General features: G+C 32.6%; 5 protein-coding genes and 1 long non-coding RNA gene across 15 annotated transcripts in view; 4 read left to right on the plus strand and 2 right to left on the minus strand.

The window, feature by feature from the left end:
- LOC122587560 overlaps positions 1 to 740 on the plus strand; it is a 1174-nt gene extending 434 nt beyond the window's left edge. The window contains exon 3 of the mRNA XM_043759741.1: positions 1 to 740. This exon is cut by the window's left edge and continues 12 nt beyond it. Within this exon, the coding sequence (XP_043615676.1) occupies positions 1 to 740 (740 nt within the window).
- A 1513-nt stretch (positions 741 to 2253) lies between these two features.
- On the minus strand, positions 2254 to 4301 carry LOC122587561 (transcription factor MYB56-like). Its single transcript, XM_043759742.1, has 5 exons — positions 4273 to 4301; positions 4074 to 4154; positions 3829 to 3980; positions 2961 to 3320; positions 2254 to 2393 (listed from the first exon to the last, which is right to left on the minus strand). Exons 1-5 carry the CDS (start codon positions 4299 to 4301, stop codon positions 2254 to 2256), a joined length of 762 nt encoding a protein of 253 aa, XP_043615677.1.
- A 15265-nt stretch (positions 4302 to 19566) lies between these two features.
- Positions 19567 to 21032, plus strand: LOC122586358 (uncharacterized protein At5g19025-like). Its single transcript, XM_043758352.1, has one exon. It carries the CDS (start codon positions 20249 to 20251, stop codon positions 20891 to 20893), a length of 645 nt encoding a protein of 214 aa, XP_043614287.1. The 5' UTR covers positions 19567 to 20248; the 3' UTR covers positions 20894 to 21032.
- Positions 21033 to 29751: 8719 nt separating this feature from the next.
- On the plus strand, positions 29752 to 33406 carry LOC122590203 (defective in cullin neddylation protein AAR3-like). 2 transcript variants are annotated; one of them, XM_043762540.1, is made up of 9 exons: positions 29757 to 29969; positions 31169 to 31298; positions 31695 to 31743; positions 31844 to 31919; positions 32034 to 32116; positions 32414 to 32510; positions 32605 to 32650; positions 32764 to 32846; positions 32934 to 33406. In XM_043762540.1, the coding sequence occupies exons 1-9, from the start codon at positions 29897 to 29899 to the stop codon at positions 33179 to 33181; spliced, it is 885 nt and encodes a 294-aa protein (XP_043618475.1). In that variant the 5' UTR covers positions 29757 to 29896; the 3' UTR covers positions 33182 to 33406. The 2 variants fall into 2 exon arrangements, with proteins under 2 accessions (XP_043618474.1, XP_043618475.1); XM_043762539.1 differs by having other exon boundaries at positions 29752 to 29969; positions 32764 to 33406.
- On the minus strand, positions 33340 to 38173 carry LOC122590202 (granule-bound starch synthase 2, chloroplastic/amyloplastic-like). Of its 2 annotated transcripts, none has more exons than XM_043762538.1 (8): positions 37831 to 38173; positions 36915 to 37287; positions 35421 to 35485; positions 35245 to 35322; positions 35036 to 35146; positions 34908 to 34952; positions 34635 to 34808; positions 33340 to 34528 (listed from the first exon to the last, which is right to left on the minus strand). In XM_043762538.1, the coding sequence occupies exons 1-8, from the start codon at positions 38104 to 38106 to the stop codon at positions 33572 to 33574; spliced, it is 2079 nt and encodes a 692-aa protein (XP_043618473.1). In that variant the 5' UTR covers positions 38107 to 38173; the 3' UTR covers positions 33340 to 33571. The 2 variants fall into 2 exon arrangements, with proteins under 2 accessions (XP_043618473.1, XP_043618472.1); XM_043762537.1 differs by having other exon boundaries at positions 35036 to 35161.
- Positions 38174 to 52268: 14095 nt separating this feature from the next.
- On the plus strand, positions 52269 to 54854 carry LOC122587236. 8 transcript variants are annotated; one of them, XR_006322129.1, is made up of 8 exons: positions 52271 to 52423; positions 52535 to 52569; positions 52678 to 52735; positions 53267 to 53382; positions 53954 to 54019; positions 54104 to 54246; positions 54363 to 54512; positions 54615 to 54854. It is a non-coding gene; the product is annotated as an uncharacterized LOC122587236 (long non-coding RNA). The 8 variants fall into 8 exon arrangements; XR_006322127.1 differs by having other exon boundaries at positions 52269 to 52423; positions 52535 to 52735; XR_006322131.1 differs by having other exon boundaries at positions 52270 to 52423; positions 52535 to 52735; positions 53267 to 53305.
- Positions 54855 to 61330: the final 6476 nt, after the last annotated feature.

A 61330-nucleotide genomic window follows, 5' to 3' on the forward strand; every position in this document is an offset into this window, starting at 1 on the left:
AGGAGAAAGTGTATTGGAAAAAGATTAGGCAAACTTTCCACACCATCATGGGTAGAGAGCCATACCGTGACGCAGATTCGCTCAGTGGGAAGTTTTGGAAGATGAAAACGGCTATTCAAGGATTTCATAGTGTGTACACTCGGCTAAGCCATAATAGTGGGGAAAACGACGCGGATAAACAAAGTCGTGCATTGCAGGAGTATGGTAATTTTAGCTTTCTTAGGGAGTGGGAGTTGCTTAGGTATAGTTCGAAGTTTAATGTGATTCTTACTTGGGATCCTAAGACTACCCGTGGTGAGCCGAGCTCAAAAAGATCGAAGACGACGTTGGGTTCAGAGGGTGCACAGAATGTGGGGTCAGAGGCGAGGATTCACATTGATCTTAATGAGGCGGGGGGAGAGGGTGACACTAGAGAGACTCGTTATATACGCCTGATTGGTAGAGATGCGGTCAAAAGGGCCGCCAGGACCGGTTCTTTGAGTTCATCGGGTATGGCTGCAACTTTGAAAGACTTTGAGAGGTTGGGGGATAGGTTGGAGGGGTTGATGGAAATTGGCACGCAAAGGTTGAATATGAACAGACAACGAATGGAGCTCGAGAAGAAGAGGATGGAGATCGAGGAAGATAGGTCGCTTCAAAGAGATATTCATACGTTGGCTATTGACACATCCCGGGTCTTAGAAGCCGATAGAGTCGCTATCGAGGCATTGAAGGCAAAGATCCACGCAAAACATGTTTAAGTATTTTTAGTATTTCTATGTGTTAAGTACTTTTAAGCAATTTTAGTTGTTTAAGTAGTTTTTATGTAATTTATGAACTATTTTTATGGTTTATTGTAATGGAACTATGTGGTAATTTTTATTAAGTTTGTATGTGTTAGTTTTATATAAATGTTAAAGGTATATAAAAAAAAAGTTAAGAAACTAGAAGGGTTAAAATGAAAATAAAAATAATTAAAAAAAAAAAAATTTAAAAAAAGGAACAAGGGAGGTAGGGGAACCCTCACTCCAAGCGGAACCTCCATTTTACAAGGAACTCCACATGGCGTGTTTTAAAGATAAAAGGGAGTTCTTAGAATCCCTCACTCCTATTAGCCTTAGTAACTCCTCATGTTAGTGGCGGATCAAATCACTACCACGGTGGTCCCCACACCCTCTTCAACCAAAACATTTGTAACCATTTTTTTTACAAAAGGTTGTATATTCAGAATTTTAGGTTCTGTTTGAGTGATTTTTTCTCTTTTAGTTATGGCAAAATTAGTGAGAATTTGTTTCGCTATATGTTCAACCCCATCCAAACAATTCTAAAAATACTAGGCCTCAACCCCATTTAAGCTTAAAAAAACAGGCCCCCATCCCCTATAAATCCTGATCTTCTTCGTATCAACAATCGTGACTTTTCACAATAAGCTATTGGTTTATGACTTTATTCCCGTGATAAACACTTCTAGGTATATATTATATATATAGTTTTAAAAATGAAGACATAAAATGTAGAATTTATGTCACTACTGATACAGGGAGTTGACTAATATACTAAGAAAGTGTTATGAATAACTAATGTTTTACTCGGGCATTGTTTGCGCTATAAATAAACATTTCTCACCTCTCATGATTCATAGAATTGGCTAATATTGTTGGTTATTTTATGCGGATACAATATACATATATGGCCTTACCAACACAAAACATGTTATGCGTGTGTTCTTTCTAGAGATATGATTCGATCTGTCCTTTTCCTATTTGTTATCTATTATGTGTCTTCTTGTATATATTTTCGTTTTGATCGAGGAAGGGCATGCACCTTGTTTTATACGAGTATTATCTTTTTTTTTCCCTTTCTTTTTCGGGGAGGAATTCCCTCAAGTTGGCCCTAACTTGACTAGTCATGTTAGGATGATTTTGACCTTTGAATGAAAATCAATGACCAAAATTTAAAGATCATCTTTAAATTTTGGCTCTTGATTTTTATTTAATGGTCAAGATCTCCTCAACTTGATTCAAATTGGAGGCTCAACTTAAAAGAATAACCCTTCTTTATGTAGTTCTGTCACAACTTACAACACCTCGTACTTGCACCTTTCACATTATAAAGTACAAACTCCTTCATTAACAACATTATTTGATACCAAAGAAAGTCACTTCTACTTTTCTATGTGTTTAGAAGATTAACAAAGAGAGAGAAAATAATTAACTAGACATTATTTATAACTACTAATTAACAACTTTACATCCTAAAGTAAAACATAATATATTATTCCCCGACCCCAAGAAAGTCAATGAACCGTGGTGGTTGTGGTCGGATCAACGTCCTTGATTCTAACATACCACCGCCTCTTTTCATTCCGTCGTAATTACCATCAACGCCGCCTTCGGAGTTTGGCATATCTAGCACTGCATAACGAAATAGACAAGTATGAATTATCATCATTAATTAGTATCTAAGTTGAAAAGTATTTCAATACAAATAAAATTATTTCAACTTAAATAAAAAAAATCCTCTTTTCTAGATCTTCTTGAATTCTAGTGGAGAAATGTAACGATTTTTTTGGATTCATCAAAATAAATAGACGAGTTCTTTTTTTGAAAAGTGAATTTCACTAAAATTTAACTTCGTGTCGTGATTCGACAGCGGGAGGTTTAGAACATGTTATCTTAACTGAATCTGCGCTAAAACTCTCTCAAAGCAGAAATACCTATTTCAATTACACGATGGGGGAAACCCCTACCAATCCGTCTGAAGGCACCACGATTAATATGCCTTGCCTCCTCTAGATGAATTCTTTATTTGAGTGTTTTTTTTTCTTAAATAAAAATGGGTCATATACCAAGCTAGCTTAGCTGTTTGAAGTAACCAAACACTTATAAATTAACATATTTGTAGACTTGTAGTCATATACTTTCTAGAAATTTGCAATGCTTATTAAAGTGTACAAAAATGTAAGCATGCAAAGAAGTTACCTGCACGTGAAGTGGGCGTGTTCATGCATGTGAAATTGGTACCATGGCTAACAATACTTGATTTATTAGCCTTGAATGTAATAGTACTACTACTATCACCTGAAACATGAGGACCATGAAAAGAATTACAAGAAGAATTAGAAGTAACAATATTGTTTTTATGCCTCCGGGCGGTCAAGACATGCCAATGATTCTTGATTGCATTATCGGTTCTTCCAGGAATAAACCTAGCGATTTGAGACCACCGGTTGCCAAAAACCGCATGGGCCGCAATTAAAATGGCTTCTTCGTCTTTACTAAACACCGCCTTCTTTATTCTTGGGTCCAATTGATTTACCCATCTCAATCTGCAACTCTTGCCTAAAATCCATATTCAGAAAAGTTAAAAGGTTTTATATATAATGCATCAAAATATATACATACTTTACCAATATATAGCATGTAACATATATATTTACATTATAATAATAATACAACTAATAACACATTAACATATACTACACCTAGATACGCAGTTTTTATGAATATAACATACTTTCACGTTTATCTAATAACGAATATAATGTAGCATGAGTACATTGAATAAAATTTGCTACAATGACAACAACAACAAAAAAAGTCTGTTTATACAAATAATTTTAAAAAACATGAAAGTACTTTAGATTTAAGTAGTTAACTTTTATTTTTTTAACATTCTGATAATCTACTCTTAAATTATACACATATCTGGAATGAAAGTCAAGACTTTAAAAAAATCCACTAATGATGTAATTACAGTGATGTATGTGTTAAAAGAAATACATTACACAAGTAAATTTTTTTGGAAGAGTACGTTACACAATGTGATTCGAGTATAATTAAGCTTTACCAGATCTTCCTGGGAGTTGCTCCGATATAGCATTCCAGTTTCTTGGCCCACGAAGAGTTACAAGTTCTCGCAACTTAACATCCTCCCATACCTTCCAATGGCCTCTCGTCACGCAACGCCTCCTTGAACCACCGCCTTCTCCGCCTCCATGTCTGAAAAGGGAATGTACTAACTAATTAACAAAGAGAAATTAACTTTTTGACAAAAAAAAAAAAAAGGCTACTTTGTGTTTTATTTTTACATACGCATTTGGTTTTTCTTCAATCTTGGTCATTAAAGATGAATTAACTTGGTTGTGAAGATCATCAAGAAGAACCTTTTGAGCACTACAAGCAAAAGTATAGTGAGAATATTGTCAATTAAATAAATTTCGTTATTTGATAACAAACACAATAAAGATTTTGTGAATATTGATGCAAAAGTTAAAGCAAGATATGTAATAACCTTGGAGCACACGAGGGTAGTGGTGCCATATTATAGTACGTACGTGGTTCTTAATTGGTTCTTGAAACAATCACTAATTTCTTTCGACTATTTATAGAAAGAAAAAGTGCATACATACACACTCTCTTCTCTGGTACGAGAAACGATAACAGAGACAAGTGATATATAGTAGAGACAAGTTTTAATTGGAAACAGATTTTTCTAAAAAGGTTACAAACATACTTGAATTATGGATATCGGTAGTCAAAAATTTTGAAACTCAAAAGTTATTGTAATCTTATGTGTGTTGTTTTATACTTTTATACATATATATACTTTTTTTTATATAAACCACCCAACTATCCTACTATAATTTTTAAACTATATGAAAAATGCAACCTAATTAATCAGGACTTCCAATAAATAACTTATTTTTTAGTTCAGTCTCATAAATATAATAAGTAAAATTCATATCTTAATAGAACATTTTAAGTTTAAAAACCTATATTTTTATCAATTTAGTATTTTATTGATACTAATATTTAAAGTTAATATTTTAAATTTGTCTATAAAATACGAGTATCATCAATCTATTTATTTAAACTATTTTACTGATATAAATTTATTAGATGAGGCCGTGTGGAAAAGCATGGAATATACACACATCATCTGTACCGACAAAAGTTTGTTACAATGTGGGGATCAGCAGCCAAACGGTGTAACAATATTGCTAGCTTTGATTTTTGAGGTTGCACGTGTGGGTTGCAAATCACGTGATCACAGCTACTGCCGACCAACTCGTCTTTTGCCCAATTTCCAATTTTCCAATACAAAGTTACTTTTATCAACAAAAAAAAATTTGAAAGTTAACTTTTGTATTCATATTCACCTCGGCAAACCATCGGCGGTACCCATATACAATAATACAAGTAATTACAAGAGTTTAAATTTACACCAATCCGTCTATGAAATACTATTATTCTTCGACCTACTTCTAAACCATAAAAAACCAAGAGATCTTATATTTTGAATGATCTCCATCGTACTAACTCGAGCATTCTCGAACTTTATCTCATTTCTTGTCTTCCATATATACCAACAGCTTATATGCCTTTTAAGGTTTCTTTCTCCTCCTTGTGCTTCCTTACGAGTTTGTGATGCTCCAGTAGATCTTTCATGTCAAAGATAAAGAATGGTGCAGTGTCGCACCACTTGCTGATGAAATGCCATACTCTAGCAGCCGTCCTACAGTTACAGAATAGGTGCTCAACAGTTTCCTCCTCCTCCCCACATAAGACATAAGTAGGATCAGTCGCAAAACAGTTTCAAGACTTCAAAGCCACTATCGTGGGAATACGATCCATCGCCACTCTCCACACGAAAATATTACACTTCTTAGGAACCCAATTACTCCATTCAAGCATGTATCTGTCACTGAAATCTTTATCGCTAATTATGAAATCTTTCACATTACGAACCGTCAAGTTATTATTTATTCCTCCCCTCCAGATCCAACTGTCCTGTTTATCTTCAATTGTGGCCCCATTTAGCAAACTATTAAGCGTATCCAGCTCACTCAATTCATCTGGGCCTGCGAGTGCTCTAGCCCACTGCCACGATCCATTAAAGCTGCCCAAGTCAGAGTTGAATCTGTTTGCTACTTTCATCTTTTTATCTTTTTCAAGCTTAAACAAACGAGGCAGTCTAGTCTTTAACGCTTCATTACATGCCCAGTTATCAAGCCAAAATCTAATCTCAGAACCATTACCCACCACCCCTTTTAGCAAACTACTAATACCTGACCCATTAACCTTAACTGCGTCCACACTTCTCACGATGTTATTCCATGTCCCAGGTAGGTATTTGTTTACCGGTATACAATTCCAACCACGTTGCATGTTGTGTAGCCCCTCAATGACTTTCCTCCACAAACTATTCGGTTCATTTTTGAACCGCCAAAACTACTTTGACAATAAAGAAATATTTGTGTCTCTTAATTTGCAAATACCCAAACCACCCAAACTTTTAGGGAAACTCTATCCCATGAAACCCAATGGATTTTTCTACCCGAATTTGTGCTACCCCATAAGAATTTTCTCATCAAAACCTCTAATGCATCAATAACCTTACCCGGTGCCTTAAATATACACAATGAGTAAGAAGGGATACTTTCCAATATCAATTTTAGAAGAGTGATTCTGCCCGTAGGTGACAAACTTTGGAATAGAGAATGCAGTTGTCATTTTGTTAATAATCTACATGATAACACTTGATCAAAACTTATCACATTATACATGCATGCCGATTCATACTAAAATATGCCAAATTATAAAATTGATTGTCACATCCCAAATAATATTAATAAAAGGGTACAAAAGACGTTCCTAACAATTACTCGGAGGTAATACCAATGGAGGCAAAGAGGAACCCAATTTGAAATCTAACCATGAATTTTTAAAGAGAAAATGATCCGCACTGCAGATTTTACTTAAGCTTAGGTACTGTCACATTAAGAAAAGTTACATATTAAACCTTTGAATTTAATAAACATATATAACCCTCCTCTGAATTTTATATAAACTCCCTCTGAATATTATATAATCACCCCCTGTTTTACCTAAGATAGGTACTGCATACTTTATCTAACTTTTCCCCATTTTTAAAACTTTTCTATAAATTTTTAGATTCTGCCTCCTTTAGGTTTTGTTCTTCATGAATTTTTTAGTGTTGCCTTTTGTTAAATTTTTTATGGTACCATATCTACAGTTACTAGCATCCGCAATTCCGCATGTATATGTCGATTTTTTATGCAGTTGTCAAATGCCAAAAAGAGAATTTTTTTCCAAAATGGGCGTTATGCAAACACATTCGCAAAATAAGTTTTCGTCTTTCAAAATTCACAAAACAAGTATACCCGGCACTTGAAATGCCGGGTTCATCCTTTTCACTCTAACCCGGCAATTGTAATGCCGTTTTAAGCCTACATTGACAGTCCTTACGACTCCCAAATCAAGCCATGCTTTGCCACGATGTAAACCCGGCAGTTGAATTGCCGGATTCTGACAAAAAAAAACTTGTACCCGACACTTAGATTGCCGGCTTCACTCTACCTTAAAACCATTCTTCACTACATGCCAAATATAAATGTTTTTTAATAATGTATCATAAATTTACATGATTGCCATGAAATGGGCGTAGATTGCTGTAATTTTACTTATCATATATTTAAGTAGAAACCGGCAACTTAAATGCCGGGTACTCAGTTTGTTTACATCGTGGCATAATATGACAAATCTGGCATCGAAAAGGATGATCAACGTAGGCTTACACCGGCATTACAATTGCCGGGTTGGAGTGAAAAGGATGAACCCGGCATTTCAAGTGCCAGGTATACTTGTTTTCCGAATTTTGAAAGACGAAAAATTGTTTTGCAAATGTGTTTGCATATACGCCCAATTTGCAAAAAAATTCCTCATTTTCAATTACATTACACATTTCCTCGCCAAAAAGATGCCATAACAAATAAGAGGGATAGGTTATCGCTTGTCGATGTGTTAGTACCGCACATTCATCTTTCCTACTTTTTACCAATTCACCTTTATGTACGTAATGCTCTTATGAACAAATATTTTAATCTATTAATTCTAACTATCATTGTTAATTTTATTAATATTATATATCTTTGTAATATAAACTTAGGGTTATAATTGATAAATTGTCTAACTTTTGGGTTAAGGATTGTACAGGTTTGACATTTCTTATTCTGGAGGGACTTATTCTGGACAAAAGAAAGAAGAAGGTAGATTGCGTTAATAGAGGAAAGGCTGGAAGTATAAATACAACCATTCACACCTTTAGGGTTTCTATCTCTTATAATTTCACACACATACATATTATTTTCTCTGTTTTTGTATCGATTAATCAAATAGGGTTTTATTCCTTTTGATTCTTATTTCCAGATTAGATCATCTTGATCTGATTGAATTCTTATTGTAATAATAACTCTTGTAAGTTGGGTAATCAGGCCGACTGATTTTATTAAATTCATTAACAATAATAGTAATTGTTGTGTTTTTTCTTGATTTCAAGTTCGTTCATGGTATCAGAGGCAGGTTTCTCTGATCGGTGATATTTTATTAAGGTTTTTTCTGTATTTAGAGTGTATTTCGATTTCGAAACCCTAGATCTAAGAAATCCTAATTTTTAGGGTTTTCTGGTTTACGATCTTGTTGATTTTGCTGCTTGTCGTTTCAGATTCTAAATTTTCTTCTTGACTAAGTGAATCAAGAAGAAAGTTAGGGTATCATTATATTTAGATCCTGATTGTTCTTATTGACTTAGTGAATCAAGAAGAAAATTAGGGTTCCTCTACCTTTCAGCCGAAAGCACTGTATTGTTGATCTTCTCTTATTTTAATTTTTTTATTCTAATCTCATAAAATCAATTTTGTTAATACTTGACCAGTCTTCTTTGAGAGACTTGGAATCCTCTCACTGGCACTGTTGAGGGATTAGATTTATTTTCTCAAGATTATATATATATACATATATATATATATATGGGTGAGTTATTTTGAAAACCACTAAAAAAAGAATGCGAGAACCAATCTCATCCTTCCATTCATCAAGATCAAAAAAGGGTATGATTGTCATTATGAAAAAGTCCACCTCTCTCTCTTTCTCTATCTTCTTATTAAATTAATAAAAATATCTAATTCATTAAAAAAAACTTTTATCTCACAAACCGTACATCGTTAGACGAAAAAAAAGCATCGGTAGTTTTGAAATTTCGTCCTCTTTCATTAGAGATGCAATTCGATATACTTTTGAAGACTTTTTAAATTTCGTTTTTTTTTCATCACGTTCATCCTACACATGTGTATGTTCATCTTACACATGTGTAGGTTGAACACAAATTATGATTCGGAACGGGCTTCATCCTTAAGGACATTTATAAACCAAAGCTAGTGGGGGTGATAGGTCATTGAGGATGATAGGTCATAGGGTGATATGTCATAGAGGGTGATAGGTCATAGGGGGTGACGGTAATGGGTGATCTACCTAACGGGCTTCGCCCTTAGTCTGCTATGGCTCCGCCATGGACTGACGGGTTCCGCCCTTAGCTACCATGGCTCCGCCATGGATTGACGGGCTCTGCCCTTAACTTTCATTGTTGTATACATATGTTCATTCATCGTACATATGTGTAGGACAAGCGGAAAACACTAAAAGTTGCATCCTACACATGTGTAAAGCATCCTACACATGTGTAAAACATCAAAAAATAATAATTTACACATGTGTAAGATGAACGTGATGGAAAAAAAAAACTTAAAAAGTCATCAAAAGTATGTCGAATTGCATTTCTAATGAAAGAGGACGAAATTCTAAGAGTACTCGTGCTCTTCTTTTCGTCTAACGATTTACGGTTTGTGAGATAAAAGTTTTTTAGTGAATTAGATAAAATTTTATTAATTTAATAAAGTAAGAAAGAGAAAAAAAAAAGAGTGACACAAATACCCCTCTAGTGTTGGGAGATGTTTTTTATTTTTAATCTAATCCATTCATTTTTTTGATCCAAGGGTGGATAAGGAATCTTAAGTTCTTTTTTTTAAAGGTTCTCAAATAACCCATCCTCTATATATTTATATATTTGTATATTCTTCTGTTTAATATTTGTTTGTGTGTTCTTATTTGATTACTTGACTATTTAAGTGATTGTTTGGTGAATATTTGTCTGGTGAATTGCTTGATTATCTGCTAATTTGATTTGTTTGTAATGGCTCCTGAACCTTCATCTGGTAGTGGTCCTAAACCTACTACTGTTAGTGGTCTTGATTTTGGTGATCTTTTATATCTTCATCCTACTGATACTAGTAGTGCTCTTATTCTTTCTTTCAAGTTAACTGGAATTGAAAATTATAATGTTTGGTCCTGTGCTATGTTACTTGCTTTAGAAACTAAAAATAAAATAGGTTTTATAGATGGATCATGTGAAAAAGATGAAGATGATACTTTTTTGGCTAAACAATTGGATATGTGTAATTCTGTGGTACTGTTATCTTGGATATTAGGTTCTATAAGTTGTATATGGGATAGAATTTTTCTAAAGTTGCTAGTGAAGTTTGGAAGGATTTAATGGAAACTTATGATAAGATTGATGGTTCTATAACTTTTAACTTGCACCATAGAATAAATACTTTTGAGTCAAAATGGATCCACATTGTCTGAATACTATCATAAGTTAAATGATTAAAACATATATATTAAAAATATATATATGTTTTTAATATGTAACTATAGAACTTTAACTGTATACTTAAGCTGTTGCATCATTATTATACATCTTAGGTTTTAATTAATTTTTACGTTAAATTCATAAAAATATGTGTGAGGTGGACGATCAATCTAACTTCGAGCCCTTAAAGTGTGCGTACAGGGGTCTAAAGCATGTACTAAATACGTTTTTAAGAAACAGCTTATTATTTCCAACTTAAGACTATAATTTGAGCGCCGAACGATTCCAAACTTTTCATCTAGAACGGGCAAATTCTATTAAAAGGTAATCTTCTTACCAAACTTTTTTGTTTTAGAAAAAAAATGTAATTAAACATTTTTTATGTAACGCATTATATTATCAAAACGCAAGGTTGGATGAAGGGGTTAACACCCTTGCCTCTGGAGACAGAGGTCATGGGTTCTATCCTCATCCCTTGTAAGGTTGGAGGTCTTTTTCTATCTTTAGATAGAACCTAGAAGCAGCCTCTTTACACCGTCGTGGTAGGAGTAAGGCTGTCTACATCTTAACCTCCTCACACCGTCGAGGTATTGAGACCCAAAACCCGTGGAAGACGGCATTGGTTTGACACGTCATTAGTTTTATTGGCTAGTTATTCGTTATATGCAAACATGGTTTGACACGTCATAAAAAATATCATGTGGAATCCTAAGTTGGATCGAAAACCCATTCGTGACCCGGGAACGCTCAGGTGTGTGTACCTAATTAACAGTTTATTCAGCTTCATCCAAGGATAAAAAAACCGACATTAAAAATATCATGTGGACTTTAGAGTTGGATCTTAAACCTATCCATAGCCCAAGAACTTTGTATGTGTCCCCTAACCGTTTATTCAACTTCATCAAAAGATAATATAAGATCATTAAATTGCATTCGCATGTGTCCTTTGCAAAAGCTCTAAGACACATTAAAGAGCTCCTCGGTCGCAGATGGGTTGTCATATCTGATTGAACAGTCTACTCGAAATTATTAACAGAGTCAACTCGTGGTTGCATTTAATAAAAGATTGACGGGTGACGAACGGATAAACCAACAATATTGTCTTTTTAATTGATTTTTATAAACCAAATTATTAAATAAACGAAGTATATATAAATTTTTTCAAGAAAATTTTATGTAAGAAAAAGTTATTTAATTTTTGTCAAAGATTAATAAATCAATTGGGCTTTATAAAACTCTGAAATGGGTTTATTTAGTCTACTCCGTGAAGAAGAATTTGTTCAGGCCCAAATTAGTTATGAAAAAAACTGTCCTTCGTTTGAAACTTTGAATAATTGAATCAATTGAAACCTTTCAACATTTACGTGAATTCTAGTTTGGGTAATTCTAATTGGGTGGTCCCATATTTGGCTTGGGCCTCTGATATATCGGTTGGCGATTTATCTTAAGTGACCAAATGATTTCACATTCCATATATCGTAACCAGTAATTTTACCGCATTTAGTCACGTGTAACATAAGTCAATATGTTCATAACAACTATTACAACTAACTCTTAAATTTTAAAGACAAGTAACTTAAGTATTAAAAAAAAAGACAAACATTAACATTCAATAATACATGCGGTAAAAGTAGACAAACACTAACATTCAATAATACATGCGGTAAAAGTAGTTTTAACTACTGAACTTAGCAAGCACCATGTAGGTCATGTAAACATTCATCGACACCCTTTTGTTAAATTGGGGGACTACAAGATAATACCAATTTGACACGAATACTATATAAATATGGTATATACATTTAACAAATCTTACAACTTCAGTTACAACTAATAAATATGGTCTATCAAAATTACCTTCATAATATTTATGTTTTAATTTAGGGCTAATTGATTAGGAAGTACCTCAACTTATTACAAAATCCTGTTTTAGGACCAAACTTTTAAAATGTCTATTCGGGGTATTCAAACCGGTAAAAACTTATATTTGGGGTCTTTACCGGCTGAAGTATAATACGGAGCCGGTCATTTCTTACTTGTCATCCACATGTCCATCTAGGACCCACTTTCTCTATTTATTTAATTTAATTACATAATATATCATATTATATCTACATATTATATTATTTATATGGGAAAAGGGAATATAAGGTTGTCCGGCACCTAAGCTTAGGTGTGGAACCCCTCACATACTAATATTCTATTATTTCTTGTTTAATGAATAAATGCATGGGCCCTCATGATTTTTATGGATTAAAAAAACAATATGTGAGTGTTCCACACCTAAGCTTAGATACCCGACCGCCTTATATTCCCATCCCCCTATTTATATAATATTTATACTAGTATATGTTAAGCATAAAAAATCAGTTGCAGAAATCGATCCAACGACCATCTCCTCCGTCTATCCCGTGGTATAACTTTTTAGATGTTTGGATCTGCTGGTCCAAACTTTTTCCAGCTATGGTGATCGAAAATGGTATTGAAAACCATTATTTGAGTTTGATTAGAAGTCACCATCTCTGAGTTTGATTGGGGACACGGTGGTGGAGATGGTGGTGACTGTGGTTGTTGGGTTGTGGTCACGGTGGTGGAGATGGAGGCAGACCTCAGGTTGTTGGAAGTGGCGATTGTGGTTGGTGGGTTGTGGTCATGGTGGTGGAGATGGTGGTTGTACCGTTAAATGCTCCCTATTTCACTGAATTTTGCATATGGGTATTCGTTCTTCACCTCAGTCCAATGCTCCTCGCACCACATAATGTAAGGAGTTGTTGGATTTTTAGTATCCTGGTCACCCTTCTTCTTCTTGGTCACTTGATCTTTGTCTTTCACAAATTGCAAAAAGGCAGTGTCACACTGGGTTTGAATTCTTTCAATTTCTTCAACTTTTCAAGCTCGAATTTAACCTTTTTTTGTTCTTCATTACAAGACTCGAATTTTTGTTCCTTCAATTTCAACATCTCTTCTACTTGTTGTTTCTGTGAGTGTTATATTTTCAAACTTCACTTGCATTTCTTGCAACTCTTTTTGGTATGTGAGTTTGGACTGTGGCTGCTTTTTGATTAGATGATTTCTTGGTTTTAAAGATTTGTTTTCATTTAGATGATGGCTTAGAGATTCGTTTGTTATAGAATATAAGAAAATGAGGTGGATTATCCACATCACTAATATTAATATTACTAATAAAAAAATAAAAATAAAATTAAAAGTTAAAAATTACTTGCTACCTGATGATAGACCCCAAATAAAAGTTTTTTCCGGTTTAAATCTCCCAAATAAACATTTTAAAAGTTTGGTCTTAAAAAGGATATCCAGGACAAGTTGAGGTACTTTCTAATCAATTAGCCCTTTAATTTATAGAATAACTATACTATCCCTTCACGCACTGCAGCCACCACGGCACTATCCTTATTACCATCTCCGCCGCATGATACGAGTATCCATCTATTATACTCATGTATTTTACTACTATACTAGCTAAGCTTGTAGCGCTATCGTATATGTGACTTTGTTAAAACTTAAAAGGGCCAAATGCAATGAAACTTGTAGTAGCTATCTCGAATGAGATAGATTAAGAAATTAATTGGAAATCTCAAATTGAAGTTGTATATATACTGTATATATAAAATAAAATAGAATAGAATAAAAGAACTCAAAATGGTTTATTATTAATTAGGAAGGTGAAAAAAAATATACAAAAAAATTAATTAAGGTTGAGGTGCGGGTGCTTCAGGATCGGGAAAAACAAATCCAGATCTTTTGTTGGTATTTGGACCTGCATCTTCGTAATCCGACTCTATCATCTCCCTTGATTTTCCTTCGCTTTCCTGTTCATCATTTCATTTTAATTAGTTAATCCAAATATATAATCATATCATGTGTATATATACTATTAATCGGCCTTCTTCTTTTGTTACTATATAAATTAAAAGACTGATATTTATAATATGGTTTAACAATCTATTGCTAAATCTCAAGCCTAAGTAGAATTATACTAACTTTATACTAAAACTATTTAAAAAAAAAAAGAAGAAGAAGTAACACAACATTAACGAAATTTTATGGATTCGGCCTTGCGTGGCTCTGGAGGTGATCCTAACAATGTCAAAAATATGGCAACATTGTTCGATCCTTTCTAAAAATACAGATTATTATGAACTCCCATTAATTATATATACTCCGTATATAACAGCCTTAGATACAGTAGATTTTTTAAGTTTTTATTTTTACCACTAAACTTTTAGTTTTCTACTTTTGCCACAAAATACAGCTACTATTTCTGTTGTTTTACATTTTTAACTCAAACTTTCACATCTTCTATTATTAATACAAACTTAGATTATTTAAATTTTTTGGTTTCTTAATTTTTGCCACATAACTTTCACCTTTTAACTTTTGTCACATAACTTTAATTTCTTTTACTTTTAGCATGAAATTTGGTTTTATTTCGTTTTTAAATATATGTTTTTCTAATTTTTGTCACGTAAGTTTCATTCTCTTTACTTTTTATTATGGAAACTTTTTACTTTTTACTTTTGTCAGGAAAGTTTCATTCTCTTACTTTTTACCACATAACTTTTTACTTTAAAAATTTGGTTTTATTTAACTTTTGTCAATGAAGTGTTATTTTCTTAACTTTTTACCACATAACTTTAACTATTTGAAGTTCACTCACTAAAGTTTTATTTTATTTACTTTTTACCATATAACTTTTTGTTTTCGCCACATAACTTTCAATTTTGTAACATTTTTCACGAAAGTTTAATTTTCCTTACTTTTCACCAAATAACTTTTTTGATTTTTCCTTTTGTCAACACAATTTCATATTCTTGACTTTTTACCAAATAACTTCAAATGTTTCAACTTCAGCCACCAAAGTTTCATTTTCTTTACTTTTGACCACATAACTTTTCTCTTTTTAACTTTTGTCACGAAAATTTCATTTTATATAAATTTTTTCACATTTGTAGATGTTCCGTAATGTCTCCCGGACAACGCCCGGGGACAAAAAACTAGTTTAAAGATAAAAATAGATTATAGATTTGACCGCTGTTATATATCATGTGCCCGTACATGTTACACAAACTCATTAACGTTTTGTACTCGTGTGTGCGTTTTTTTTTCTTTTTGTTTCTTCAAGTATATTTCATACTCGAATTTTGTTATATATAACCCCTGAAACCAAATAATGTAAATCTCTTCCGGAAAGTTAAAAATTTCAAGCAAAAGACGAAATAAGCCAATGAGCTCTAGTCCAATTTGTGAGGGGTGAGGTAAGACATTTTGCTTTTGGCCTGAGGTCTGAGGTTCCAACTTGGAAAGTAACATCCGTTAAATAGAAACGAATTAATTACATACCTCAAAAAAAGAGGAAGCAGGTGCAAACCTATCCACTTCCATTGTTGTTGATCTTCTCAATTCTCTACTAAATCCTAAAATTTGAAAGAAAAAAAAATGTAAACATCAAAAACGCTGTATCAAGTATCAAATAATTCATTCTAAACGAAATAACTTAAAAGGTTAAAGACTTACCAGGTGACAATAATAAAAACAGAAGAGCTATAATGGCAAAAGCCTTGGGAAAAGATGATGAAGACATTTCAAGAATGATATAAATGAAAGTTGTTAGCAAATGAAAATAGATCTAAATTGATGAAGAGTAAGATATATGAGAATGAGAGTTAAACTATAGATAATTTATAAACATATGATATGAAATGATGAGAATATATATGATGCACTTGTGAGAGTGTGTGTTAAAGATTAACAGGTAACAAATGGTGGCCAGCGTGCACTTTGCGTTGACAAATAGAGAGAATCTTGGATCAGCTTAGTTGTTGCCATGAGTTGAACTTGTTAAATTAATGCTACATCAATCTCAAAACTATAGCATTAATTTATCTTTCTTTCTTTCTTACAAAAACTTTCGAATAATGAGGGATATATGTAAATCTTCCATAGAGGTTAAAAGTTTAGACGGTAACATTTAGTTGTTTTCATCGGAACTTATTACATTTAGTATTGAGTTTGACATAAAAAAACGAACATCAAAGGCCCTCTATATAATTGTATTTATAATATTTTATTTAGGTACTAGATTAAACTCGCACGTTATACGGGATTAACTGATAACATAAGTAAAAATACAATTACAGATAGTTACATTATTATTCATAATATTAAAATATGTCCGATTACGACTGATTCAAACAATAAAATTATAGCTTATGAATATATGATATACGTCAAATATGTTTTTTTTTAACGTCAAATATAATACATTACTAAATTACACTATTGTCAAGGATTGAACCTTGATCTATACTCCAAGAGGCAAGAGTCTCTACCACCCCACCTAAATGGTAGTAACTACGTCAAATATGTAGTATAACTACATCAACAAACAAATTACAAACAAAACTATACAAACTTAAGTGTCACCAATAGAACATTGAGTATAGAAACATAAAAAAAAGAATTAATTTAATTGGTGCATCTTATATGACAAGTGAGTTTGTATAATTTTGTTTGTAATTTGTTTGTCAATTTAGAAGTTCCCATTCATAAATCATAAAAAATTGTATATGTTTGTGAAAAAAAAATCCATCAATTGAGTTTTAAAAGATATACATGAAAGAAAATTAAAATTTTATTATATACATTTTGTCGTCTTATACATTTTGTCATCTTATTTTATTTTTAATTTTTAATTATTATTACTTGATTAATGATGATGATGATTAGGCTAAAGTATAATTTTTAAATCGTGCTTTAATGGTGATTAGACTAAAGTGTAATTTTTTTAAGGATGCTTAAAATTAGGAATTTAATGTAAGTATGACACCTAGGAAAAAATCCTATATGACATGATTTCATAATTTTCACATGATCAAAAACATATCCTCTCTTAGTTATATAGAGAGATTGGGTTCTTATCGGTATTCAAATTTCCATCTCTAATGTAAAACTTGGTAAGGGATTATATAATTGTATTTATAAAATTTTATTTAGATAGTGATAAATTCATAATATATTTTTATTATATACAACAGTTATATGTTTTAGACACTTGTACAAAAAATTCTTGTGAATTTATCACATTTATTTTATTTATATATTAAACTCATTGCATGCGGTAAAGGTCAAATTAAATAAAAACCGATACATGTCGAAGACTAAAACCTCTATAAGTTTTTCTAACTTAACTAGTCAAGTCAAGCTAAAAGAATCTCAACCCATTAAATAAATTTAAGGGTCAAGATTTAATATCATTTTTAAATCACGTTATTTAACTTAATCTAAAGATTAAGATCCTTTTAACTTGACCCCTCAAGTTATTATAACTTGAGGGTCGTAATCCATCTACATATCCCATCTATATAAAAGGTCATTACATTAATTATACAAATCATTGATGCATGTAATAATATATGTTAAGTGTAACCTTGGGTTATGTTTATGATTAAAAGTGACAGACAAGAAAACATAAAAGACATGATTAAGCGTGTTAGACTTGCATAAAGTTCTAGAGATGGTAATTAACATCATTATCCTCGAGTGCAACCAGAAAAACATTTTTGATTTTTGATTTTCATAGAAATCTTGTTTAATTGATTATTATTGTTATCGTTATTACACATATATAGCTGGGTAGATTTTGTACTCTATAACTTTGACTCATTAAAAGGTTAATTGGTAATGCTATAAACAAATCATTAATCTAATTCAATATCATTAGAGAAAATTTGAGTCGATGTTAGTTTTAGCCAATACTTAGGCTTGCTATTACATTTTTATGTAGCGATTTAACTGAATTTCAGGTTAAATCCTACAATTATTTTTCGCGTATTCGATTTAGTCAAACATAATTTATAGACATAATGCAACAAATTCATAAAATGTTTTAAAGACAATGATAGTTATAGTGTATCTACTATATATTATTATAGGTTATCCAACTACATGATAAAGAATCAACAAAATGCCAAAAGAGCATATCAAACCACCACCTACGGCCCAACCTAAAGGACCGAAATAAAATCCATGGTTGCCGTTAGGACTTAAACAAATATTTATGAAAATTTATACGTAGATATCCGCGCGATGTAGCGGCGGTATACTGCGGCGGTGGGCAGAAGTGACAACAGTTGATGGTAGGAATTTCCATATCACCGTTAACAAAATTGCGGGAGAGAGTCAGTGGTTAGAGCGTGTCTGATTTTAGGGTGGAGAGAGTATTATGAGAATAAAAATGTCCAAGGGCAAATACGGTATTTCAAAGACATAAATAATTAATAAGGAAAATATTTGCTTTATTAGGTAGTATAGAAATGTATATTAGTCACTTTTCAAGAGAAAAAAAAATATTGTATACTAGTCAACATGTTTATAATATTTGTAAGTCAACTGAGTTGTTGACCCAATTTGCTATGTGTGCTTTCAAAATATTTTACTTTGATGGCGATGTAGTAGTTTTGTTTCTGTAAATCAAATCCACCCTCAAGAAGTTGAAGACGATGAGAATCATTTACTAGAGTGTTATTTCGCATCCTATATATTGATATATTGAATCAAACAATTAGATTAAAGTTTAATATACATTACAACTTGGGATGACCAAAAGAAAAAGTATATAAATGAATACAGAAATATTAGACTACATACATCAAATGCAAATGCCTAACCCAATATCATATACGTAAATCCATCTCCAAATCTCCTTTTACTTGTTAAACCTAGCATTACATTCCTACAAGTATTAGAATTAGTAAAATTATGTGATAATTTAATCTACTTTTCAAAAAAAAAAAAAAAGTGATAATCTAATCTTGGTTTTATTCTTGGATCAATCATTCAGAGTAAGCATCTCCATAGTCCTTAATCAATAATATCCGAAGTAGGCCCATAATATAAAATCCATACATGATTCACAAATTATTAAACTTTTTTTTTCCATAAAAGCCTCATATGGCAATGGCATATATCCAATCCAACTCTCTAGCCCAAAAGCATGCAAATACTTTTTATACTCAAAAACGTGTCACTCTCATCTCCTTATTATTAAAACACAGAGAGATGACGACCGATAAACAAACCGATTCAAAGACTCTTTAATTAAACAAGTTTTTTTTTTTTTCATTCCCTCTTCGTTTCCACCTTCAGCCGGCTGATTTACCAGACTTTTATAAGTCGTAAAGTTCCTTACAAATTTCCAAATTTCGAATCCTTTTAATACAATTGATTGTGATTCAGCTAATAGGATTAGATTGTGTTATTGATCGGATTTTTCGCATTTGCAGGATACACAGAAATCTTGATATAAACAGGTGAATTCTAAGGTTTTTAATCACTTTTTCTTTTTCTTTCATCTCTTTATTGATCTGATTACGTTTTGATTTTGATTCTTAATTTGGATATGGTTTTTGGGTTTTGATCAGAATTTGATTTTGGCATCTGGGTCTTAATCAAAATTTGATTTTGATTTCTGGGTATTGATCAAATTTTGATTCTCATTTTTGGGTCTTGGTCAAGATTTGGCTATGTTTTCTGGATTCTGATCAAGATTTGATTTTGATTTCTGGGTATTGATCAAAATTTGATTTTGATTTCTGGGTATTGATTAGAATATCATTTTGGTTTCTGGGTATTGATCAAGATTTGATTTTGATTTCTGGGTATTGATCAAGATTTGATTTTGGATTCTGGGTATTGATCAAAATTTTTAAAAATATTTTGGTTGTGTTTTGATCACTTAACACAAATGGTCTGTTTCCATAACTCAGTTCCAGTTAGCCACCATATGAACATGGCTAATCATTCACAAAAATCATCAAAAAGAATACCAATTTCAACATGTGAACAATCTTCATCAGCTTTGATTGATTTGATCATTCTAATTGCTGTTATCGGTTCTTGTGGGTTCCTTATTTATCCATATGTAAAACTTTTATTTAATGGAACACTCGGATTTCTCGAAACAATCATATTTGTGGTCAAAGATGAAGTTTTAGATGCCCCATTGATATACGGATGTTTATGCCTTAGTATTCTTAGTGCATCAATGGCTGTTTTGGCTATTACTATATGTACCTCTCATAAATGTGGTAAACCGGGTTGTCGTGGGCTGAACAAGGCTGCTGAATTTGATATCCAGCTTGAGTCCGATAATAGTCCAACCAATTCAAGTTCCTCTAATGGTACTAGTAATTTGGGTAGAATTGGATTGAAAAAAGGATTGTTTGAATTGCCAAGGGATTACCATAAAGAGTTAGAGGCCGAGCTTAAGAAGATGGCTCCGGTTAATGGAAGAGCGGTTCTTGTTTTTCGAGCTAAGTGTGGTTGTTCTCTTGGTAGAATGGAAGTTCCTGGCCCAAAGAAAAACAACAACAAAAAGATCAAAAAGTAGTTTAATGATAAATTTTGTGTTTACTTGCATATAAAACATGATTAAAATAAGGTGTACGGATATGAAGTGGGAAATATACAATCTTTAGTATATACCTTGTGATGAGATTATGATATAAAGATTTATGCTTTGATGTTCTTATCATGTGTTGTTTGCTTTTCTTTCTCCTTTTTTTATTTTTTAAAATGATATTATCCTTGGAAACTTTTGCTTTATTGTGGTTGATTCTATAGATGATAAGGTTTAGGTTAGTGGAGAAATGACTATATTTGGTACAACCATTCACTAGTAAGATGCTGGATTGAGATACATACATGTATGGTTAAGGTTAACTAAGTGGACCTACAAGTTACAAGTGATTGGTATGATGGAATGTATTCTTATTCACTGTTTATAGTATGGACAAAATAGACGGCAAGAAGTTTATGGTTGATAATGTGAATTATTGGAAAAATGTTACTAGGTTAGGCATAGTTTATCGGTTTCTCGTTGTAGTTTTAGTTAACTAACAACGAGATGTCTTTTTCTACATGACTTAACAACAAGATGGAGATGCCTTTTTCTAGTCGCCTGTCATGGCCGGAACTCGAATTACTTGTTAAAAGTAAGGGTCATGGGGTAGACGACCTTGAGCCCAAGTACCCCAGCGTCGTGGGGTCTTCCATTAGGTAGCCGGACATTGGTCGTTGTCCCAACGTCGACATCGATAGATGGTTGGGTTGTCCCTATATTTAATGTTTTTTTATTGGGTATTAGAGAATTGCACGATTCATTTTTTCGTGTTAGTGTTATAAAAGTTGTGTGCTTATGACAGAATGGTTCAATTTGGGTCGATCTTCTGCATTAGCAGCATAATGGATTAGTTGTTCAAACGTTAACGGAATTTGGGCATACAAATATAGACAGATTTTCGGCAAGGTAAACTTTTGTATGTCCTTTGGGGTAATCTGTTGGCGTAATATGAAATGATAGCTAACAATCTTAATTATTTTATACTTATTATTATCTTCAAGATCAAGATTAGAATATTGGGGCAATGGGTGTGAAGTTATGTCAAGCTCATTAAGACCGTCGACTTTGGGTGTGTTTGGCGAGCTCCTGAGGAAAAGTCACGGTTTTTTTTTTTACAAGTGAATTTTACCTTATTAAGTGTGTTAATCGCACAACGAAAGAGTCTTGCACTAAGGAAATCTTAAATAGTCTTTCTCACCATATCACCTCCTTTATTGAAAAATACCGTCGAAGAGAACCTACCAAGGATCGAACTCGAGACCTTAGAGTAAACTTCCCTGGAGCCCGCATAGCAGGTTTAATGAAACATCTTTGACCACTGGAGTTTTAACCAAGTGGAGGAAAAGTCATGTACTTGTTTAATAGAAAATCATCGTCTTTCAAAGTATAAGTTCTTAAAATAAGAGGTATTAAAAAAATAGCATTTTAAATAAGAGCTTGTTTTACGATTTATTTTGCTAAGAAATTCAAAATAATCAAAGTGTTGATATTGTTACAACTACTTTTCCTCTTTTAAATAAAAGGGATTATTAATATAACTAAAATGATAACCAATTTATATATTAAATTCTCCAAACTTTAAAAATGATTAATAAATCATCACTAGCATCAAATTACAATGCAAAAGATCATATCTAGATTTACATGTGCTCCAAAGGAGTTTTATGACAGATAATGTGGATAAGGAATGAAAGGCATATGAGAATAAGTTATGTAGAATTTTTACTTAGAGTTTGGTTATCTAAGACTTTTGTAGTGGTTTTGGCCTTGAGTAAAGGTAGGCCTAAACCAAGGAGAGAGGTTATTCTAGTGTTTATATTGACTCCAAGATGTTTTGTATGTCGAAGGATATGAGCAATGAGAGATTATTTAGAGGATTATGATTAGTTTAATAGATTTGAGAGGTACATGAGAGGACTAGGTTTATTTAGCTAGACGGCCTAAGTTAATTTGTTTCATAGGTTGTTTAGCACCCGTTAAATTCTTAGTTAGTTCCTATTTATATTTATGTATGCATGGTTGTTTTCATATCACATGTTGGGTTTCTTGCAGAAGGATATGTTTATTATGTTTTTACACATTTATGTTGTTTATTATGTTCAATATGATTGTTATTGTATATATATTGTTGATCCTATGTTAAAGTATGTTAGGTCGCATGTTTGCTACTCTTCCCTACACTTAATGTAGTCAGGTGATATTCAGCAGACAGATACATCTTCTTATGCTATTTTTGGCTGACAGGTATAGTAACTAAACTCTTTACACTTTCTAACTTTTACCTCTTTGTGTCCAGACGTCCTTATGGAAGTAGTCTTTCTACCCATCAGTAGAGGCATTAATGTCTGCAGCTCACCTCCCTTATACCCCGTTTAGAAATTGGATTTTGTTGTTGTATCCATACGGTGAGATTAGATGGATGAGTGGGGAGAAACATGAAATATTGAATTTTATCATTTTCTATCTAAGTTTGAAATATTGAATTACATCTTTAGTGTTTTACTAAAGACTTATAGCATAGTTGTATGCAAGTTAACATTGAAGGCTATCTTCAATAAGTGATCGAAATAATTTAGAATGGAGTTTAAAATATCATATATCATCTCCAACCTTTATTCTAAATTTGAAGAAATTTGTGGAAAAACCAATATATTTTTCAAATATGTCGTATCATCCGAAAAATCATTTCATCAATTTCATATATTCTTTTGTTTTTATGGATGTTCTCTCATTAATATCACCAATAGTTAGTTTGTATTTTTTAGATAACTAAATAAACTTTTAGTTTAATTGAACTCAAGAGTTGTACAAACATGTAATAGGTAAATTCCTTTTAGTTTCCCTCAAATTTCCACCGATTTAGCATATTTTTTTCAAAAAAAAAAAATTAAACGTTAAAGTTTTTTCTTAACAACATTCTAGTAGCATGTTTAAACCTGTCAATGAGACTCAAACGCAGGTAGGACTCCCAACATCAAAAACTTACTAATTGATCACAAACTGATGTGTCTTAATATATACATATTTTCCTACATGGTTTGTAGGTCGTTTTATGCAGAATTATTAGTCATTTGAATATATATTTGATGCTTTATGGTATATGCAACTGTTTCAGGTGCCTAGCAGATTTTGTGGTTGGAAACGACTAAAAACAGTACTTTGGGAGCTTACGGATGGCTCAAGTAACACTTGGAAGCAAAAATGAAGATTTTGGTGAAGATTTGCAGATGGTGCGCCGCACCTCATAAATGGGTGCGCCACACTCAAGGATGCCGAAAAGAAGTGTTGTTTAGGAGTGCGCCACACTCATTGTTCAAGGTGCAGGAGGATCAGATGGTGCGCCGCACCTCATCAATAGGTGCGTCACACCTGTTGGACGAAAAAACTTTGACTTTTGCTTAGGGTATAAATACTTAGTCATACATAACCCTAGCCCCATATTTCAATACCCAATCGGTTTTTAGAGCCTTTGAAGACCTTTTTCATCCATTGAAGCATCTTGAAAGTTCTCAATCACGTTTGGATTTATTCAGTCAATCCATATACGATTTTAGCACTTTGTTGGATTTTTATTCAATCGGTACAACATGATTTGATTTGTTATTGTTTGTTTTCATTATTTCATCATGAGTAACTAATCATTTCATCATCTACCACAAGATGAAATGAGACATAAAGTGACAATTGCATTATTTGATTAATGCCAAGTTGATTTCAATTATCGTTGTGTCGAGATCTTGATTAATTGATTCTTTATTGTTTATTATTATGATATTTTGGTGATATATATGTTTTTCGTTAGTGGTACTAGTCGAATATATATGTGATTTCAATTGTTTGTCTTTAATTAATTGTCACTAGTTCATGGTATGATAGTCACATACTAGATTTTAAACCCGTGTCAAATACACGGGAGTTTATGATATTATCAATATTAGATGTTAGTTTATTATAGTTGAAAATTTAGTCTACTATTTTGATTATTTATAAAAAAACTGATCCATATATTAAAATTTTGAATTTATATTAATATAATTTTTTTTAAAAATATGTTAATTACTATGACATAATTACTATTTATTTTTAACTAATTAATTTTGTATTTATAAGATATAACGTATTATTAGGATATATATCAACTATTATTCTATTATATATCAAAATTTAGAAATCATTTGAAAATATTATTATTATTAGATTATATATAACAAAACAATTTTGTTGTTCGTGTCCTTCCTTCTCTTGGCCGAACATATAAAATAAAGTAACCGAAATTGGTGTATTCTAGCACAAAACAAAGTCTATTATATAATGATAATAATTGTTGCTTGAGTTTTATAAATGAGTTTCTTGGTTGACGGAGATAAAATACTTTATTTCTTGATTGTGTTTGAGATTATATTTTGACCATCACTACATAAGGTATTTTCTCATCTCTTCAGTATAACTGAAAGCAAAAACTATAATGATTTTCTCTTATTTATCTTATTGGTTTTTTACTTATACGTATTATTTATGTGTATGTTATATGAATAAATTGTTGTCATGTTTAGTTTTTTGTTTTGTACATATAATTACATTTGATGAATAGATAGGCATGCTACATATTTTCCACTTTCATTGTTGCTATGCATTATTATTGAATACAGTAAGATATGTTATTATCTTTTTTTAATAACCTATGTAGTAGAGTTCAGATTCAGCGCATGTTGTTTAATCTTTTTCTTGACCGGTTTTGTTGTTAACCATAATATGAAAATACAAGGGCCAACAAATGATATAATTGTATAGATTAACACAAAATACTTTTAATAATTATCAATATCCACATCTAGATTATGGTTAAAAAAAAAAAATATCCACATCTAGATTATTTTTCTTACATTCCGTTCATTAATGATATTTTAAATAGCTGTAGATTATTTTTCTTACATTCCGTTCATTAATGACATTTTAATTAACCGCACATCGTGCAGGTAAAAGACCTAGTATATATATATACGAGCATGGTACCCGCACAATGCGGCGGCGGTAACGGCGACGATGGTATAGTGGGGTTGGTGACGCATGGTGATGACATCGACAATTGGTGTCGAGTGGTGTAAGTTGATGTTAAGATAATAGAACTATTTTATAAGATAAGGACTTAGAATATAAATTAGCAAAATAAGGGTTTAGAATGTAAATTAATTCATTAAGGGCAAATTTGGTAATTTATAAATGCCCTTTCATGGTGGGGTGTTTATTAAGGACATTTTGGTAATTTCGCATGTGACATTTTGGTAACACTTTCCATTTTGAGGGGTGTGTAATATCTTTAATAAGGAGTATAGATATAATATAACTAAAAAAGGGGGTTGGGGGTACACTTGGCACCCTAATTCCCCACCTTTAGCCCTAATCCTCCATCCTTATTAATCCTCTAATAATTTTTTAATATTAATCTTAATTAATTTACACTTTTTGGATTTCCATCACCAATTTACAATTTAACCCCAATCTAAAACAATTAATTTACACTTTTTGGTTTCGCATCACCAATTTACACTTTAACCCCAATCTAAAACAATTAGTTTACACTTTTTGGTTTTGCATCACCAATTTACACTTTAACCCCAATCTAAAACAATTAGTTTACACTTTTTGGTTTCTCATCATCAATTTACACTTTAACCCAATATAAAAATAACTAACTTATACTTTTTGATTTTCCATCACTAATTTACATTTTAACCCAATTTAAAAATAATTATTTATACTTTTTGGTTTTTCATCACCAATGTACACTTTTGGTTTTCCATCACCAATTTACAATTTCACCCAATTTAAAAATAATTAATTTACACTTTTCGGTTTTATTGGTAATCTATAATATAACTCACGTACGACAACAAAAAAGAAGATACGATCAACTACAAAAGGTTTTTCTTTTTATATACATTGGACACAATTAATCATTATTATTATTTTTTAACATTGAATTCTTATACTATTGTTATTATTATTTTTTTAATTTAGTTTGAGGTTCGTTATGGTTTTTTGTTCAACAACAAAAAATATGACCACAATAGTTTATTTTGAAGATCTTAAGCCAACACATATTAACCATCGTTTACAACTCCGTGTTGTGCATGTATTCACTGTTTCGGAGTGGAACAACCCGAAGAAAATCAAAACGTTTGAGATGGTCTTTGTTGATGAATTGGTATGTATTTTTCAAAGTATATATAGTTTACACTTTTAGAATATAAGAAACTGTAAATTTTTTATTTAACTAAAGTTGTAAAAAAAGGGGGTAAACTGGAATCAATATTTGTATGAAGTTATTTTTCATATGTTTCTTCTTTAGTTTTCATTTTGATTAAGTTGTGATATATGACTTAACTAATCTAAATATTATATATTGAATTTTGTATTTGTAACCTATATTAACTCTTAAGATTTACGATTATTTCTTTATATAACCTTTTAGATATAAAGTCTAAATTTGCTATGAGTAAGTTTCTGATTACTTTAATATATTGACTTTGATTATTTTGATATCGTTTTGAAAGTAGCTTATTAATGGTGTATACTTAAAATTTACGATTATATCTTTCTATAAGCTCTTAGATAAAAAGTCGAATTTTGCTATAAGTAAGATTATGATTATTTTAATATATCGACTATGATTATTTTGAGTCTGTTTTGAAACTAGCTCATTAATGGTGTAATTTTTTAGTCGTTGTTATTTTATCAGGGGAAAATGATACATATTGAGATGGTGTGAATGTTTTAGTATGATTATTTAACATGGTGGAACAATTCATCATTTTAGTTTGTGTATGACAGATATGCTTCAGATCTTATGAAAAACATGATATCAATTTTAAATAATACCTTTAGATAAAACCCTTTTATCCACGTTATGTTACGATTTAATACAACAGGAGATGGCTTTGCAAGATTTTTGGCTCGACTCATTATTTATCAACAATTTGTTTCCCTGTCTTTTTTGCATTAGCCGATAAAATTATTTTACCGACGTTTGGAATGTCCTTGGTTGGGTTCATTTTTAATCCTGAATAATTTTCCTGGATCTGTATACAAAGATATTTATTCGATTCTTATGGTTAATTTGTTTGGGATTTATTTTTTAAAATTGGATTAAATAAATATAAACACATTAACAGAACTTACCAGTTTTTTCCATGTTTTTTTCCCCCTAAATGCAGGGCGCTATGATACATGGCTCGGTCAATGGACGGAAAATTTTAGAAGTATTTTGACCAATGGAGTGGCTATTCAGCTAGCAAATTTCCAAGTTGATTTCAATATATCTATTTAATATATTTGAATTCCAATTTTTTAGCTTTGATTAATATATTTTGAGACTACCCGTCCATTGGACGGGCTTGAACACTAGTATAGACGGGCTTGAACACTAGTATATATATATACTAGTATTCAAGCCCGTCCAATGGACGGGTAGTCTCAAAAATATATATATATATAGTAAAAAGTTATTTTGAGAACAAAATAACTAATCATAGAATTATTCGTGCACATGTGATCAAGAATCCAAATCTCCACATAATTGTATAGCGGATGATAATACATGCCTCCACACAATTATAAACTTCAAAATTACATATAAATTATTCAGAAAACAATCAAAAAACAATTTTCATGTAAAGATTAATCATCGGTTGGGCTTGATTTGAAAAGTTCTCAAAGGTTCTCGCAAAAAGAAGGGTTCTCAAAATAACTTTACCCCATATATATATATATATATATATGAGGACAATCAAATAAGAACAGTCTTAAAATAAGAACATGGTGAGAACACTTAAAAGTACATTTTGATGCATTAAAAGTCCATAAAATTAACATAGTGTATAACTAAATATCATTATTTAAGTGTTTAACAACACATTGATTCGTCAAAATAAAAAAAATCACGCTTTTTTGTTTTATTATAGTGGAATTATTAGTTAAAAAGTGTAAATCTGTGTAAATTAAAGGGAAAATGGATAATATTAGTCAATTTGATGAAATTAAGAGCTGTGATTGGTCAATACGTTATTAGAGCAACTATATATTAAAAGATGTGATTTGTTAATCTGATGAATAATATATAACCAACATTCATAACAAGATATTTCCGACAATATCAGATATCGAATTTTTAATGTGATGAAAAATTAAAAAGTGTAAATTTTTAATGCAAAATTAAAAAGGGTAAATTATTTATTAGATATATATTGGTTATTATTCTTTATTTATTATATCAAAACTATTATTGGGTAAAAAGTATAAATTTGTGATGAAAAATCAAAAAGTGTAAATTAAAGTTAAAATTAACAACAAAAGTCAACTTTGAAAAATTAAGAGCTGTGATTGGATAATTAATTATTAGATCAACTGTGCTTTGGTATAATAAAAGAAAGATATAACAATGTGAACATTTACTAAAAATTTATATTAATGAGATATATTTTATAAAAAAAAAAGATATTTTAAATTTTAAATCACCAGTAATAATAGAAGGTTAATAGATTTCATATAAGGTTTACTTTTAAAAAGAAGTGATAAACTCCCTCTAAACCGATAATAATTTTTTTTTTGAAAAGTCTAAACCGATAATAATCCGCTTAAAAGAGAAGTAATAAATATAACCGCTGTTGATATATCTAGACTAGATACATACAAGTATACAACTGAACAGATAAATCAGCTTCAACAAGCAATCTATACATAACAAGTTACTTGCATTTTTTTTTAATCATATTAATTAATAATTATCATAAATAATTCCAAAATAAATTAATTAAACAAATATCATAAAAAGGTGCAAGTGCCCCCCAAATGAAAGGAATGGTTTTTATGTAAAGAAAGTGACATTCTTTTATTTCGTTTTTGCTCTATGATGATGATGATGATGCTTTTCTTATATTAATAGGGTTTCATATTTTTTTTAAAAATCTTTTTACACAAAATCTCTGCATCCATATGGAAATGGTTTCTTTATCCCTTCCAAGTAACAATCTTGATGATATTTTCCAGATTTACAGGCGCTATTGCGGTAAATTACTACTTACCCATTATCTTTTTCTTTTTTCAATTTACTTACTTAGTTACAGTAATTGTGGATCCATGTATAATTGCCACCCATTCTGTTACTTTTACATGATACTGCTTTAGTTGTGTTAATCAGTGTGTGTGTGTGTGTGTGTATATATATATATGACTAGGATACCCCTTGACAGTTTTTGACCATTTCCCTGACTACCCGCGAGATATTTAGATAGAAATCTGAGACCTTTTTTGAGGAAACAGAACGTCTAACTGGTCGTGTTTTGTTACGGTTTGTATCTGACTTAAGTAATGACTTTTATATGTATTATACTTATTATTTTTAACACCTTATGTATCTGGATTGTTATAACTTGTAAACCGGTGACGTGGTATCGTATAAGGCTGTCGTGTCGGCATAGAATTTATATAATGAAGAGGTTACTATATAATTGGATAGAAATCTTGGTACTTAGATAATGTCTGGAAGTATGATACATACTATAACAAAGCGTGATGAATTTAACGTATTTAGAAGTGCTTGTAGCCCTGTACATAAATTGTCTATTCAAATGAAGAGTCGGTCATGAAGTGGTGTACTTTTGTAACCCCAAAAGTGAACACATTTGTTTGGAAGGCGATCACGGGTAAAATTCCTACCTTAGTTGAAAGAGGTGTAAATACTGGTTCTATTATGTGTCGTAGACGTGGTAGTATGGAGAAACACGTGGATCACTTGTTGGTTTCGTGTAGTGATGTGAAAGTTTTATGGGCAAAGGTGGCTGTTTGGTTGAAATGGCATAACTTAGCCAAAGATATGATCAATGATATTGGAAAGTCCAAGTTTAACAATCGTAGAAAACAGGGGATTCTAGCAGTTATCATGTAGACCTCATGGATGATTTGGACTTGTAGAAACATGAAGGTGTTTAGGAATAGATTCAACTTGGTAGAGCGATATCTTTTTTTTAATTTTTTTTTGTTTGGGTGGAAAATGTGATGTATTTGGCTGTAGTCTTCTAGTATCCTGCTAGAACTTTATATATTTTGGGTGCAATGAAAGTATGCTTATCTTCTCTTTAAAATTTTTTTAATGTAAATATAATATAATATACTCTGTTATTGTTATTATTATGCTTGACGTTGATGTTATATTCTTGTAGACCAAATCGTATGTCATTTGATATTTTGTGTTACATTTACTTGCAGAAATCACATTGGAGGTGTATGCTTCTGAGGGGGCCGGTTGTCGGCAAGCCAATGAGTTGGCGAAAGCGAAATTAGCAAGGGAAGCCTTGTCCCAGCTCTTAGAATTGGTTGAGTCGAGAGTATATAAAAGGTATAACCTATTTATGTTTTTACCTTATTGAAACTTAATATTCAGTCTGGTACTTCAGGGAGAATTTCAAAGTAATTACTGATCACTTGATGCGCCTGCTAGTTTATATATAATATATGTTGCTTTGATGCTGCAAAATGTACTTCACCCACACATTGCACTAAAATTTAATAGTTTGTTCGTATATGATGGACTCAGACCTGACCCGTATTAATTTTGTGAGTGTGTCACTGGATTTTTGGAGTGTATGTTCACCTTAAGACGGTGCACATGTCTATGCTCTTGTTCTCGTGTCCTTGGTTTCCTCTTCTAGATGCTTAATTTTCCATCTTTGAGAACGGGGGATTACTTTAAATTGGTCGAGATTGATGAACTCTTTGTTATCACCCTTGGCAGTATGTCAATTCTAGAAGAAGTTTCTCTCCTTATGTCAAGGCTTAATCTGGTAAGATAATTCCTGTTTACTGTTTAGAATTTTAGACCATTGATGTGTAGAAAATATGTATTATCTTATCACCAATAATTGTTTTCATTTCTATCTGCAGTTAGACTCTCGTGAGTTCTCAAGATTCTATAATTTTGTTTTCTTCATGTGCAGAGAAAATGGTCAAAAAAGCATAGGTAAGTAGATATTCAACTGGAAGTTGATAATGTTTGTCTCATCTTACTTTTGTAATTGATAATTCTCTTACAGTCATATTACTTTAATTGCACTCTTTCCTGAATTGTTTTCAGCTGTAAGCAGGGCAATTTTGGCTTGGAAGTTAGTACTGTCTGGAAGATTCAGATTACTCAATCAGTGGTGCAGCTTCGTTGAGGTACTTTTACCAAATAGCAACTTAATTGGTCGCTGCTCTTTTAAGTGCACGGTTTATAGTAGTAGAAATAGCAATGAAAATAGCAGGTTTTTCAGTTTTAGCGAGGTAGAAGCAATGCCATCAGTATCTTGCTTCTGAAATCTGTGATGGTTTAATCAATGTATACGTTAGTTTAAGTTGCACCTTGGTATGGTTTTGCTTCATTTGTTGTGCAAGTTAAACATCCTGTTGTCTTGACGTCCATTATATCCTAATAGTTTCGTGAACTGAACTAATGGTTGGAATTTAACATCATAGAATAACCAACGGCACAATATCTCCGAGGATACATGGAGTCAAGTGTTGACATTTAGTTGTCGTGTACAAGAGAACCTAGAAGGATATGACCCTAAAGGTAATCACAAATCCACAACATAAAAACTATTTCTTATAGCTAATACTCGTATCATTTCTCCCTATAATTTGATATGTATATGTGGTTGTGTTAGGCGCTTGGCCTGTTTTGATTGATGACTTTGTCGATCACATGTATAGGTACCGACACAGCCTTTAGCTCTTTACCCCCTTAATTTTTTTTGATCATATAAAATCTATGTTCATCTGTTTAATGGCGAAGTAATCAAGGATCTGATGTTTGTTCGGTGTAGTATAACTGGATCTGAGGGTAGTAATAATGTATGTAGCAGCAGTAGTGATTTAAATTCCCAGCCAGTTTACGAGTCTCTACCTGGTAAGAAATTACTAGTAACAAGAACTATAAACTATAATCAAGAAATTAGAAAAGTCCCTGATTGTCTCTCATTCGTCATACTTGCAGGATTGAAAGCCTTCCCTGGGTCAAAGAGGAAGTTTGATGAGGATATGCAAGGCGAAGAATGTGAAGCGATGGATGCATTTATGGACTCTAATACCAAAAGAAGATATGCTGATTCAACTGACAAACAATTAAATGGCGTGGAACACCAGCAGATTATTAACATGCCATTGGGTTGCTCCAAGCCCCCTTATGCAGTTGAGGGCTGCCTCTCAAAAGGATTTGCAGAACTTCTTTTCGGTCGACCTTAGTTTGCAATTTGATTATGAAAGTGAAGTTTCATATACATAGAACACCGCAATGTTATAGTGAGTCTGCTACGTATGTATCTGTTTTTTGAAGCCATAGCTTTACATTTTTCTGTAAGTTCTCGGTTTAGGATGGGTTTCTTTTACATTCATTCATTGTCTAGACTTTAATGGTATATTATGTGATCTATATATAGAAAATAAAGTTCTCAACCACAAGTTTCCTTATGAGAACAATATATCATTAGGTGCGTATGTGCACCGACCTGCTTTTTCCTATATCTACTACTATGAGTCTGACTACTATAATTGTTCTCATGGAGAAACTGTTACAGTTAAACTTGGATATTGAGACATATGGCTTAAATTGCCAATATCATGTTAGAACTGAGCTTACCATTGATACTTTGCAGCAACAAAAACGTCCTCATAATGTTGAGCAGCGTTATTCCAACTGAGGTCTTGCATCATTCCACGTTGCTGAATCCCCACCCAGCTCTGCTTGTATTCTCTGTAAGTCAACAAACAATTGCCAAGTGCATGGATTAGCTGGCCAGCCTCAGCTCTGTTGAATGTCCAACCCACCCCTGACTCATTGAAAGGGTCAAATGGCTGCACCGTATCTCTCAAACCACCCACAGCATGTACAACTGGTATGGTTCCATAACTCATTGCATAGAGTTGATTAAGACCACATGGTTCGAATCTTGATGGCATTAGCAATATGTCTGCACCAGCAGTTATCCGGTGAGCTGTTTTGACTGAAAACCCTACCCATCCTCGGATCTTTTCAGGGTATCGGCTCTCCATTTCCCTAAGCATATGTTCTAGGTCCGGTCTGCCTGTACCTAACATGACTAGTTGTACATCTTGGTCAACTATCCATGGAACACACTCGCCTATCAAGTCAACACCTTTCTGAACATCCAGTCTTCCAATGAACCCGATTAGTGGAACATCATCACGAACTGGTAAGCCAAGCTCTTTCTGGAGTGCGGCTTTGCACTGTGGCTTGCCCGTATCGAGAGTCCCTAAAGAGTAATTAGTGTAACCATCTGATGTCAAGTGAACATCCACTTCAGGGTTCCAGTCTTTCGTGTCGATTCCATTGACTATACCTCTAAGTTTCCAGTCATTTTCATTGATTATGTTGTGTAAACCCCAACCGCCCTCCATTGTCTTTAGTTCCCACGCGTATCCATGGCTCACAGTAACTACACGATCTGCGGTCTTGAGACCTGCAGCAAAGATGTTAAAGTGCTCACCCCCTACGGGGTCATATAACCTGAAAAGATCTAAGTAGTGTGGTGGTAGATCCACATGACCAAAATCACCAACTGGACCACGACCCTGAAAATAAAAGGATATCATGTCAATAAGAAAAGTCATTGTTGGCACTGAAGGAAGCAATTATAATTTAAATACAAAAGGAAGTACTTTTATAAAGTTAACGGACCTGATGAGCTATGTTATGAATCACAAGAACAGATCTTGTGTATTGCATTAATCCGTTGTCTCGATAATATGCTTTTAGATAAACTGGCAACAATGCAGTATGCCAATCATTTGCAATGAAAACCAAATTTCCATCTCCATAGCAGACCCCTCCACACGGCACATACCATGGAACCTGCAGGTGAAAAGTTTATGTATCAATAGACACTTGGATTATCAAAAGTATTTCAGTAAGTATCTCGGTGGTGTGCTCTGTCTTGCTTATAAATCATACCTCAACGGCTGCTTTACAGAATAAGACCATTCGTCGTAGAATTTCCTACAAAACAAGCATTAATAGACATCAGATATTACGAAGCAGTACACTATAGCCAATCAACCAAGATTGGTATAAATCCTTACCTCACGGTTTCCTCCATATATATTACTTCCCAAGTTGTTAAACATGTGACATTTGATAAAAACGAAATCTACACCGTCAATATATGTTTGAAAGTACTCCACTTCCACATCCTGAAAATGCAGAGACTATTACCTACATGTAATCAATATCAACTGAATTCAAGTGATGTATCTGAGACACGACAAAAGATGTGTTAATGGTTACATACCTCTCCGCCAACTCTATACCGTCTCCTAATTCCTGTATCTTGAGGTTCAGCATAATTACCATATAGAGGTACCACTACCTAAATAGTTGTGAAAACGCCGAATTTTCAGCAAATGCACTCTATAGCAGTTACTGCAGAGTAACTTGAAACCGGATGAAGTATGTGAAAGAAATTACCATTACTCTGTGCCCGCGTGCAGCTAAAGCCTTTGGTAAAGCACCAGCAACGTCTCCAAGACCACCTATATATAAAACTGCTTAGAACCCATCTTCAAACAAACAGAAGAAAAAAAAAAGCCACACATATATAATGGGGATAGTATCAGTACTGCAGGCAGCATGCTGCTGCTCTCACATATCGGCAACTCAGCATGTATATTACTCCGTTATAATCTTGTAGGAGCAAATAGATATTTTTTCATCACCAATTTGCAGTACTGAATAGTTATCCATCTTTATCTTTATATATACTAAAGACTACTGAACTAATAGCGTATTGACCAATCATAGCTCTCGATCATTCAAAGCTTAAAAACAATTAAAAGAGAGTACATTGTAATCGATATAATACTTCTAATCCGAATGAAAGATCTTCAACAAATATTTAATGTTTCATTCTATCTTTAACATCCACTACTCATTTAATCTAAAATATTAATTTGAATTTTAATCTAAATCTTTAAATAAATCAATTTTGATTTTAATTTACAGTTTTTTTTTATTATTCATTAAATTTATGTTTTTTAACAAATAATTCCAATATAAATATAAAAAATAATAACTAATATATATTCAATAAAAATAATAACTAATATATATCCGATAGAATAATAACTAATATTTATCTTATTATTATCCTTTTTGATTTTACTTAATATTTATTATGACACACTAGCATTGTACCCGCGCGATGCGGTGGTTGTTTGGTGGTGGTGACGGCGGTCGTGGTGGTGACAAACTCTTGGTGGTGGGTGTAAGTAATTGATTTAATGTAATTGATGTAAAGGAGTAATTGAGATATTTTAAAAGATAAAGAATTAATGATGTAAATTAATTTATTAAGGGTAAAGTGGTAATTTTGCATCTAACACTTTTATAAGAGAGAAAGTGATAATTAAAAAGTGATAATTATTACAAGATAGTATAGATATAAGGGAAACAAACCATGTAAAAATATAATCTTTATAGAAAACATATATAACCTTGTCATATATATTTTAATTGATGTATTTATGACATGTTACATCTAAAAAATATATTATTTCTAATAGTGTAAAATAAGAATGTAATATACAATGTGTAACAATAACACAAATAAAATGATACGAACTTATTATGATTTTTTAATATTCAAATACCGTACAATCTGCAACTTTAATGGAGATATTATGATTTTGTGATATTTAAATATCACTAATTTATGTTACAGTAAACAAATTCGATTAAGATATTTTTAAAAAATATTTCAATTTAAACTCAAAGTTTTAATACATAAATCTTTTTTTATTACTTAAAGGGAAACTAAATTTGACGTAAATTAATACCTAATATGGATAATATCGTAAACCCGTGTATTAGACACGGGCCTAAAATCTAGTATATATTACGTGTACATGCTTAGAGACTCATATATACATACACTGATACACATAATATTTTTGCATAAATCACCTGTTTTCGACCAGGGAGCACATTCTGCTGCAACCAATATAACATTCATTACATTTGGGCCGGCTAAAGGAGGGGTTTCTCCATCATTGCTCTCAGGAACATCTATTTCATCTAATGTTGATCCACTTGCATCTTTGGAGGTCTCATATGAGCCGTTGGATACAGCTGACTGAAGCTCGTTAATTAAGGAGTCTTCTATACTATTATCACGGTGCATTGGGGTGTCTTGTAACTCGTCTTCAGTTACATCAATGCTGCTACTAGAAGCTGCACCGGAGAAGGTGGGCTCACTTTTTTCAGAAGGAATGGCCTCTTTCTCTGAGCTGATTGAGGTGTTTTTTGTTGATGTAATTGATTCCCTTCTTTCAACAGTCTATTACAAGAAAAGTATGATAATTGTCGAGATTTATGTCTGTAATTTATGAGAACTTTAGAAGTGCATATAACATTCTTGATTCTGATTTTTTCAATCTCAATTATTACTTACAAAATCTCCATTCACATATGTTTTGCTAGTAACACGGCTAGTTAAATTTTAAAATCTTCCACTGCTTTTACAAAATTGAAAATAAATCAAGCTAACTTTTAAGAACCAATCTGATTAAATGTCTTTAGGGAAAGACATAAGGGATTTTTAATCCTTTTACACAAAATTAAAACTAGTTCAACTTTTTGAACGGCCAATGAATAAACCCCAGCTACCCGGGCAACCCAATGGCAAAAAACAACCCCATACGCCTGCAAATGCAGACAACACTGGGTAGCCCAAGCCCACATGTAGCTCATTTTAGGAAAAAGCAGAGGATTGAACCTCCGCCTCGTGTGTAAAACCTGGGTGGCTCACCACTCAATCATAGACTTTAGTTATTTCAAATTTTCAACTATATAAAAGTAAAACTTTTTAAAAATCTAGTACCTGTATGTTTGTATGCATGGCAAAATCTTTAGTACTTTTATCAATTGTAACTTGATCAAGTGCATCATCGTTTCTATCTAGACGACCATTGAAGCCAAAACTCTTTTCTCCGGTCGCTTTAATCCTCGGTACTTTAACATTACCATTACAACAAACAAATGCCAATTGGGTAAGTGATTTTTTTGCTCGATAATGAGCAAACGAAGGAATCCGAATATCACTTCTATCCATTGCATTGTGGTCGATCACAAACGGCATGGAACCCAAAGACGACATTATTTAAGTATTTTGAACAAGAAATTGAGGAGTTTTATATAAGAGAATATAAAAGAATGTATATATATGAATGAATATATGAAGAAATACGAGTAATATATAGTAACACATTTGTTGTAGGTTTTAAGTGGAGAGAAAGACATTGTCTTTAGTTTGATAAAGTTGGTCCTACTAAATTTGGAATGTATAGATATATCGTGAGAGAATATGGAACACGAGCCTAAAATCTAAAACAAATGAGTGGTAGTGGTGGCACAAGGTCGGACCTACACGGCTAGTTTGTGATTAGCCGGTGACCCACGTTTTAAAGGGATGAATCTTATTTGGAATTATTTGACCTTCAGATTTTCAATTTTCATGACAAAATTAATTTATTCTTGGCCATTCGGGGATACACTTGAAGATTACCTGTACATAGCGATGACTACGATAATAGTTGATATAACTTTTGAGTGTATGAATTTGTTGTTGGAATATGATCACCTAAAATGAACGCTTGTCCGAAAAGTATTTAAGCCTACAGGGTCACACCTCAACGTGAATGTTAATATAAATTAATTAATATATTAAAAGTAATTTATTGATTAATTTGATCACGAAAATCTAACGGGGGTTCGTTAAAAGAGTTAAAAGTTAACGGTACTTAATTAACGGACTTAACGGAGAAGAGTTGGAATTAGAAAACAATTAGGAAACTTCCCTTGTTTGATTCCAAGGGGGACGGTCGAATGGGGCTTCCAAAACCCTACAAGACTTGATGATTAAGTTTCCTAAACCTATAAATACAAACCTATGTTATTTGGTTTTTCACACAATTAAATCCATAGGGTTTTCTCCTCTCTTTCTCTCCTCTCTCTCTCGGCCGAATTCCAAACCCCAAGGGTTTTGGGTTTTCGGTTTTTCCATAGCTAGAAAAAGGGTTTTCGGGTTAGCTAGGTTTTCAGGTTTAAACAAAGGGTTGTTCGTGATCAAGTACTAGCATACAACGTTCCACCGTTGAGTGTGCAATCGTAGAGAGGTTAAGTTAAACCTTGTTTTGTCTTCAATCTCTCCATATTAAGGTACACATTCTATTCCTTGGTTAATTAGTTAAACTACATAGATCTTGTCTTCCGCTGCATGCTTTGTGATATGTTGTGATAATTAGTTATAAAACCCAACAGTGGTATCACGAGCCTACTATGTATGTTTTTTGATTACCAAAAGATCAAAACTTGAAGGGGGGTTAGGGTTCTTGATTCAAAATTTTCGATTATATATATATATTGTTAAATTGGTTTTGTAATTTAATTACATTATTTAATATGAAAAGGGTTTTATTTAATATATATATATGGATCGAAAATACTTTTCCAGAAAATAAAAATAAAAAAAAGTTTTTTCTAGGGTTCCTAATCCAAATTTTGATTTAATTACATGTTTATGTGATAAATTGTATGTAATTATATGTTGTACCTTTACTTTTAATTGTTAAAAAGAAGTAAAAATCATGAATTTTTCATGCAAATCATTCATGATTCTTACTTAGATATATTGATATGAAATCTTGATCATTAGGGTTAATTATGCTAGATAATTGTAAAACTAATTGTGTGACAATGTGAATTTTTCGTACAAACTTTCTGTTTTGCGACAGTTTACTAAAAACTTCATATCTTTTAATCCGTAATGAGTTAGAAGCTGTGTTTTGAACTGTAGATTCTCAACACATAGGGCTAAAACTGTGTAGTTCTGGTCGAAATCTAAATCGGACCAGAAACAGGTCTAAACAGGTCGTGAAGCTACTGGAATTTCCAGAAAGCTAACTATGTAATTATTTGATAATTGGTTGTGTTACACATGTTTAAGGCTTACGCAATCAAGGAAACTTGATGTATGTGGTCATATTCTTTGAAGGGGGAGCCGGATTAGACATTAATAAACCATAGTGACATGTTTAGGTGGCCTACCATAACTCGTTGCATGCTTAAATAGTTATAGTTTATAATTTTGCATATTTATTGAGATAAATTGTGATGTAAAATTGTTTTGAGAAAAAATAAACATGACTAAGCAATATCGAAATAAGAGATTTTTTAATAAAATTGGAGTCCTACAACCTTGAGATACATCGGCTCACCCATTTGAACAAACTCTAAGAGAGGTATAAGCCGGAGTGCGCTAGCCTTCTAAAAGGGCGGGTTTTTAAATCGCGTTTATCGCATACCTTTGCCCTTGCGCTTCTTTGTGCGTTCAAATGGAGCTACCGAGCTCTCTTGTGCTATACAAATGATTTTATTAAATATTATGTTTGGAAGATATGCATGAATCTTCTAAACATAACCTTTTGATCACATATCAAATTGTATAACCCAATAAATTTAAGTCATTGCCATCCAATTTGTCAAGGACACATGGGGTCGTTATTTCATTCACTGGTACACAGTGGTGAAATGACGATTGCATGGCAAAACCCATTCACTGGTACACAGTGGTGGTCAATTTTGCACGTTCTTAGTTGGACGACTTAAAGCGAGTTAAGCGGTGAGACCTTGACCCGTGGCAAAAGATGGGACAAAACATGACTACAAAAGATCGCTTGATGAATTGAGCGTCTTACGTAGGTCCCATACTTTCTAGGAATTGCATATGTAATGCAATTACTGATCGTCACTTACCTTTTGAGTGCAATCATTTCTAGCAGATCAACTGATGAAATGGTTGTATGTCAATTGGATCCTAGCCTTGATGAGATTAATTGTTTATTCCATAAACATTTGGGTAATTAATTTCTCAAGGATCGATTATCAAAAATACCGATAATTGAACTTGAATCTGTTTTGTAAAAGGCAACAAAATCCTTCACAAAACATACACCAATCGGCTTTCAGGTCGATGCTAGAAAGATAAAACTTTCTGAAACCAATTTCAAAGACTGTTTTTGTCAATAGAGAAATGTTCTAAGAGTTGAAAAGAAAACCGATGTCATTTGAAACTCAGATACCGCTATTCCTGATGCGAATGCCACTGCTTTGCAGTTGGAAGCATAAACTACTCGGTACAATAGACATATTGAGGTTGCTTATTTGATGCTAGAAGCATGTCTCCTAAGCTTCAAAAGGCAATTCGGATTGCAAAATCCGTGTGATATGATCAAATAACTCAAGTCTATGTACGGAAAACAAGTTGGAGTTGAATTACTTTAGCTAATTGAGTCACTCAATAACTTGAACTCGAGTATGGGAAACCGGTAAATGTTCATGTACTCAAGATGAAGAGTCACTTTGAGCATTATGGAAAGGTTTAAACTATGCGTATCTTCTGCCGATTCTTATTGGCATAAGAGATAATTGCATTTTTGCATAGCATAGTTGGACTTCATATCAAGTTGATTGAGTATGAAGAAAACCTTCCAAGAAATCTGAGATACCCCAAGTTCTTATGATCAAGGGGGGAATGGTTTAGAAAACAAAACAACCGTAAAGCTAAAGGCAAGAACTTAGGTAAGAGAAAACAAAGTGTTTAGTCTCATAACCTTAAAAGACCCTTTTGGAAAAAGGAGCATACGGCTAAAGACCAGGCTTGTCATCACTATGCTATACTGAGACACTGGAAGAGGAATTGTCCTAAGTATCTAGCTGAGTTGAACAAGAAGAAGAAGCAAGTTAGTTTAACCAGTTCTTCAAGTATCTTCTTAACTGAATTATAAGTGTTGATGAGATTCAAATGATAATTCAATAGCAAAAGAGTCAAGTTAACTTGGACTCTATCTTTGACATGGTCATCTTGTTTAATTTTTGTCAAGAAACGTATTTAAAGTCTTCAATGTGAAGAGATCTTACAAATCAAATGATGAATCGTTTGATAAATGCGTGTCTTTCGAAGTACCGTTAGCAAGAAAAGCATTGAAAAACTTCAACGTGAAGGGATCTTATAATCAAATGATGAATCATTTGACAAATGCATATCTTGTATTTTCGGAAAGATGACAAGTATATCTTTTCCGCGTAAAACCGGAGAGGATTAAGGAACTACTTGGACTAATACATATCGATGTATGTAGCCCTTTTAGGCATGTGTCAAGGAAATATGTTAACTACTTCATTATTCTACGGATGATTTCAGTCATTATGGTTATGTTTACTTGCTTAAACATAAACATGAAGTCTTCGAAACATTCAAAGAGTTTAAGAATGAAGTTGAAAATCAACTCGGTAAATCCATCAAGATTCTTCGTTCGGATCGAGGTGGTGAATACTTAAGCCAAGAGTTTAAGGATTATCTTAAAGCGTGTGGCATTGTCCAACAGCTTACTCCTCCATACACTCCTCAGCATAATGGAGTGTCTGAAAGGAGAAATTGAACCTTGCTAGAAATGGTAAGATCGATGATGACCCGTATAACTCTCCCATTTTCGTTTTGGGATTATGCTCTAGAGACTGCGGTACGCATTCTCAATATGGTTCCAACCAAGAAGGTTGATAAGACGCCGTATGAATTATGGCATGGTGATGTCCCAAATTTGTCTTACTTAAGAGTCTGGGGATGTGAGGCACTTGTGAAGCGTGATACGCCTGACAAACTTGAACCCCGAACTACTAAGTGCATCTTTGTCGGATACCCTAAGGAAACGATGGGTTACGACTTCTATGATCCCGCCAAAAACACTGTTCGTGTTGCTCGTTATGCTGAGTTCTTTGAAAAGAAATTAGTTCAAGAGAACAGTGGGAGGGTTGTAGAACTTGATGAGATTCAAGAGAAAGATGTGTCACCTTCTGAAGATACTAGCAATCATCAACTTGGGGGGGAAAATGTTCAATGTGATGAACCTCAAGTCGATGATAATGAAGCGATTCCACTTCGTAGGTCCGAAAGGACAAAACGTCCTACCGAAAGACTATGTCTGATGGTAGAAAAAGACGTTGTTGGAGATCTCAATGAGCCTCCGAATTTCCAAGCTGCATTATCAGATCCGGAATCTGACAAATGGCTTGAAGCTACGAATGTGAAAATGAAATCCATGAAAGACAATCAAGTCTGGTGCTTGGTTGATCTTCCACAAAATGCTCAGACCGTTGGGTGTAAGTGGATCTTCAAGAAGAAGACTGACATGGATGGAAATATACACACCTATAAAGCTCGTCTCGTGGCGAAAGGTTATACTCAACGTTTCGGCGTTGATTATGAGGAAACCTTTTCTCCGGTCGCGGACATTAGAGCTATTAGGATTCTCTTAGCCATAGCTGCGTACTATGACTTTGAGATATGGCAAATGGATGTTAAGACTGCCTTCTTAAATGGTTACTTGGATGAAAAAGTCTATATGGATCAACCGGAAGGTTTTATTGATCCAAAACATCCCAACAAAGTATGCAAGCTTCAAAGATCCATTAATGGACTTAAGCAAGCATCGAGAAGTTGGAATAAACGGTTTGATGAAGAAATCAAAAAGTTTGGTTTCATTCAAAATCCCGATGAGCCATGTGTATATCGCAAAGCTAGTGGGAGTAATGTTACTTTCCTTGTCTTGTATGTCGATGACATATTAATCATAGGAAAACACGTTCCAATGTTGCAAGATGTTAAATCCCATCTTGGAAAGTGTTTCGCCATGAAAGATCTAGGAGAAGCGGCATTTATTCTTGGAATCAAGATCTACCGAGATAGATCAAAGCGGTTGTTTAAATTAAGTCAAAGTGCTTATATTGATAAGATCTTGAAGCGATTCAAGATTAAGAATTCTAAGCGTGGTTTCATTCCCATGCTAGAAAGACTTAATTTATCTAGCAAGAACAGTGCTTCTACACCTAATGAGGTGGAGCGTATGCGAAAAATCCCTTATGTTTCGGCTGTAGGATCTATTATGTATACGGTTAGATGCACTAGACCCGATGTGGCGTTCGCGCAAAACATCGTGAGCCGATATCAACAGAATCCCGGTGAAAGCCATTGGATTGCTGTTAAGAATATTCTGAAGTACCTACGAGCTACTAAAGAATTATTCTTGGTGTATGGAGGAAATCCTGATCCAGAATTCAAAGTGAATAGATACTGTGATGTTGGATTTTAGACTGATAAATGTGATTCAAAATATCAGTCGGGATACATCTTCATTGTTTAAATGAAGGCACAGTGGAATGCTATGAGCTAAAAACCACAGTTGTTGTACTTACAACAGAGTCTGAGTACATTGCCACCTCAAAAGCCGCAAAGGAAGTAGTCTGGATAAGGAAGTTCATTAGCGGGCTTGACGTGATCCCCTCAAATGAATTACCCACTGATTTGTACTGTGATAATACCCGTATATTAATCATTGCCAACGAACCCGGAGTTTAGAAAGGTGCCAGACATTATTACTCAAAGTTCACACAGATTTTAACTTAGCTGATCCTTTCACAAAAGCTTTGTCTAGGCCCAAGCTTGAAAGGCATGCCGATGGCATAAGACTTAAATTAGCTAGTTATTCATGTAAATCTGTTGTTTCGGTATTTGGATAAGAGATGTTAAACAATTTATATTTTCTATAATGAAATAAAGTACTTGATATGTTTGATTTCATTCAATATTAAATTGTGTCCTATATTTGCATGTTTAATCCTTGAATATTTCGTTTAATATTTTGTATGTTATCGAATATTCTAAATTGTCCATTGTCGATTAATTATATGGGAATATAATTAAACAAAGACAAATGTGAGTGATTGGTTATATTCTTGGAATATGTAATGGATGGATCCCACCAAACTCACATGATATCCATAGCGGATGCATATCGGACTACCCCACTAACGAATTATCGCTTTATGGATCGTCGTCATAAGTGAAATTCGTAAATGGTTACTTTTATTGATCATTTGACTTGAGATGCAAGTAGGTCAGCATATATGAATCGCACTTACTAGATGTAGTTCTAACTCACCTGTATAAGGGGGTACATAAAGGGCTATTTTCAGAAAGTGTCGTGAAATATGATGACTGACACGTGTAGTCAATATAGGATTTGTTCCTTCAATTTAAAAATTGAAGTATGATACCATTGGCGCCCTTATTGGGACTGATTAAAGATGTTTGCATGGCCGTGCCCAAATAAATCCAGATTGTTCTCGATTATATTTGGTAATCATTAATTAGTTATGAAATGAGAAACATAATCGTTAAATGATGAAATGATCTCGATCCATATTCATATTTAACAAAGGTATCTGAGCAAAGGGATAATAAATGCCTTAATCATTTAAACAGTACTTAAATGTTTTCGGGAGCATTGCGGTGTTGCTAGACGCTTAGCAATGTTATTACCTTCATTCGTTACGAGCTCAAGTGGGAGCTGTTGGAATATGATCACGTAAAATGAACGTATGTTCGAAAAGTATTTAAGCCTACGGGGTCACACCTCAACATGAATGTTAATATAAATTAATTAATATATTAAAAGTAATTTATTGATTAATTTGATCACGAAAATCTAACGGGGGTTCGTTAAAAGAGTTAAAAGTTAACGGTACTTAATTAACGGACTTAACGGAGAAGAGTTGGAATTAGAAAACAATTAGGAAACTTCCCTTGTTTGATTCCAAGGGGGACGGTCGAATGGGGCTTCCAAAACCCTACAAGACTTGATGATTAAGTTTCCTAAACCTATAAATACAAACCTATGTTATTTGGTTTTTCACACAATTAAATCCATAGGGTTTTCTCCTCTCTTTCTCTCCTCTCTCTCTCGGCCGAATTCCAAACCCCAAGGGTTTTGGGTTTTCGGTTACAGATTCTTCACCTCCGCAAACGTCTTCTATGCCTCATGTGTCTGAGATGGATGCTTCTCAGCGGATTCTCCGCTTAGAGAACATGATGGATAATATGATGAAGAAAGTTGTTGATCAGGATAAGGTTATTAACAATCAAGCTCAACTTGTCGCTGCTTTGTCATCTGAAAATGATCGTCTTACTAAGCGCGAACATGATTATGGAGTGGTGCTTAAGCAACTAGCTGCTAGTGAATCCGCCAATGCTGCTTTGAAAGAACATTCTAATGGTCAAATTCGTAAACTTGCTGATGCAATGGAGAAACAGCAAGCTAGCCATGACAGGACGATTAGTGATGTGCAAACTCTTGCTAGTGATTGTCCTCGACTATTACAGATCTGAGTACACAGTTGGCCGCTTCTGATAAGAATTGGGCACAACTTCTTCATAAAGCTGATAAAATTGAAAATTCTATGGATGATAGAGTTAAAGATGCGAAGATGTTGCTGGGTAAACTGAATGACACACTGGTTGCTCATCAACAATCGATCAACAGTCATTGGGATACTCTTGATAAGGTTTCTAGCTGGATAAAGTATTTTGAAGATCGTCTCGCGACTTTGGCATCTAGGGGGAGAGCAGTGATCCCTTCTGATGCTTGTAAGGTTGGGAGTTCTTCTGGTAATGTACGGCCGAATGATAAAGATGATGATCCTAATGAATCTAGAGGTGGTGAGATGCCAAAGTGCTCGACACCTCATGCTCAAGGTGTTGCTACCACTCAGGGGGAGTCTGATGCATCTGGAAGCAAAAGGAGCTCTGGAAAATCTCATGTTGTTATTCTTGATGATAAGGTTGAGACTTCTAAAGCAGTAGGAAGTGAAAGTGTATCTGAAGACCTTCTTGTTGATAAGGAAGTGGACTTAGATCAAATCATTTCTAATGATGAGATCATTGGTACTGAAGATGCTGATGCTGATGTTGTTGAAGTTGTCTATCAAAAATCTAAATCGATAAAGACAACTAAGGATTCTCTGAGTAGAAAAGCACGAAAGAAAGTTTTTCGTGAAGGAATTTCTGATGGAGAAGAAGAATGTTGTGAAAAGAAGATTAAGAAAGTTTCTAAGATTCTTTATATTAGCAAGTTTAAAGATTCTTCTTTACCGAACACTGGTGGACGTATATTGAGTTTCTTTTGGGATAATGAAATATATGCGTTTGCTGTGAAAAGAACTTCTGGGGTAATGTATTTCAGATCAAGTAAGATAGCATTTAGTACTCTACCAAAAAGGGATTTTGTTGATGTTGCAAAGGCTCCTTTCTTTAATTACGGTAAAAGTCCACATGCTGATCATTTTGTTGATCTGATGAAATATGAAGTAAGTACTGGTTATTTTAAGGATTTTCGTCCTCAAAAGGGTCAACTGTTGATTAAAACCGAAAGGTAGAATGAAGAAGTTTGAGCCGAATATTTTGTTAAAAATGAAATCTTGGAGGATGGACGTAAAATCTTTTGAAGCTGTGGTTGAAGATTGTGATTCAAATGAGCTTCTCAGAATCTATGAACCATATCATCTAGCCAATCTGTGTAAGGAAGATCTTGTGATGTTAAGAAAGGAAAGAATGAAGACTATGGGTTACAGTCTTAGATTAGTTCAACAGTATGAACTAATGGTGAAGCAGTTGTTAAAAGACAAGTCTTATGCCAAGATTGTTTGAAGATTGGAATATCGATGCTGCTGAAGATTTTAAAGATTTTGAAGACTGTTGAAGATTTCAAGATGCTGATGTCAAGGGGGAGTTTGTTGGTGCATTTCCTAGTGACAACAGCATTCGTGAAAAGTAGTTTGAATCTTTCGTTTATGTAAAGTCGAATATTAATCATGTGTTTAATAAAGTCAACCTTGACTGTTGACCAAGTCAAGCTCGACCTTTGACCAGGTCGAGCTCGACCTTTGACCAGGTCGAGGTCAAGGTCAAGTCAAAGCTAAGGCCCATTTTGTTATAGGTCCGTTTAAGTCCATTAAGTTAAGTATAAATAGAAGATTAATCCTTATGTTTAGTTAGAATCTCCTAGCTTTTGTTTCATTCATATTCTCGTGTTTAGGAACTTGGTATTTACTTGTAATTGCATTCACTCAAGTAATATACGGTTCCAGTTTATTCATATTCATGTTCGTGTTGTTGATTGGTTTTGTATAAGAATTTCCGCACTTATACATTAGATACTTAATCTCGTGTGATCCGGTGGTTAAGGGACTTACATATGCCTGCACACATGCTAGTTATATCGGATCTACTCGTTCACTTATGAACAACAAAGAAAACGACCCATTGCAACAAGCATGTATTATTATGTCTCTCACATATGCACAAGGTAGTAACATGTGAACAAAGTACGTAAATCTACGCAGACATACTATTCACGCATGAACGAAGTAATTGCATATTCAAATGCCACACATATATGAACATTGGTGATAACATATGATCAAACGTAACCATGTATGAACAAACCATATTAACATTCCAACAAGGTAATAACATATGAACAAAGTAATCATATTTGAACAAAGCACACCCACATGTACAACCTGGTCACGTATGAACAACGTTCACAACAAAGTAATCACATATGAACAAAGTATTCACACGCTTGACATTAACATTCCAACAAGGTAATCACATATGAACAAAGTAATCCCACATTCACAAAGTTCGAACAATATAATCACATATGAACAACATTCTCACATCTGACATGTACTCCCTATCATGAAATCTGATTTCTTGTTCTCAAGTGATAAGAGATTAATGATGAGTAAAGTGTTTTTTATACGGGTTTTGAAGGTCCCTCTATTTGGCTATTCACGAGTTTTAGGGCTGCTGGAATTATTTTGAAAACAATAGTAGCTAATTTTAAGGATCGTATAATTAATCAGTAGATACTGATTGATATTGTATTATTATTGTTTTAGAAATTAATTGCAAATTGTCATTCATACCCTCACACACGTTTCAAACCATTCCACTCGTTTAATGTTTTCTGATTAATTACAGGATTGCCATTAATGATTTTTGACCCTTGATTAATTAAATCTAATGGCTAAAAATGGTTCTTAAAGTTCCTATAAAATTAAAGGTTCTTATTTTAAGGCCCTGATATATATATATATAAAGTGTTTTTTTATACGGGTTTTGAAGGTCCCTCTATTTGGTTGTTCACGAGTTTTAGGGCTGCTGAATTTATTTTGAAAACAATAGTAGCTAATTTTAAGGATCGTATAATTAATCAGTAGATACTGATTGATATTGTATTATTATTGTTTTAGAAATTAATTGCAAATTGTCATTCATACCCTCACACACGTTTCAAACCATTCCACTCGTCTAATGTTTTCTGATTAATTACCAGATTGTCATTAATGATTTTTGACCCTTGATTAATTAAATCTAATGGCTAAAAATGGTTCTTAAAGTTCCTACAAAATTAAATGTTCTTATTTTAAGGCCCATATATATATATATATATATATAAGAAATATGCATATTTAAACTACTTTTTAAGTATAGTTGATTAAGTATTAATATATGTAAACGAACATAAGCAAAACATTCACCAACAGATTATCGAATGTTCATGTACATAATGAACAATCGAGAGCTTTTTTCATGTTCGTTTATTTAACTAAACGAACAAAATTTTGTGTTTATGTTCATTCATTTAACAAAACGAATGAACAAAAACGAACTTTTCACCGAACGATTCATGAGTTATTTCGTTCTTTTACAGTCCTAAGTCTTACATAAGACAAAAAAAAATCTACAATCAAAGTGAAATGAAAAAGATTTACAAAATATATTCTAAATGAGACAAACAAAATAAGAATATTTTAAATTTCCAAATGTTCAATTCATAGCGTATTAACATGGCCAATTTTCTTCACTTACCAACCGGTATGAGTAGATACTCGCACAATACAGTGAAGATGGAGGCGATGTGATGGCGGTGACTAATGATGATGATGGTGGCTACGTCAAATGGTGTAAATAATTTACGTAAAGGTGTTTGATTTTAAATAGATAGAAGAGATATTTTATAATATAAGACACTGATTATATAATTTAATATTAAGAGTTGTTGGTGATTTAATTTATTAAAAGTATTTTGGTTAATTCGTGTATTTCATTTTTCTTACTTTTAACCTCGATCAGACAATAATTTCTATATAGTAATATAGATAGGCGCCAACGGTACATATATAACTAGGTTTTAGGTAAAATAAAACAGATATTAACGTAAAGCAAATAAAATAATAGGTTTCTTTCATTGAAAATGACCGTGCATCATGAAAATTATCATGCATCAATTGTCTAGTGAATCTTCGTGCATCATTTTAAAGATGATCTAAAAGTCAAGATCTTTTCTTATTTGTTTTACTTTAATATTTGTTTACAATACTTAACTCCTATGTAACTATATATTCAAAGCTTAAGACTTGTGTGACATTATATCTACACTAAAAAAAATATAAATTTTATAAGTTTTTTTGTTTTTTTTAAGTACAACAATAAAAAGAAACAGGTGGATTTACATGTTTTCTTTGTATAAGGTATATCATCTCAAAAATTTTGGATTTTTTTTCATTTCTACCCTAAGGTTTTGATCTTTTAATTTTGTCCTTTATTAAAGTTTTTATTTTTATTATTCTATATTTTTTTGCATCACCTCTTTTCAATTTTACCTCTAAATTTTCTATCTTTTAACTTTCCATCCCTATTTAAGTTTTCAACTTTAGTTATTTGACATTAAACTTTTGGGTTTCTAATACTTCTATCAAACAATATTCTATCTATCTTTTAAAATTTGTCTCCATCAAAGTTTTCATTTTCTATAATATATAGAAAAGTGAGTATGGGGCTGTTATGCATCCAACTTGGATAAAAACCTCTCACACACCAATATTTTAATATTTTGAATAAATGTTTGGCCCCCCATGATTTTTATGGTTTAAAAAAAGGTATGTGAGGGGTTTTTCAACCAACTTGGATGCCTAACAGCCTCGTATTCCTTTCCCCCATATATATATATATATATACATACATATATACACGTAGTCTTTGTATAGTTACTTTGAAACATTATTTCAGACAGCTGCATTCGTGTTTTTTTTATATATATTTTTAGGGTGTTGTTATTTTCCTTACGGGTAACTATTAGTTGTTTAATGTATATGATAACAATTTTGAACTAATGTTTGTTAAAGATTTTAAACTATATAAGACGTGTTTCGTGAAATCGCGCGAGTCATATGACGAATATATAAAGCAAAAAGTAATTAAGGGATGTAATTGGTTTGGATATGACCATGGAATATGTGTATCTACATATCTATATCTATATCTATATTCTTTATATAAACAAACTACCCCTTCCAAATTAAACACTCTACCTTTAAATTTTCTATTTTACCCTTTTAAATTACACTACCACCAAACACTTTAATCTTGAAATATCGAAAATACCTTTAAGAAAACCTTACGCCCAATTTGTCTCCCTTCCCTTCCCCTAAAGCTGTTCACATATTATACCAAAAAACATACTCATAGATCCCTCAGAACAAAACACACACATACATCCCTTGAGAACCGCCTCCCTCTAGAACACACATAGCCACCGCCCCGCAAAATCATCGCTGTCTCCGTCGTCTAAAACACACATAGCCATAGGTACGGTGATCCGGTAATCGCGCGGGTACTGCTACTTAACCAGCATTTTTTTGTTATGCCCCGCCGCATCGCGCGGGTATAAGGCTAGTGTATCTATATGTCTATTAGTATATATATAGGGAAAATAGAATATAAGGCTGTCCGGCACCTAAGCTTTGGTGTGGAACCCCTCACATACTAATATTTTATTATTTCTTGTTTAATGAATAAATGCATGGGCCCCCATGATTTTTATGGATTAAAAAACAATATGTGAGTGTTCCACACCTAAGCTTATATACCCGTCAGCCTTATATTCCCATCCCCCATATATATATATATATATATGGGGATGAGAATATTAGGCTGTTAGGTACCTAAGCTTAGGTGTGAAACACTCATATATTGTTTTTTTAATCCATAAAATTCATGGGGGCCCAAAAATTTATTCATTAATTAAGAAATATTAAAAACTTTGTATGTGAGAGGTTCCACACCTAAGCTTAGATGTCGGACAACCTTATATTTACTTTCCCCATATATATATATATATATATATATAAGATAAATTGAGTCTACCTCTTAAAAAAAAGTCCAGGGGACCAATTTATGTCCGTTTGATCAAAACTTTTGAGCGGCTCAGATTAAAGCAACTCCCGCATCACTTTTACAGCTACGAGGGTAATTACGTAATTCCACGTCCACAACAAAACCACTCCTTCCACCCGTTCTCACACAAATCGTTTCTATTTTCCCTCTTCCTTTCTCCTCCCTCACCGTCATTGTTATGCACCTTCCGATCCGATCAATTTTCCGGTGCTACTCCGGCCGTCTCATCTCATTGAATTGACAAAGATGGAGACACGGAAGAAAGTTGTATCGATTCGTAAGTTCTAATTTTGCTTAATTACAGTTCATTTTTAAGATTAGGTTTACTGAATTGTGATTTATTCACTTTTATCTATTTTATTGTAATTAGATCTAATTGATTTGTTAGGTTTACTGATTAGTGACGGCGAAATGAAGAAATTTGTACCGTTTCATAAGTTTTAATTTTAATCATTTTATTTTTATTTTTTTATAATATATTTTGTTTTTGTTTTTTTAATTTTAAATAAAATTATTTCATGGAGGAGTCAGGGATTGATTCTTTCACCAGAGAAAGATGTTATCAATTTTGCAATTTCTCAATCCAAGGGTTTGTATTTTTTGGCTTAATTCTTCTTAATCTGAATTGATAGAAAAATTGCACACAAACTGTTTGATGAATTGTCTGAATGAAAAAGGATTGCTCTCTTAAATTTGATACGTTTTTATGAAAAATTGATACATTTTTATGATAATGGGAATGTGAATGGGCTTTTGGATTGTCGTGGGATTCATATTGAAGAATACCGTACGAACTGTAGTGTACATGTCTTAGAGTTGTGTCAATTCTCTTGAATCATATTACCCGTTCATGATGTAGTTTTATAGCATGAGAACCCCATGTAATCTCATTTTTCTATCAGTACAGAAATTGTCTTACGCAGTACTGTGTTATATAATTGTTCTTGATACTGATTTTTAAAAATTCTCTGTGTAGAGCTTAACAAAACGCCCAATATCTGCATTCTTGCTTATATAGAAATTTGCGCTATTTATTACTTAAGCTATATAATTTAATACATAAGTGCAAATGTATAACATCTCTGTGTAGAGCTTAACAGACCCCATTATGTTTTTACAGAGAAATGTGCAGATATATAAGCTCGTTTTTAAGAAAGAGGTGCTAAGTTGGAACTTGGAACGTTATATGCCTGTAACTTAGAATAAAGACTTGGATCATGCCAACCGATATCACTGGTTTCTAATTTTTAATTTCTTCTTGTTTTTAAAGAGTTCCTTACTTAGGCATTGCTTCGTTGGTCTGTTTTAGCAGTCTATGTATAATCAAGTCATCTAGTTGATGATATGAATTTTTAAGAAAGCTTTCAGTCACTCAAAATTACTTTCACTTCTCCAGGCTATAATAGTGACTATATGTTTATACATTTAAATAACTCTAATCAGTCTTTGGAGAAAGTAAGCAAATTTAGATGATAGTATGACTTAATAACTATAAAAGATTAAAATCCATAAATAGATTATAGATTAACTACATCAGTTTATTAGTCCTTGTTGCTGCAATTACTTCTAGTTATACGTTCTATTTTTAAAGAAGTTGCCTCGAGTTTTAGGTCTGAGGAACTAAGAGTTGGGTACTCAAGCAATTATGCATTTTTTATGTGACATCTTTGAAGGCCTTTTGACTGTCGCAGAATGAAAGCATCTATCTTGTGTCTGCAACTGCTTTTTGTAAATTCGTTAGATGAAATTTTGTTGCTCAGCTCGAGCAAAGAAGTTTTTTCTTTCGTTTATAATCTTATTCTTGCAGTCGAAGCCTTTGAAGAAGATAGCAGTGAGCATGCCTCCTAAAGTAGATGTCGATTCGAAAAACAAGGTACTTACGTCTTATTTATTATGTTGCAAGTTGTAGTTACGTAGGCATGCATTGCCGGTATAATGATAATATTTTGGTATGTAGGATTTTGATATTAGTGAAAGTTTCTACATCTTCCCTTAAGGACAACAGGTCCATTTCCAGAAATTTTGGCCAGCCTTTGTCCCTTCGAAGCCTGTGAAGATAGGTGAGCACACCTCCAAAGTAGATGCTGACATGAAAACAAGGTACTTTTATTTCTTATGCTGCAAGCTGTAAATCATTTAGTCATGCATTGCCGGTGATATGCAACATTGGATCTTCACTTGTACACCGTGTATAATGATAATATTTTGGTGTATAGGATTTTGAGATTAGTGAAAGATTCTACATCTTCATTTGATTCTGAAAAATTTATCAAGGAGAAGAAAAGAAATGTAATAGCGAGATATACAGCTCGCAGATGGGATTGGACAAGACCATTACCATGGGAAAGGTGGAGGCTTCTATAAAGGTGTGGTAAACTAACTAGTCTATATGACAATCTATAAAAACATTTAATGTAAATATGTTTAGCTCACTTTGTGGAATATTTGTGTATGTTTTTCCTTCGCAGGCAGTACGAACAGCCCTAAGAATATTGGAGGATGGAGGTCTTATACTTCTCGTAGATGTCTTATACTTGTCGCAAGCCAATCCTTGGTCAGAGAAATGTCATCACTGCATAAGGAAGATTAGACTTAAACCAAAACACAGGGACATCACTAGAGTACTGCAACATCTTGTTTTCTCCTTACTATAGCAACTACAATCTCAGTCGTTACATTGATCTTCTGAATATAATTTTTTTGGTATATATAGTGTTTATAACGGGAGATTTTATATAGAATGTCATTAATATAAAAGCATGTATAAAAATGTATCCGAGTTCTATAAAAATGTATCAAGATTTTTATATAAACGAGAGTAAGTAACCGCGCGTTGCGGCGGTGAGATGGTGGGGATGATAGGTCATAAAGTATGATAGGTCATAAAGTATGATAGGTCATAGAGTTTGATAGCCAAATGTCTTAGCCGTACGGGTTCCGCCCTCGGATTAAAAATTCGTCGAAAGTATATCGAATGACATCTCTAATGAAAGAGCATGAAATTTTAAGAACACCCATATAATTTTTATAATTTTTCGATGTACGGATTTTGAGATAAACGATTTTGAATGAATTGGAGGAATAAATGATTTATGGAGGAGGGAGAAAAAATATGATTGGTTGGGATTTAATGAGAGACAAAGAGTATTATAGTTATTTTAGGTAAATATAGAATAGATAGAGGGTCATTTTGGGAAAGTAAATATTGAAATTAAATGTTGAAAGTTCAAAAGTGAATTTGTTTTATAATATAGTATAGATATCTGTTTCTTTAACTCTTTTAGAAATTGAAATTGATGTTATTGGCTTTTTGTAGCTGTTGGTTGGATATGATATTACGGTGGTAACTAGTGTAAGTGTTGCTTTTTCATAGTAATTCAAGTACAGGTAGCGGTATGCACGGTTATAAATTGTAACTTCGGCGGGTTACGCATTTATAGTATAAAAGTATTTATAAATTGTAACTTCTACAAGTATGGGTTTCTGTGTATAAAGACCAATTATAATCAAAATAAGTCTTATGTAACTTGTAACTTCTATAGGTTGCGCATAGGTACTATAACTTACACATGTGCAAGCTATATAGCTTACACATTGGTAAGCTATAACTTACACATTGGTTTTCATCAAGATTCAATTCATTTCCTCGTTCATTGTCATCAACATTATCTTCATTATATTCTCCAACCTCATTTTCATTTGTTTTCTTTTCTTTAGCCTTCACAAGAAATCCTTGCAACTTCTCATTCAAATCTAACATCATTAAATCATCAGGAAAACTTGACACTCCGTTTTGTAAAGTAGATTCAAGGTTATTTAAAATCTCCTGAATCTTTGAATGGTATTTCTGAAAGAAAAATAAGAAAACTCCAAAATGTAACGGTTACTAACATATTCAAGCCGTTTTAACTGAATAATCAAATATACTACATATGTTTTTGTACAACTATAACTTACACATGGGTTAACATAACTTATACATGGTTTGAAATAACTTACACATGAGTTAACATAACTTACACATTGTTTGAAATAACTTACTCTGGTTAACATAACTTATACATGGATAACACTTATAAGTGATTAAATTAACTTACACGCGGTAACATAACTTACAATAACTTACACAAGAGGTAACATAACTTACACATAACTTACACATGGTTTAAAATTACTTACACATGGGTAATACTTACACATGTTTAAAACTAACTTACACAGGGTAACATAACTTACACATGGTTAAAACTAACTTACACAGGGTAACATAACTTACACACAAGGGTAACATAACTTACACACGAGGGTAATAATTTTTAAATATGCATCAATATTTTTCAAAAATGTATCATTCAATTTGTATACTTATGTAAATTTATATAGAGATATATGAAATACACATAGTTGTCGTATCAATATCTTAACATTAGTAACAAAATAACAAATTAATGTCTACGGTTGCATAATATATATATATATATATATATCTTAACATTTTCATATTAGCTCCTTATCCACATGAAACGAGGACAATTTTATGTCAAATAGGTAGAACTAGTAGAAAACAATAACATGACCAAAAAAAATAGAAGTAGTAGTAAAACAATAACATGACAAAAGATATTGTTGCTTTCTTTTTCTTATTCTTCACTCAAACAAGTCAGCATATAAACAATGAGACACATAGAAGATAATCTATTCTGTGCAGATCATCCTCTTAAAGGTTAAACAGATTTCACACCACTTCCCCGGCTACTAGATGGACACCCAACCTTCCAAGTTTTCTAGAAAGTGTAACATATGACTTGAGTTCTTTAAGTACCTGTAGCAGAAAATCAGATTTATATGTCACAACCCTTTTTAGAAAGATCACCAATCAGATTTAGATAAAATATAGATATCACCTTATTTCAAGAAAAACATAATAAAGATATTGGTCATGCAGTATTAGGCCCACACATCTAAATACATCTTTTATCCTGATCATGTTTAATCTTCATTTCTCTAGCAGGTCAACCTGCTAAATCTAGTCACCTGCTAAATCTAGTTCAAATGGAAAGTATCAAACAGCTGAAAAGTTGCCCAAAGTATGTTTTTTTGACGAACATTACCCCTATTTTATTGAAAACTTAAATTTATATTAAACGCATTGCTTTGGTAATCATATTGATACACTTATTGTGTATAATACAGATAAAATATTTGGACATAAGAGTTTCCGGTCAACAGCACCTGTACAACATGTTGCACCGTTTGACCATTTACCTAACCTTTCGACCCACCCATTTTGCCAACTATTTCTATAGCAATCAAAGGCACCCTTAAAGAAACATCCAAAGTAAGAGTTGAAAAGTATTAAACCCGACATCAGTGATGAAAAACAAGTCCACCATTCCATTTGGGTAATCGACATTTTCACTCTTTGAATGATCAACTCGAGCTCACAAAGAACGTGTGTCACATCTGTCAAACACAAAACACACGACAACCAAAACATCAAATTACATATAATTACCAAAACATCCACAAAATCATTAACATGTGAAACTGTAAATAAGCCTTGACGATCATGCCCACAAAACTTAACTAGAAACACATCTGGTGGCTTAGGTGGCTGCAACTCAGCTCGATAGTATATGAGTGTGTTAGAGGTAGAAGTGCATAACACGGAGGACAAGCTTCCCAATTACCCAAAACACTATATAACACCATTTTCCATCCGTTGATACATCTGCACATAAATACAGAAATAGTTGATGCAAAATATATAATTCACTTTGACTCAAGAATATACCAATAAATCTATTTCATATACAAAAGACAATCACCTTTGACCTTCCCACAAATTATTCATAAATATTGATGCATCTATGTATTACTGTTACATTGATGTTACAATGATCTACACAACTTTAGTGAGTATCTAACTCACTAAAGTTACACTAATATCTGACCCGTTTCGTTTTAAACCTTTTGTGGTTGACTCGTTAGATAAGACATAATCCAAATCAACTCATTAATTAGTAATGGGTCAAAAATGTCACCTCTAGTAATAATTATGCTAACAATAAACATGTTGAATCATTATTTTTTAGTAGCTTAATTATCAGTCACTATGCTAATTACCAGGCGTTTGAAAATGCATGGACACAAGCCTGTTCTGCAGCAAAATCTGTGCTTTTGGTTCCTCCTGGTCGTACTTATCTAGTTAATGCAACAAGATATAAAGGACCTTGTGTTGGGAAGTTGATTGTTCAGGTAATTTTCATATTACACTACCCCATCCAGGAAAGCGAAAACATGTTACTGGAGTAAAACAATCTGCTGTATACTTTCAAAGTTGATTATTCAAATCGGAAAAATTTAAGTCGAAACTTTCAAAATTTAGTTTACTTAGAAGATGGAGATTTGTAGTTTTAAGAAATTGCAGCGTTTCACCCAACCAGAAAATGATCGGTGATTTGCAAACTATCTGGAATACACTTCAAAAATGTCACACCCCACCTTAGGCGGAATCGTAGGATATGACGAAAAGATATAGTTATAGCACATGGACTTTATAATAGAGTCATACTAAATGAAATTCAAATAAATGTAATTTTCACAAACGGAAAGTCTAGGCAACACGCCTCAAATAGCAAAGAAGTAACAATTGCAAATAGTGTTCAATGTTTCACATGCAATCTAGGAGTCCATGAAGGATCTCTTTATTGGTCTTCCTAAAGTCCATAAGCTCAATCTTCTTAAGCATTGTTATCACCTGAAAATGAATGCTCGAAAATGTCAACATAACGTTGGTGAGTTCGTAGGTTTAAAGGAATACAAATGAGTTTGCTGTGCATGATATATCAAGTTTTGGACAATAGTGTAAATATAAACATGTAGTAGCATACTAAATACTGATCAATGCCATCATAGTTATCCAACAACACAATCCCCATTACTCCTGTTAACAACTCAATCATGCTTTAAATACCAACAACTACCAGCTGGAGTATAAAGTTGGTCGATAGTTATCCAATAGTCTTCAATAGATATCAACAGACATCTATTGCATTATAGAAATCAACACAAGCAAGCTAACATACACATTTCATAAGTACACGTATATGTCCAATAAAACAAACTAGTTTTGGCACAGCTAGTAAAGAAATAAAAATATTTTGAGCATCATTTTCCCCCAAAGAAATATAATATAAAAAGGGGCCACAAAACTCACCTCAACAAGCAAGTAGTTATGCAAAGTCCAACAAGGTCGCTAGAATCTACACAACATATATATATGAACAAGTTACAATTATGAACATGGTCAAGAACCATCCATTGTAACCCGTATTTGATGATATATACATATATGGCTACTTTCAAAATATTCCCAATTGATTTGTCATCTATTATTAAGTTACAAGTCACATAACTTAATATAGAGTATTTGTTTTAATGATTTATGATTTAGTTCTACAAGCTCTTATTCGCTGAAATTTTTGGTAACTTTATCAATTTTTATTCTAGATCACCCGAACTAACCAAGTCCTTAAATTTTTACCACAGTAACTTTTATGTGTTAGATACTTAAAATGAATTTTTACATAATTTATTTTGTTCTTGAACTATTTTTAAAAATTCGATAATTACAGACTAGTTAATAAATTCACTGTTTGCGCACAGAAAAGTTTTATAAAAGTTAAGGGCCTTCGAAGTTTCAAAAAAAATCCAAATTTTTATTGTACACTCTTAACATCTTAAAAATGTTTATGGAAAAAAAATAATCTTCCAGTTCATAAAATCGACCAAGATATGACTATTTGAAGTCGACCTAAATCTGTTCTGAAAACTCAGCTTTGCGCAGTTTTGTTATAAAATTCGTTTGACAACCTTAAACTTCATATTTTGACACGAAACCACTTCCACCAGAAAGTAGACTTCCTGAAATTAATTTTAGACACCAAAAACGTGACTTAACCATCTTCCATGACCAAGATACGACATTTCAAAGTTAACAAACAGAATCTGTTCAAATTCTGAAATAACCCAAACTTACTGTTTTAAAGACTACTACAACTAATATTCATATATAAACTTTCAAATCTTTCCAACACCTATTTACATCTGTTATTATGATTTCCATGCCTTCATAATTGAATTTCTCTAATTACATTAATTATTATAATACAATAAATACATAAACTTTTAACATTAATATGATTTATACTTCAAGCTTTTGATTTAACCTTAAAAAAAACCCTTTCATTCATTAATATAAATTTGCCATAATATATATTCATCAAATAGGTTACTTATAAATAAAAATTAATAAATAAAAGAAAATATATGCTTATATATATATATATATTTAATAAATAAAAAGACTAATATATATGAAAAGAGAATATAAGTGATTTTACCCCAAGATTGATGATCTTCTTCTTAGATACCTTAAAAAAAGAATAGAATATAATCTTAAGAATTTTATTATTAATTGTAATTTAAATCAAGATTCAATAGAATTATAATTAAACATACCAAAGTTTGCTTTGACAATGAGATGATTAATAAAAAAGATAAAAAAAATATTTGATGTTGTGGTGCTTTGGTGTTGATCGACCAAAGAGAAGAAAAAGAATCAAAAAAAGGTTTTGGTTTTTTTTTATTATTATTTAGGTTATAGTTATTATATATATATATATATATATGGAGATAAGTGTTTTAGTTAGTTTATGATTAGACTTAATGCAACATAAGAATTCTAATGGAATTAAAATTCCTTGCTCACCATAAATTGTTGTAATATATATGTGACTAAAATTTTTTACTAAACATATGATATTTTACTATTACTATTACCATCTTACTACTTATACTAATTATATATTATTTTCATAATTATTGATTTCGTTCACCGCTAAATAGCATATACTAATTTATCAATGTCTAGAAATAAATATGACTAACAACTACAAGTCTAGAAATTACGGGGATAGTTATAGTCATCTATGTTTAGGAAGATCAAATATCTCAATCCTAAACTTTTGAAATTCAAGTAATAGAAATCCCATATTGGAAATGATCACCACATTTATATGCTTGTTATACTATATAGGCATATTGACTAGTCAAGAAATTTGGAATGTAAGTTAGAGACTATAATAAATTACCAGTTTTGGTGACAGATGTCACAAAAAAT

This window comes from Erigeron canadensis, chromosome 2 (assembly GCF_010389155.1).
Source record: "Erigeron canadensis isolate Cc75 chromosome 2, C_canadensis_v1, whole genome shotgun sequence".
Classification (NCBI taxonomy): Eukaryota; Viridiplantae; Streptophyta; class Magnoliopsida; order Asterales; family Asteraceae; genus Erigeron; species Erigeron canadensis.

Bases quoted from the DNA above. Each gene is read 5' to 3' on its own strand.
- LOC122587561 (XM_043759742.1), bottom strand. From the start codon at position 4,301: ATGGCACCACTACCCTCGTGTGCTCCAAG. The intron at 4,155-4,272 runs GTTATTACATAT...TTTTGCTTGTAG, and splicing joins CTACCCTCGTGTGCTCCAAG to TGCTCAAAAGGTTCTTCTTG. The intron at 3,321-3,828 runs GTAAAGCTTAAT...TATGGATTTTAG, and splicing joins GCAACTCCCAGGAAGATCTG to GCAAGAGTTGCAGATTGAGA.
- LOC122586358 (XM_043758352.1), top strand. From the start codon at position 20,249: ATGGTCTGTTTCCATAACTCAGTTCCAGTTAGCCACCATATGAACATG.
- LOC122590203 (XM_043762539.1), top strand. From the start codon at position 29,897: ATGGAAATGGTTTCTTTATCCCTTCCAAGTAACAATCTTGATGATATT. The intron at 29,970-31,168 runs GTAAATTACTAC...ATTTACTTGCAG, and splicing joins GATTTACAGGCGCTATTGCG to AAATCACATTGGAGGTGTAT. The intron at 32,651-32,763 runs GTACCGACACAG...TGTTCGGTGTAG, and splicing joins TTTGTCGATCACATGTATAG to TATAACTGGATCTGAGGGTA.
- LOC122590202 (XM_043762537.1), bottom strand. From the start codon at position 38,106: ATGTCGTCTTTGGGTTCCATGCCGTTTGTGATCGACCACAATGCAATG. The intron at 35,486-36,914 runs GTGATTTATGCA...TTTTATATATAG, and splicing joins TGCTCCCTGGTCGAAAACAG to GTGGTCTTGGAGACGTTGCT. The intron at 34,953-35,035 runs GTAAGGATTTAT...CTTGTTTTGTAG, and splicing joins TATATGGAGGAAACCGTGAG to GAAATTCTACGACGAATGGT.